General features: G+C 33.5%; 5 protein-coding genes across 5 annotated transcripts; 1 reads left to right on the forward strand and 4 right to left on the reverse strand.

Annotated features, from left to right (window-relative positions):
- Positions 1-7,641: 7,641 nt before the first annotated feature.
- On the reverse strand, positions 7,642-10,080 carry LOC106101099 (bilin-binding protein-like). The gene is made up of 4 exons (XM_013280215.1): positions 9,896-10,080; positions 9,431-9,638; positions 9,123-9,224; positions 7,642-7,937 (listed from the first exon to the last, which is right to left on the reverse strand). The coding sequence occupies exons 1-4, from the start codon at positions 10,004-10,006 to the stop codon at positions 7,762-7,764; spliced, it is 597 nt and encodes a 198-aa protein (XP_013135669.1). The 5' UTR covers positions 10,007-10,080; the 3' UTR covers positions 7,642-7,761.
- Positions 10,081-26,319: 16,239 nt separating this feature from the next.
- Positions 26,320-29,578, reverse strand: LOC106100960 (bilin-binding protein-like). The gene is made up of 4 exons (XM_013280023.1): positions 29,219-29,578; positions 27,983-28,193; positions 27,318-27,419; positions 26,320-26,606 (listed from the first exon to the last, which is right to left on the reverse strand). The coding sequence occupies exons 1-4, from the start codon at positions 29,330-29,332 to the stop codon at positions 26,425-26,427; spliced, it is 609 nt and encodes a 202-aa protein (XP_013135477.1). The 5' UTR covers positions 29,333-29,578; the 3' UTR covers positions 26,320-26,424.
- Positions 29,579-37,828: 8,250 nt separating this feature from the next.
- LOC106101135 (bilin-binding protein-like) lies at positions 37,829-40,081 on the forward strand. Its single transcript, XM_013280260.1, has 4 exons — positions 37,829-37,996; positions 38,333-38,540; positions 39,245-39,346; positions 39,857-40,081. Exons 1-4 carry the CDS (start codon positions 37,889-37,891, stop codon positions 40,033-40,035), a joined length of 597 nt encoding a protein of 198 aa, XP_013135714.1. The 5' UTR covers positions 37,829-37,888; the 3' UTR covers positions 40,036-40,081.
- A 1,900-nt stretch (positions 40,082-41,981) lies between these two features.
- Positions 41,982-45,213, reverse strand: LOC106100937 (insecticyanin-B-like). Its single transcript, XM_013280002.1, has 4 exons — positions 45,106-45,213; positions 43,511-43,721; positions 42,934-43,035; positions 41,982-42,166 (listed from the first exon to the last, which is right to left on the reverse strand). The coding sequence occupies exons 1-4, from the start codon at positions 45,211-45,213 to the stop codon at positions 41,982-41,984; spliced, it is 606 nt and encodes a 201-aa protein (XP_013135456.1).
- A 10,452-nt stretch (positions 45,214-55,665) lies between these two features.
- On the reverse strand, positions 55,666-58,479 carry LOC106101134 (insecticyanin-B-like). Its single transcript, XM_013280258.1, has 4 exons — positions 58,320-58,479; positions 57,965-58,172; positions 57,181-57,282; positions 55,666-56,056 (listed from the first exon to the last, which is right to left on the reverse strand). Exons 1-4 carry the CDS (start codon positions 58,425-58,427, stop codon positions 55,878-55,880), a joined length of 597 nt encoding a protein of 198 aa, XP_013135712.1. The 5' UTR covers positions 58,428-58,479; the 3' UTR covers positions 55,666-55,877.
- Between the last annotated feature and the right edge of the window lie 4,584 nt (positions 58,480-63,063).

The following is a 63,063-nucleotide window of genomic DNA, read 5'->3' on the forward strand; positions in this document are numbered from 1 at the left end:
GTGTATTTTGTTTGGAAGTCGGTTTTGTTTTAAAAGCTACATATGTTCAGCTACAACTGAACAGTCAAAATGTTCAGTGAAAACTCAACGTCTTCAGCGTGGTTGTCTGATTGTAATCGGGTGCATTATCGATGTAACAAAATAAGACAATATTAAGATTAATCTTAAACGACTTAATTAATTCAAATTCTACGTCAATGTTACGATCGATTTTCTTCCTTTTTATTCACCTAATGCAGATAAAGACCAGATATGCAGAACCTTTTGAGTGGCTTTAACGAGCAGTTGTGACAAAACGAATTTGTATCCACAATTTTTTTTTATTTATAATTTAAAATAATGTTTCAAATTCTTTTAAGTTATAAAGGGACAAAGAGAAACACGGTTACAAGCGGTAGCAAAGTCCACTCGCAGTAAGCTTTAAGACATCGAAGTAGTCTGGCATTTTAATATTGATTGAAAATTTCGGTCCGTATAATAATTAGATATAGCTTATTGTCATCTGTTGCTACGCTAAGTTCGTAAATATCGGCTAAGAATGGTATTTAATACTAGGTTTTTAGCTTATATCAAGAGCTGGCGTACACCTTTGACTAAACTGTAGGACAACTGTTTAGACTCGCTTTGATTCCTGTGCTCTAGCACTACTCGATTTTTAGATGTGCAACTAAACAGTTGAATTGGCTGCGAAACAATTGACAATCACACATTTGTGACATATCTTAGTTAGAGGTGGGGGCCACTCTAATTGGTTTTTTAAAGGCAATCTTTGTTATGTAGTTTTTGAATATCGTATCTAATAATTTACAGTCGCGTTGTGGAACACTCTGTCCTCAGCGGTCCAAACAGTTACGACTTAGGGGGCGTCAAGAAAAGAGCGTACTCCTCCCTTAAAGGCCGGCAGCGCATCTGCAATACCCTTGGCTTTGCGGATGTTCATGGGCGTCGGGTAACTCAATATGAAGCGATCCGTTGCTCGTTTGCCCGCTTTTACTATAAAAAAATCAAGTTATGCAATCAGACAATCAAGGGCACTTTATTTATCAAATACAATTAACATATTGTTTACATCTAATGGATTCTTATTTATCTTGGCATTTAAGTCACGTTTTTGTCTTATTTATATTTAAGATATTAAGCTATGCGATTCCGACTGCATTAATGGGATAATCTTCTAAGTAGTTTTTTATATTTGAAAATTATTTAAATGCAAAAAGAACGATAGCAGATACTAAAAGCGTGTTTGTTTTAATAAGATAAAAACAAAATTCGCGTGAAATCCCAAAATCGAAACACAAATACAACATGTACATATTTATACTATTATAATAAAGCGTAAACACACACTTCTTTGTTGCCTAAGATGTCAGCAATCACAGCACATTTTTGAATAATTTTTTTTTTAATAAAAAGCCCTACACGCTTTTGGCTATATATTTTCACGCCATTAAACTTAGGCGGTAAATATTTTGGATAAAAACCCTAATGTGGTAAAGAGACCATAAGTTGCTGCCAACATCAAGGAAGCAAGGTTGCCATGGTTTGTCATAATGTATTGTCATTTTGACATTTGCCATTGATAGTTTGACAAATGTAATCAATAAAACAATTTTCATTATTTTATGCGGGTGAAGTCGCACCGTAACAGCTAGTTACTAATATTGTGAGATAATTATATGATGTAAATAAGTATACAGACAGTGTAAACGCGCAGTTACAACATTAACGCGAAACAATTTTCATATGTTAATTACAGAATTCCACTTCGTAAGATATTTTGAAAAACAGTTTACCAAATAATTCCTGAAAATTGATTAAAAATATAGTCTAGAACAACAAGGTCACAGAATAATACTAGCTTTCTCCAGCGATAATGTCCGCGTGGTATTTAAATAAAGTTTGTAGCTTATATGTTCTTCCAAACTATGCTCTACATCTGTGCCAAATTTCATCCAGTTCCGTTACCCGTTTAGGCTAAAAACTCTAACTAACATCCATTCGTCTAAATTTTCGCATTTATGACATTAGTAGGTTAATATAAGTAGTACAATACGCTAAGTTACTTTTAAGTAAATTGTGTAATAAGTACGGTTAACCTCCCTTTAATGCCTACTAATATTAAATTAGTACTTATTTAAGTAAACATTCAAAAATCGAAAAGTAAAAGTGCTTAATTTTTATTACTGGCTGTTGCCCGAGATTTCGAAATCTTGGAATTTAAAAAAAAAATAATTTCGTTACGAAGTTGTTGAGTTTTATGAAAAAATAAATATTTATTCTCATGCGGCCGTGTCGGCAACCGTTTTCTGAATTACTAGCTTTCGCTCGCGACTCCGTCCGTGTGGATTAAAAAAAAACAAAAGTGAGTTACCTATGTGTTGTTCCAGACTATCCTCTACATCTATGCCAAATTTTATCCAGATCCGATCAACCGTTAAGCTACAAACTCTAACAAAAATCCATCCGTCCATCTGAACTTTCGGTATAATATTAGTTTGATTTTAAAGCTTATCAGATTGTAAGCGAAGGTTACAAAATAATGTGTTTGAAATTCGTTTCAATATTCGGCCGTAAATAATATTAGTAAAATTGTCCCACGCCCCCACCCCTTTCGCATTCATAATATTAGTAAGATTGTCCCACGAAAGTTTAAATAATTTAACAGGAATTTTAAACATACCTAGTAACAAACGAACCAATCGTTTTTTAGATGTAAGATTTTTCAGATATAGGTTATTGACCTTATCACTGATACAAGTTGAAAGTCTCACAATCGACTATTTAAACGACATTTAAATATGTAAGAGAGTCTTAAATGATAAGGTCACGCTAAACTCCAAATTCTATAAAAAATTTATCCAAGCATTATTGCCAGAATGTAAGCTCTCGAAGAGAAATGTTTAAATTCTTTTTGGTAATCGACCGTTACTTTAAGACCAATTAATTTGGAAATGTATTAAATAAAGCGTTACGTAAGATGTTTGCTTAAATTAACAGCATGTTAAAACACGAGTAAGTAAAAAATTGACATTGATTGAAAGCAAAAAAGCAATTAACAATTTTATTGCTCTCACCATATCAACTTAATAAATCTGGTAGTAAAAGCACGTCTATTGACCCCTGAAATGTATTTAAAAGTTCGTACAGATTACACTAATATTGTAAATGCAATAATTTGAATGGATGGATATTTGTTACTATGTATCGATAAAATTTGTCACATTTTGAACATAATCTGACAAACCTATTGATTTTTTTATATCTCGCACGTAAGAAGTAGCAATAACTAGTTTATGCACAGATTACTATGGATGTTTGCTGTCAGGTAAAATTAGAAGTTATGTTACAGAAGTTGAATAAAATGGACATATACCTTGTAATCTGTACTAATACTATAAAGAGGAAAGATTTGTATTCTTGTATGTATTGAAATAACTCTAAAACTACTGGGCCTATTTTAAAAATTCTTTCACCGTTCGAAAGATAATTTATCTGTGAGTAATGTAGGTATTTTACATGCGAGCGAAGTCGCGAGCAGCATCTGGTTTGGTTATGACTGAAATTAAATCAATCTTACATTTAATTACAGTTTCAAAACAAATGACATAATCTGTAAATGTTTTCAATAATTTCATACTATTATAATAAAGCGTAAACACACACTTCTTTGTTGCGTAAGATATCAGCAATTACAGCATATTTTTGAATAATTCTTTTTTTAATAAAAAGCTTTACACTTACGTCACGCTTTAGGCTATATACTTTCACGCCATTAAACTTAGGGGGTAATTTTGGTTAAAAACACTAATGTGGGAAAGAGACCATAAGTTGCTGCCAACATCAAGGAAGCAAGGTTGACATTCGCAATTGATAATTTGACAAATATAAACAATAAAATAAAATTTTCATAATTTGATGCGGATGAAGCCGCACGGGAACAGCTAGTCTCATATACAACATTATACTTTCACCGACCGTTACCCTGAATCACTGGACTGTAATAATTAAAATATTTAAGAGTAAATACGATCATTAATATTTTTTTAAATCCTTAACTTGAAAGCTGTCAAACTCGTTTATGTCTTTTAATGCTCGTTGGAGTTACTGTGCAATTTTTGGTACTCAATCTTTAGCAAGGTTTTTTATGAGAGGGTAATGTTTTTCAGAGGAATGAATATGTAATACAATTTCGTCCTGTAAACTAAATTCGTATCGTTATATTATTATTCGCTATGCATATTTCGTTTGTGAAACATCATAAGCGAAATATTTATATTTTTTCTTAGTCGTTTCTTAGGTATTCTGTTATGAGGAGTACTGAATCGCATTTTACAAGGAGAACGTTAGTTATGAGTGTGGAGGTACACCGGTAGAGGTAGACCTAGAAGAGATGGATGTATTACGTGAAAGGTGACATGATCAAAAAGGGAGTGATGACTGAGATGACGTACAGAGTTATGTGGAGGACAAAAATCTGTTGCGCCGACCTTACGGGAGTACAATAAGGATGATGTTTCTCAGGGATTAGGCAGAAGGTCAAACAGCAAGATGCACTTTTGCACAGATCATTTTATGTAACATGTCGACTATTTCGCTATTTTAACATTACTAAGATGTAATTTACTCATTTCACACTATCTAGCAGAAAAAAAATTATGACATGTAATTTATGATTTTAGATTACAAAGCCCGAGCAGTTAGCAAATATGTAAATAGTTTAAGACGCAATCTATATTTTAGAAACATGTAAATCACATTTGTCATCAAGTTTATCAAATAAAAATTTTGAATTACAAATTTTGTTATTTGATTTTTTTGTGATGTAATTTTTTTTCTAGTCTTGTGATTTTAATTTCGATTCTTATCTAGTGTCAACATCAAACATAAGACATTACGTGTCAAGCTTTTTATTTATTTAGTGGTTTAATCTTAAAACATATTAAAGAAACAGGTTGAGTTCTGTCACCTATCATAGTATGAACTATGCCACAGTGTTTTCTTTTTCAATCTTACTATCTTTTTATTACAAATGCGAAAGTTTAGAAGGATAGATGTTTGTTAAAATTAAAAGCAGAAGATATAAGGAACGGCTCAATGGATGACGCCTAAATTTGGCCCAGATGGCAAACATAGTCTGACACGTAGGCCACTAATTAAGATTTTCTTTTATCCCACGTGGATGGAGTCGCAGACGACAGCTAGTTAGTTTTATTATCCAAAAATAAATGCCATTTTATTACAAATTATCACAAGTAATAATTTAATAGTTTAGTATAAGAGATAATACAAAATACCTGCGAAGTTAATGAATTCTAATATGAAAAATTGAAAAATCGATTTTTAATTCTAATTTGAATTTAATGAGATAAAAAAGAAAAAAAAACATACGTTTACATCAAGGTTACTTAATTCTAATTGGCCTGACCACTTTTGAAAATCTATTCACCGCATTGTAATTACCTTTTATATTTTATTTATTTTACAAACAGCCATAGAAACTACAACCGGATTAGACATTAATCTTGAAAAAAATGGCGATAAAAAACTTGATGTTGTAAATTTTTTATAACTTTTTTGTTTTTTAGTCGTTACCCTAGATGTTGAAAGCTGTTTCGTTGGTATAGAATTTAAAAAAATACTCTTGCATACATAATCTAACTTCTTAAATACGTCCTGCTGTAACATCAATTATCCGGATCAAAGAAGATATATGCGAAAGTTTGGATGGTTAGATCTCCACGAATCTAGATGAAGTAACAATTAATTATTAGTTTTTTTACTTTCATGCCAGCTATACAGACAAGTTTAAATCTTTTTTGTGAATTTACATTGAGTAGTTTTTTTTTAATTTCGATTTATTTATGGTCGGTTTCCTAGGTACTTTTAACCCCTTATGTTTATAGTTCCATAACTTCATGAAAAGCGTTTCCGAACTACGTATCTTGAGTTTTATGATGAAACTTAGTTAAACCTAGCGCTTATCAATTGTTTTCAACCCAAATTAATTAATGTAAATATGCAATAGATAAGTTATTTAATTGTTTTTCTCTTATTGATTCAACAGTTTTTAGCGAAATATTATGGATGTCCGCTCTACACTTTTGTTACATTTTTTTTAACTACTAGTTTTCGTCCGGGACTCCGTTTGCGTGGAATTAAAAAAAGTGAGTAGCCTATGTGTTCTTCCAGACTATCCTCTACATCTGTACCAAAATTTCATTGAGATCAGTTCAGCCGTTTACGCTACAAACTCCAATAAACATCCATCCATCCATCTAAGCTGTCGCATTTGTAACATTAGTAAGATTTATTGTGTTTTTTGTAATCGTTAGTTTTTAGGTTTTTTTATTCATTGTTTTACTAAAATTTTACTAATCTTACTAATATTATAAATGCGAATGTTTAGGTAGATGGATGGATGGATGTTTGATAGAGTTTGTAGCCTAAACGCCTGAACGGATCTTGTTGAAATTTCGCATAAATGTAGAGGATAGTCAGGAAGAACATAGGCTACACACTTTTGTTTTTTTTTAATTCCACGCGGACGGAGTCGCCGGCGAAATCTAGTATTTTAATATATTTAGGATGAAGCATATTCTGTTCTCGTAAAACTTTTGACATTTAAATAGATATGTATCTACGAATCTACGAAATCGTAGTACTCTCTACGAAAACAATTATTATTTTGTATTTCAATAAAAATCTTCGCTAATATTAAGATTAATGTAAATTAAATTAAAAATATCTATTCTGTGGCTATTATTTTAGACATTAAGCGTTTTTATTCGCTTTTTAATTACATTCTTACGTGAAAATAATAGTAGTCAACAGTAGACGTTTTAAAATCCGTTTTTAAATTCCAGTCTTAGAATAATTTGTTTTAATAATCTAAAAAAACGCAAATTATGGTGTTAATCCACTGTTAAATAACTTGTACTTTGTCTTGTCGAAAAATGTAATGTTTAAGTAATCACTTAATAATACATATATTTAGTTTTTTTTTATTATAACATGTTTTTTTATAATATATGGAGGAAAATGACCAAGCGGCCATCTGAATCCACCAAAATGGAGAGAGACCGCTGCCCATAGACATCCGCAATTGCAGATGCTTTATGCACATAAAGATAACATTTCCCCTTATGCGTCTCCTCCACTGTCAAATCCATTTTTCTTTCCCATCCTTTCCTTTTAAGACAAGGGTGGAAAGGGAAAAGAACTAAAGTTAGGTCTCCGGCACCACTTGTATTTCTATTTATTATTAACTAGCTTACAACCGCAACTCCGTCCGCGTATAATGAAACAAAAGTAAGTAGGTAATGTGTTCTCCAGTGTGCTTAAAATCAATGCCAAATTTCATCAAAATCATTTTAGGTATCGAACTGTTACAAACGCGAAAGTTTAGATGGATGGATATCCATCTAAACTTTCGCATTTATGACACACGTAAGACGTTAAAAAAGGTTGACTATTACAACCAGAGGTAGAGATAATATTTACACCCATTTATTTAGGGTTGTAGAAAAATATTTATTTAATTCTTACTTCAGATTTTTAAATCCATTACAAAAATAGATATTCGAATTACTTTATCATATATATTTTATTTGATATTAGATTAAATAAATAAAAAAAGACACAGTTTGTTATATTATTTTATTTATCTGTAATTTATTGTAAATCGAACAACTGAATTTATTGAAACTTTAAGTTTATAGACATAATTATGTACCTATTTTATCTACTTAATTATATATCTATTCACTTAAGGAACTCAGTAATAGTTTTGGTGGATGGGGCCGAGCAAGCCACGTCGGAGTAATCGTTCAGAACGAATTTGTCCGAGTCCAAAACCTTAGAGGTCCTCAGATAGTTGTCAACCTTGTATTTGGCTTCACAGTCAAGTTTCTTGCTCCTAGACTTGATCCATGCGAAGACTGCAATAAAAATTATACACTTTAAACTAGTAATTTACATTTAATGCATTTGTCACTAGACTTTATTACTTGCTTCAAAATGAATCATATTTTTTTACAAAGAGAATTTGCAGCATGTAAATTTGTGGACTTTTGTCCCAGTATCGGTAACCCAATGTAATGTATAGTCCAACATTTTATATGATCCGGTAATAAATGCCCTTCTAGTTCTCCCAGTATGTTAAATTCACTGTGCTATAGAAAATGACAAACAAAACATGAAGGAACATCAGTTCAAGGATTTTGTGACACTTTTTTTGATATTGACGTGGGGCGCTTACAACCGGGTCAGATAAGTTCGCAGGTCTCTAACTCGTTTGTGCAAAGTGAATTGAGCTATAAAAATAAATTTAAATTTAATTTTAAGGTACAAAAAAAAAATACCAATTCCGCTAGCTTTTTTTTCAATGTTCGAATCAATTTCGATGTCATTTTCCACTACAATGTTTGTTATCTAAAATTTCGCCTTTTAAAGTGGTTGATTGATATTTGAAATTAAAATTAGTAAATGGCTCATTAATTAAGATGATGGCAGATATAAAAGTCTACTTTACTACTAAATACTTTAAACGTAATTTAGCGGAAAGCGTATAAAGGAATTTTATTTGTGTTTATTTTTTACATTGCCTCAGTAAAAATAAAACATGTTGCACTGTAATGCTGTAATGCTCTTAACCCAGGGTCTTTATATCTCTGTCCAATACTCGTCATCAACCTGCCCTCATCCCTACGGAGGGACAGCTCAGTAATAATAATAGTAATACCGTCACCGAAAAAAAATAGTTTAAATTCTTGTTCAAAAAGGTAATAAATCGATTTAACTACATTTTCTTGTCCTTTTTAGACACTTTCGCTAATAAACAAAAACAAATCACGATAATGCAGTAAGTATTTTAAACATCGTCGAACAAAACGGAAAATCTATTTTTAAATTTATCTTGTATTAAATTTGTTTTTAAGGCCGTTTTAATGTAATCTACAACTTCGTTGTTACTAAGATCCTAATAAGGCTGGACAACTATAATTATTGCGTTTTAAGCACAAAATATCAGATTTTATTGCATAAGCCATTTAAGTTTTATTTTTATGCCAGAACCTTGTATCGTAACCAAAAATGTATGTTTAATTACAATCCAAATACTTTACCTTGATGTTTGTTTCCATCCTTGAAGTATTTGCAGCTGTATCCGATAGAGTAGCTCTTGTAGTCCGTATCCAAGATGGTGAGGTATGAGTTTTTAGATTGACCTGCAAAAATATTCCATTGAAATTCAGCAGAAATTTTTCTCTTATAAATGATGTGGGTTTGAAGGTTCAAAAGATTTAGGGGCGTTTGGAAGTAATTTGGTCAGGAAAACTCTGGAATACATGCTAATTTAGTTGCAAATTCCGGAAACGATGGATTACATTGGGATAGCAAAGGAGGAGGTGGTAGAGTGATAGATGATACTTACCTCCAAACGTGTATGTCAGCATAACCTTGGCAGGTGCGACAAGTGTCAGATCACCCGAGATGTAGTGTCGAACCGCATCAATGACGTGGGAATTCCTCACTTTGCCCTTTTCGCCATTAATTGTGTATTCAGCCATCGTGCATTTGCCCCTCGCGCCCTCCTCACCAGCGTTCGGGTACTTCGCCATTTCGTACCATGTTCCTCCATACTATACAAAAAAAATTGCTATCATTTCGGTAACATGAGAGGTTTTTGATTGTTTTTTGTTTTTCAAATTTAAAAATCCAACTGTCTTTTGTTTTCTCTCCAAATTTTATTTAAGTATTGTGGAAATAATTTTCTTTTTGTAAAAATGTTTCTTTATAGTTATCATAAAGTTTAAAATTGATGGAAAGTTCAGTGTAATTAAAAAAAAAACCGCATAATTAAATTAAATAGAAAAATATCCTTAAATAGAATACTTACGGCTTCGAATTCAAAATTCTCAATTGGCTTGACATCGGGACATGGCCCCTCGAATATGACTTCCGAAGTCGCCGCAGCGATCAACACTGCGATAGTTACGTAGCGGAACATATTTTTTTTAAATAAATTCGGCTTGTTTCGGAGCGCTAACGGCCTCACTTTAGGAGATCTTTTCGAAATCTAAATGCAACATGAACAAGTTTCACCATTTTATACTAATCCCTGGATAAAGGTCAAGAGTCGGTCGCTGATTAACGCTGCCGAATTGAAAAAAAAAATTGTGAATGTAGAAAATTTGGGAACATTTTTGATATAATAATATTGTATTTTTATCAATTTTACCGTTTTATTACGTATATTAAACGAGATAGATATTTTTTACTGTCAACGATTTTAATTAAGAATGTCGCAGTTTAAAAATTGTTTTATTAATTTTTTGATCTTTTGCTTAATTCTATAGTTATTTTTTTTTAATAAAGTATATATTAAAACTTAATGTTATTGCAATAATGACTTAAATAACGCATTGGAACACGTTCTCGCTTGTTTTTAACTCTTATGAAAACATCAATAACAACTTTACTAAGAGTACCTCATTTTATTTGTGTTCTATATTTTAAACCAAAATATGAATTTTGATGTTATAGTTTGACAAAAATGTCAAGACTGGTAAGACGCTGCTATCTAACAAACGAAACAAATATAACAAGACTAGCTTTTGCCCGCGACTCCGTTCGCGTGGAAGTAAAAAAAAGCGAGCAGCCTATGTGTTCTTCCACACTATCCCCTACATCTATACAAAATTTCATCAAAAACCGTTTAGTCGTTTAGGCTACAAACTCTAACAAACATCCATCCATCTGAACTTCGCAATCACAATATTCAAAGTTCTTATGACCCTAATTTGATTAGCAAGCTAAAGGGTTTTTGTATGTGTCTATTATGCGTCAAAAAAATGTCTTGACTTGTAATCTACAGGTCCTGGGTTCAAATTTTATATGTATAAAATTATCAGAACTTCTAACCTTCACATATCAGCGAGTAAATTGCAAAGGTATGTGTGTTCAATCAACCCTCAGTGGAGCAGCCTAGTTGGTTTGTAGTAACTGCGGAACGGATCTTGATGAAATTTGGCATTATTTAAGACCACATAGGTAACTTACTTTTGTTTATTCCGCACGGACAGTCACGGGCAAAAACTAGTAATACTATAAATGCTAAAGTTTAAAATGGATGATTGCTAGAGATTGCCGCCTAACAGCTGAACGGATTTCGATGAAATTTGAACATATTCCGGAAGAACACATAAAAAAATTTAATTCACAGTCGGAGTTACGAATGAAAGCTAGTGTTTGATAAAACTATAAAACATGTGCTCGTGTAACTTTTTTTAGACCAACTGTAAGAAGACCGAAGAATGTTTTGTATGAAAAAGAGTATGCTCAAGGAATTCAGATAAAAATGTTTGGTAGCCTGTGCCGGTCCTCAGTAAATAAAAGGATAGAATGTTGATTGCCTGCAGTGCTCAAATCCCATGTTTATTTATTTATGACTAGCTTTCGCCTGCGACTCAGTCCGTGTGGAGCTCATACAAAACATAGTATGTGTTCTTCCAGACTATCCTCTATGTCTAAGCCAAATTTCATTGAAATCCGTTCAGCAGTTTAGGCTACAAACTCAAAAAACATCCATCCATCTAAACTTTCGCATTTATAATATTAGTAAGATAGGAAGCCAACGTTTAACACGAATCGTTTCAAAAATTTTGTGTTTCTATTACGTTTGATAATCACTCCAATTGTTATTTTTATGCCAAATGCTGTGCAGCAGTACTAATAAAGATATATAGTAAATGTGTTTTTTGTTTTTTTTTTTTTATAAGAGAAGGGGGCAAACGAGCGGCGGGAACACAAAGGTGGTCAACGACGCCCATGGACATCCGCAACACCAGAGGAACTGTTTTCATTCAAAATGACGTATTAATGTTGATCTTTAAGTTGCATTCCTAATGGATAAGAAAACAAGTCCTCTGTTACATTAAAAGCGTGTGCACACCTGAAATTAAATTATCGCATAACTGTCTTGCTTTGATTATATGGAGGTGCGCACACTACTCGATTTATTATTGTGCTACTAAACAGTTCAATGGACTGCGAAACAATTGACAATCGCACAACTATTGTGCTATAGATTAGTCAAAGGTGTACACACACTAAGTCAAATTATTACTTACTAGCTGTTCCCGTGCGGCATCATCCGCATGTAGTTATGAAAACTTTATTTTATTCTTTAAATTTTTCAAATTATCAATAGCAAATGTCAAAATGACATGACATGACAAACCTTAGCAATCTTGATTTCTTAATGTTGGCAGCAACTTATGGTCTCTTTCCCACATTAGGGTTTTTATCCAAAATATTTACTCCCTAAATTTAATGTCGTGAAAACAGATAGCCTAAAGCGTGACATACATAAGTGTAGGGCTTTTCATTAAAAAGAGAATTATTCAAAAATATGCTACAATTGCTGACATCTTAGGCAACAAAGAAGTGTGTGTTTACGCTTTCGTATAATAGTATAGATTTATTTCAAGTACATTGTTGTTGCATTCACAAAATAACGTTTTATTAAGTCATGTTTTATATTTAATTACACTTAGCTGGATTTACAATTTAAATTCACTATGTCTGTGTTTAACATTCTAATAGCTGTATATGGAAATACATAACATTAAAGTGTTTTGATAATACAAAGCCAAAAACAATATTAAATGGAATTAGCATACTTCCTATACGAGAATATGTTTTGAACAACAACTTTCAACTGATAAATCTTAAAGCAATCCGTTATTATTGTCGATTTTATAGACGGATCAACTTATCTGGCCCGGCTGATATAAAAACCGATAAACACTAAATTCTGTTTTAACTGAAAAATCAACTTTAACGGGACATTTCAACTGACAGAATTTTCCCTTTACACAGTTAAACTCAATAATTTTATTCTTCATTTAAAATTATCAGAATTGAGTATATAATTTACTGGCAATAATTTAAAATAGCTCAGCGCCCTCTGGTTATTTGCAAAAAATGTTTCCACATCCTTATTCAACGTCGCGGGCAAAGTCCATCTAAATTATTATATTTTTTTATATAATACAAGGTGGTAAACAAGCAAGCGGCCACCTGAATCCATTGAAATGGAGAGCGACCACTGCCCATAAACATCCGCAATTGCAGATGCGTTGCCTACCCTTAATTGACGGAGGACGCACATAAAAGGGGACATTTCCCCTTCCTATGCGTCTCCACCGTCAAATCCATTTTACATTCCAAGGAAAAGGGACTAAAATTTGGCCTCCGGCACCACACTCATCCGACGAAATGCGGAATTGCTCCCACTTCACGCCTGTCTTCTGTGTGGTCGTGGTATTACACCGGGCGAGACCATGCGAAGATGTTACGGTGGGCTCTACCACTGGTCTACTAGCGCTAGTGCGCCCCATGTTAATGTACAAATGTGTCGCGTCTTGTGTCGTTCTCGTATCGCTGATCTTCTCTTTTTTCTTTCATATACAGTTCATATTTATCTAATTTATCCAAATCATCTAAGGCGAAATGAACAAGTGAAGAATAATCAATGTTTTCTTTTCTATACGATTGTTCTTTAAATGTCGTGATCGGTTGGAATTGTCTATTTTAATAAAAACAAGTTTCTTGTTTATACAGATTATAAATAGAATAGATTTGTAAATAATCTTGGCAGCTAAGCTAATAATCTAAAAATGTAGGTCTTAAAGCGTGTTTACTATTATACGCTCTTTTGTTATTATGCTTGATGTTGCTCTCGACGTCGCTTGCATGAAATAACAAATGACGAATGGTATACAGATAAATTACTTTTCTAATCGTGAACGAATTTTTGAATTTGGCGCATTATTTTTTATGTTACTTCAATACATACAAAAATACAAATCTGTCCTCTTTATAATAATAGTATAAATAAATTAGTGGTTTAAAATTCTCAAGACAGGAACTTTGTCTGTAGGAGTTTACAATTACACTTTTTCCCTCTTCTTTCTTCACTTTGTATGCGCTGAATTAAAAAAAAATAATCAGGTAATAATGCCTCTATCGCCTAAGGATAGTGTAGCTTCAAACAGAGAGATATTTTTCAAATCGTTTCAGTATTTTCAGAGCCTTTTATAATACATCTCTATCTATGTCTATGCCTCCCGGTGTACCTCCACACTTGTTAAGCAAGTAACCGATTTAATTTTAGAATTCTTCTAATGTCCAGATTAAAAAGTATGATAAGATAATTGCTTGCTTTTAATATAGCTTGCGTACTTATCTATATTCGGAACTAATGTATCTTTTATTGACCATAATTTGTTTAGTAATATGAAATTAACGGAATATTAGAAATTTATTAATATATTTTTTTAAATTACGCTATAGGAAACGATACCACTAAGTAGGGAGCGAAGAGTAGCTACCAGCAGCCATTTCATTTTATTATAACTGTAAATACTCTGTGCAACTTATGTGAGATCGTGATAAATAATATTAAAGAGAAAAGATTTGTGTTTTTGTATGTATTGAAAGAACTCTTAATATACTGGGCCGATTTAAAAAATTCTTTCACTGTTACAAAGGTAATTTATCTGCAATTAAATAGGCTACATATTTTATTATTTTCTTATTTCACGTAGACGAAGTCCCGAGCAATAGCATTTTATATAGAAGCTCACAAACTGACCTGCAAATATCGCCAAAATAACCATTTATAAACATCTGGAAGGTCATACATTGGCGTATCTTTAAGAGGCCTTGTATAGAAAGATTCCATTTCCTAGTTGCCAAATCCTGGCAACTGAAAAAGTTATAGAACTTAGTAGTTTGTAAACGTGTTTAAGAAGGAAACTTTCATCTGCTAAGTTCTAATTGTTCTGGATACAAAGATCTGCTATAAGAATATAAATAATCTTTAATTAAGGTCTTCCAGAAAACTAAAAAAATAAATAAATGCGGAAGTCTCTGTTTTTTAATAATAGAAAAATTTATCAAAAGACGTCACTGATTTTCAACTAAAATTTTGTTTAATAAAAATTTTAGAAACCCGTTTCGGTATAATATTTTTAAAATCTTATGACGAAAGCTTTCAATGATAATAAATATAATGTGTCGATAATGCATCGACTAAATTCTCATTATTTTTTTCGAAAATGATAATATTGAATGTAAATTTCGACAAAACTACACAGCATTTGCAAAAAAACGGCGTTAAATATAGTTAATTTATCAAGAGGTTGAAGTATTTGCATTTTCTAGATTTGACTGGACAAAATGTATCTGACAAAATGTATCTCATAAAAGCAAACGCCGGTTTTAAATCAATAGACATGTAATAACACACATAAAAAAAAACATATCGACGAATAGAGTACCTCCTTCTTTTGGGAAGTTGGTCAAAAAACAACGTAACATGATTGACGATATGATACCATTCGAACGACATTTCACACTTCTAATTGATGAAATCGATTCGATCTCGAAACTCACCTTTTCTTGAATTAGTGTTATAAATTTATTTGCTTCAATGTAACCAATCCAAAGCAACCTCTTTGTTTAGAGGGAGATCTATTAATTTATTCTATTTCATCCATCCATTCAGCCATATGACGCCCACTGCTGGGCATAGGCCTCCCCCAACGATCGCCACGATGATCGGTCCTGTGCCTCCCGCATCCAGGATACTCCCGCAACTTTGACCAGATCATCGGACCATCTTGCGGGAGGCCTACCCACGCTGCGTCGACCTGTCCGTGGCCGCCATTCCAGGACCTTGCGGCCCCATCGGCCATCTGTTCTGCGGGCGATATGGCCAGCCCATCGCCACTTGAGGTTTGCAATTCTTCGGGCAATGTCGGTTACCTTGGTTCTGCTGCGGATCACATCATTTCTGACGCGATCTCGCAGAGAAACTCCGAGCATTGCCCTCTCCATTGCCCTCTGCGTGACTATGGATGGATGGATTCTATTTCATACAAAAAGAACGGAATAGTTTAAAAAAAAACATGATTCTCACACAAATTGAATACATTGGACGTAAATTCTTCCAGAGACAAGAGAAAAATTCCACATGTGCCTCATTCTATAAAATGCAGTAAACATCAAGCCTCTCAGAAACTGCAGTGAGGTCGTGAATGACATGGTGGTCTGTGAGGTCGTTGTCTATGAGGTCGTAATCCGTGATGTCGTTTATGAGGTCATTTCACCAATTGCCTCCGTTCATTCGTGTTCTACAATGTTGCTATGAACTCTACCACAATTGAATCCCTACCCTATTAAAGTGTAAATAATTTTATGTTATTTAACCAAGATGGCGCTGTAATCTCAACTATTATTTGTGGCATGTACAATAAGTAAATAATTCATTTTCACTCCAATATAATATTTCGATTATGAGAAAAAGTTGTCAGTTGTTTTCTAGATATAGTTATGATGTAAGTAATTGCACAATATTTATGATAATAATTGAGCAACTTTGGCAGCGTATTTTGCGCACGCGTCGCTCGGACCGGATCATAAGACAATATCGCACGTAATCGCGCTAAATATGCGTATTTTTTTTTAATTAACGTCTCAGAAACAAGTGTTTAATATTTTCAAGGCGAAATATACTTGTAGCTTATAGAGTATAGCCTAAACCTTTTAGTAATAACGGTTTCTTAATTATTTTAGAAAAACGACTTAGTGGACATCATACATACTAATATTATATATGAAAAACTGGAAGAATGAATGTTTGCTACTATCTATCAAATAATTTAAAGAATCTCGTTGAAGCATACATAAGTAACTTAATAAGTTTATTTTTATTTCCGCGCTGAAATCGCGGGGTAAAGCAAGTTAGGTTTTAAATTCAAAAAGCTAATACTTTCTATTTTTTTTTTATAACATAAGGTGGCAAACGAGCAAGCGGCCACCTAAATCCGCCAAAATAGCGAAGTGACCGCTGCCCATGGACATCCGCAATTGCAGATGCGTTGCCTACCCCTATCCAAAGGAGGAGGAGACGCACATAAAGAGGATACTTCCCCTTCCTATGCATCTCCTTCACCGTCAAATCCACTTCCTCTTTGCATCCTCTCCGTATAAGAAAGGGATGGCAAAGGGAAAGGGACTTAAATTAGGCTAACTTCTAACCAAGTTTCCTCTGTAACTTGACTTTGACTTATGAAAGCTATATGATATTTTTTCGGAAAACATTTTTGACTTTACTTACTTACTTTAAAAACTAACAAAGTTTTGATTTAATAGCGCCATCTATAGTGGAACTCTTGATAGCGTAAAAAGTTCGTTTTTAAATATTTTTTGACAACATCTAAAAAATAAAGATTAAAACTTATATCTTAAAGAGAATTACACATTTTAATAGAATCAACTCAATCAAGAATTCCTTGTTTCAGAATATGCGATAAAATTCAACATAAATATGTTTTAAATCGCTTTAAGAATTGATTACAAGTGTATTACTAAAATGCATAGTGAATCATTGAATCTCTTGTTTTTGTATTTTATTGAAATTGTATAAAGTTATGTTAATTATTTTATACTTCTCGTAATCATAATACTCGAATATAGGTTTATCCATAATCCATGCAATTATCTCTAGGTTTTTTTTTCTATTTCGATTATCCGAAGTTCTTGTTTTAAAGAAAACACTTAAATAATAATCATTTACATTTATGTGTGTGCGACACATTGAAATATGAAAGCGAAGCGGAAATATTCAACTTCCGCTTCGCAATCGCGTTTTGATCGGCTTGGCAGAACAAAAGCCCGTATTAATCGGCAAGGATATACGACTCTGTAGGCATAAATCAAACTATATTATGACAACTCCCTAACCCCCCCCCCCATTGTCAAAGTCAAAAAACTGTCATAAACCTTTTCGCACTGTACTTTCATAGTATATTAAGTGACAAACGAACAGACAGCGTCCATAAAACATCCATATTTGCAGTTGCGATGCCACGAAATTCACGTTCCCTTTCTATATTTTTCTTGTACGAAAACGGTGGAAGAAAAAAGATAACTAATGGAGCTGGGACACTCTTCAGACGAAACGCGGAATTGCAGCCACTTGACATCTTCTGTGTAGACTAGGCGAGCAAGCTCATTCGTTTGGAGATGTTAAAGTGGATTCTACTACTGTTAATTTTTTTTATGCCCATGAGGGTTTAACATATTATCTGACACGTATCTGTCATCAGCGCCTGTCATACGACTATTTTTTTTTTTTTATAATACGTGGTGACAAACGAGCAAGCGGCCACCTAAATCCACCGAAATGGAAAGCGACCGCTGCCCATAAACATCCGCAATTGCAGATGCGTTGCCTACCCTAATTGACGGAGGAGGAGACGCACATAAAGAGGACATTTCCCCTTCCTATGCGTCTCCTCCACCGTCAAATCCACTTTTCCCTCCCATCCTTTCCCCTTAAGAAAAGGGTGGAAAGGAAAAGAGACTAAAGTTAGGCCTCCGGCACCACACTCATCAGACGAAACGCGGAATTGCTTCCACTTCACGCCTGTTTTCTGTGTGGTCGTGGTATTACACCGGGCGAGCCGGCCCATTCGTGCGAAGATGTTAAAGCGGGCTCTACCACTGTTAAAAACTAGACTTCCTTGTTAAAATATACTCTCATGTATACTGTTTATCCACTAGACGATGCGCGAAAGCGAAGCGAATTTAATTAGCCTTCGTATTTTAATGTGTTAAGAGCGTTATTAAATGAATGTGATCTCTAGATTATATCTTGAAATAGTTTTTTTTTTATATCGTTAAAGCTTGTTGCACACTATACAGATTTTTCTGCAAGCAATAAAACATTTATGTTTCTGTACCTTCGATACTAATCTAAATTGTGATTGTAAATGTAAATTTACTCAAAAGAAACCGAAGGTAAATTGGGAGCATGTTTTTGAAAACGTTACAAATTAATTTGCAAAATAACGATTCGCTAAAGACAGGTTTCTTGTGTCAACTTGCTGTATAACTCAAAATGACATAAATTGAGATTAAATTAAAACGTTTTATTAACGTCCATTCAGAGATCTAAATAATTACTATAAATAACAATAAAAGTCTAAAATCAATAATGTAATATAATAAATACTTCTAAAACAAAACGATATGTCATCGACTGTTTAATATCGATAAAAATACAACTCTCATTTATTATCACTACTAGCTTTCGCCCGCGACTCCGTCCGCGGGGATTTATAAAGAAAAACAAAATTAAATATCTGTTCTTCCAGACTCTCCTCTTTATTTTTTTTTATAATATCGGATGGCAAACGAGCAAGCGGCCACCTGAATCCACCGAAATGAAAAGCGACCGCTGCCCATAAACATCTGCAATTGCAGATGCATTGCCTAGTTTACGGAGGAAGAGGCGCACATAAAAAGGACATTTCCCCTTCCTATGCATCTCCTCCATCGTCAAATCCACCTTTCTTTCCCATCCTTTCCTCTTAAGAAAAGGGTGGAAAGGGAAGGGGACCAAAATTAGGCCTCCGGCACCACATTCACCAGACAAAACGCGGAATTGCTTCCACTTCACGCCTGTTTTCTGTGTGGTCGTGGTTTTACACCGGGCGAGCCGGCCCATTCGTGCGGAGATGTTAAAGCGGGCTCTACCACTGGTAAATCCTCTCTCCTCTTTATCTATACCAAATTTATCCGTTTAATAATGTAGGCTACAAACTCTAACAAACATCCATCTAAACATTCGCGTTTATTAATAAGATTTCAAGACATATATATTGCACTTAATTCTGTACTATACAATCTTACTAATAATATAAATGTGAAAGTTCAGATGGATTAATGTAAGAATTTGCCTCCTAAACAGCTGAACGGATCTCGATGAAATTTGGCATAGATGTAGAGCATATTCTGGAACACATAGGCTACTTACTTTTGTTTTTATCCCAAACGAAATCGGGAGTGACAGCCATACTAAATAAAATGATTATTTAGTTTTCGATATCCAGATAATAACAAATACGATATATAATAAAAAAAACACTTGTTTAAAACCGAAATAACATTGTTATCGGGATTTTCGATCAATACAACAACCGCTGTGATTTTCAATCGTTAAAATGTTTTTAATTTTATTTATTTTGTTCCATTGCATACAAGATTAAATCAATAACATTTTTATTTAATTTGGGTCATCGATTTTTTTTTAATAAAGGTAAAATAATTTTAATAATAATTTTAAACTGTAGATCCATTTATTACTAACGTGCCGAGTCTAGTTTTTAAATATCTACGCGGACCGAACCAAAGAAATGTTCATAGTTTATTCATACTTGATGCAGCGTATTCTAAAATAGATGCATTTTTATAATATAAAAGTGGTAAACGAGCAAGCGCCTAAATGCACCGAAATAGAAAGCGACCACTGCCCATAAACATCAGCATTTGCAGACGCGCTGCCTATCCTTAACTGACGAAAGAGGAGACGCACAAAAAGAGGACATTTCCCCTTCATAGGAAGGAAAAGTGGCGGAGATGCATAGGCATCTCCGCCACTTTTCCTTCCCATCCTTTCCTATTAAGAAAAGGGTGGAAAGGGAAAGGGACTAAAATTAGGCCTCCGTCACCACACTAATCAGACAAAACGCGGAATTGCTTCCACTTCACGCCTGTCATCTGTATGGTCGTGGTATTACACCGGGCGAGCCGGCCCATTCGCGCGGAGATGTTATAGCGGGCTCTACCACTGTTAAAAGCATAAAGTGGAACTTCATCATCATCAGCCTTTGTCTGATCACTGCTAGACATAGGCCTTACCCAATATGGTCAATCATGCTTATCACCTTATAGTTTGAAGCAAAATGATGCGTGGACCGGTATAATCTGTCCCAGTCTTTCCACTGAGCCCACCAACCTCAGCTAACAATGAGACAAATAATCTTGTTAGTGAAATATTCATTAGCAAATATCACCAATTGTCAAGAAATAGTTAAATTGTATTCAATCTTTAAAAAAATAATTAAAAACCAATTGAAGAGATATACGAGTATGGCATTCATTAAAATTTATTTCACGCAATTATTTTGTCCAATTCAATTTTTCTTTACAAAATACTATTAAATTTAATGAACACAAAATGATTCTATTTTTAGCAACGTAAAAAAAAAAAATTTGTATTACGTAAAATGCTTATTATTAAATTCCTGTTTTGTTTACAATCTTTTAAAATACATTATTTCCTTTTTAGGGCGTCGATATTTCTCAGAAATGGGAAGTTGTTGGTTTTAAGTATTTTAATAACAGGCTGTCCTTACACATTATGCACTAAAGGTTACGCTATACAATAAAGTCAACGCAGATGTTGTAGTCAATTATTGAAATTGGACACTTCTTGGGATGACTCTAACCGTCATCCCGCTCTGGCCCCACGTGGAGACAGATGAGAATATAAAGTTTCATCAGTCCCACCTTTTTTTCATGGGGACGGTTGAAAGTTATTTTGTTTCATAACGGTTCCATCTGTCACCTTATTGGTAATAACTAAAAGGTGGGACAGAACGAGGTGACGGTTGGGAATTATTCACTTTTTGAGAATATTGACTTTCATGTTACATAACATGGCCAACAAGTAAAACTTATCATGATATAAAAACACGCTCGGCTATTACATGAAAGAGCCAAAAATAGTGATTATTTCAAAATAAATAAATCGAATGAGCTAATTGCTGTACCACATAAAGCCGTCTATCTAAAATAGCAAATTCCAGATACGATTTTCTTAGATTAACCCCTAAATCTATTAAAAAGAGAAACGTCTTTACACTAGAGTTTTTAATTTCTAACATCGGTAGTTCAGTAGTTATCGGAATCATATATAAGGTAGCAATTTCTAATTTCATACGTGCTTTACGGTGAAAACATCTAAAATATGTACAAAGAAGTACATAATACAAGTGATGTCAACAGAACTGCAGTGGGCCAGCGCAGTTTACTAAAACCTTTTTTTTGCCCGACGGGAATTCTTTACGCATAATCCGCGCCCAGGGGAACGCAGTAGTTATGTGGGACTCTCCCCCTTAATGGAGTGTTACGTGTAAACATACTGTAAATATTCTTTGATAATTAGCTTTTTAATTTGTGACATGTTATATAATTTTCATACTCTTTGGATATAAAACTGTAAGCGGTTACCATGGGAACATGTTGTTGTTAAGTCAGGGAGATGAATAAAAAGATAACTAACATGGAATATATCGTTTAATTCTCAACAATTATACCCACTAAATCCCTCGGTTCCTCCAACGCATTAGGCCGGGGCCACGGGCACGCTTTTACTTACTTTCGCGGCCCTAGCTTGAGTATACTAAGACCTAGTCAACCCTAACGTTAAGTCCCTCGGTGGGTGTTTTTTGATGACAAGAACGAAATACCAAAAGTTGATTTCTCGGAATATAATCATTGCCATTTATTTTTTGTCCTGATTCATTAATATTTATAAAACAACCTATTCATAAAATATTGTTTACATTTGTCAAATTATCAATAGCAAATGTCAAAATGACATGATTTGACAAACCTTGGCAATCTCGCTTCCTTGATGTTGGGGCAGCAACTTATAGTCTCTTTACCACATTAGGGTTTTTATCCAAAATATTTACCCCCTAAGTTTAATGGCGTGTTAATAAATAGCCTAAAGCATGACGCAAGTGTAGGGGTCTTTATTAAAAAAGAGTTATTCAAAAATATGCTGTAATTGCTGACATCTTAGACAACAAAGGAGTGTGTGTTTACTCTTTATTATAATAGTATAGATATAAATCAAAAAGTATTAAAATAAAATAGTGAACCTAATTATCATACTAGTATGACCTGTATAAAGGTTTTATGAACCTTTAGAGCATTAAAATTCTTTTAATTTACGTCAATGATAATTATGACGTGCGCAACTGCATTTTTTCAAGAAGTTAAATGCGAACCTTTTGAACACATAAAAACAATATGATCTTGGAACTTTTTTCTTTTTTACTGTAACCATGTTTTTAATATCACAGGAAAACTTAAACAAACTTATTAAAGTTCCCGTGCGGCTTCATCCGCATGAAATTAAAAAAAAACTTTATTTTATTGTTTACATTTGTCAGATTCTCAATTGCAAATGTCAAAATTACAGTTACCATAACCTTGCTTCCTTAATCTTGACTTTAACCTTTCGAAAACAAACTTTAAAACAAAAATTCAAATAGCCATCTCCGTCTGTGCCAGGTTTCATCGAGATCCGTTCAGCCGTTTAGGCTGCAGACCCTAACAAACATCCATGCGTCCATCTAAGATTTGGAATTTATAATATTAGTAAGATTTTATTTTTTCTTCACATACATTTATACTCCCTTACCGTGATGTGTGACTTTCTTTTTATCTTTTGATTTATCATATTTTTCTTTATTATTGAATTATACACTTCTTTAACTTTAAATAAAAACATGTCAGTGGCCTTACTATACATAATACTTAATGTTAAGTATTTTATATATGTAAGCTGTTGTTTTTTTTAAATAAATAAATTAATAATTAAATAAATAAACAGGTTGTAGTTTGTGACCACATGAACTTTTTTTCCAATTTATTTAGCCCTTAAGTTTAATAGCATGACAATATATAGCCTAAAGCGTAAGTTCAGGGCTCTATTAAAGAAAGAATTATTCAAATATATGATGTGATTACTGACATATTATGCCACGAAGTAATGTTTGTTGACACTTAATTATATGAGTATAGATAAAATAGTGTGCAAAACAAACTTATAATAACAAGAAATATAAATACGAGCTAGTAGACATTTTTGCTAATTTTGCTAATACCTAAATTACCTCTAAAAGAGATATTTTACTCACTATCCTGTAACTCCGTCTCCCCTTCCCGTCCTTGTTAAGTGTTTTTGTAAACCGCTTACCGTGACAAATATCAAGCCCCTCACAAATTTTGTTCATAAACTAACCATATTATGTTCACTCTTTAATTAAAGATGACAGTAATCATAAAAAAATACTTTAAACCTCAATAAACAACTAAACATGCCTAAAAGTATGACATTTTTCAAAGAAAAAAAAAACAACATTATTAAAATTTTGTTAATTTTATAGCCGCCACTAAACTGATCTCGGCAACAGAGATTGTAAAATTTATTAGCAAAAAAAATGTTTTGCTGTTTTAGTAATAAATTATTGTCAGGCACTTACAACTATATTACCTTGAGAGGACTATGGCCTCATAAAAACTATTTTGATATATGAATTTTAAATAGAGATCATTTCGTGGTTACTAAGCACGTGACATGATGTTATTCCAAAATATTTTAAACGGAAGATTTTATAATTTAATTGATTCAAGTTGGACTAGCGTCAGTGGCTCAGTGGTTTAAACACTTGACTTGTAATCTAGAGGTCTTGGGTTCGAATCCCGCCGTGTACCAATGTGATTTTCGATTTTTCATATGTACATAATTTACCCGACTTTCTTACGGTGAAGGAAAACATCGTGATGCAACACATATCGGCGAAGAAATTCAAAGATATGTGTGAAGTCGACCAAACCCGCATTGGGCCAGCGTGGTTGACTATGGCCTAATCGCCTTTATTTAGGGTAGGCTCCGAGCCCCTCGGTAGGGACATATACTGAGCTGGTGATGGTGAAGTTAGACTAATTTTACAAATGATTTCACCAATAAAGATTTTTAGCTAAGTTTTTTTCAAAAACTGTAACAAACATCCATACATTTTAAGTTAAACTTTTGGATTTCTATACTAATGTTAGAAAGAGGAAAGTTTTGTATTTTTGTATGTATTGAAATAACTCAAAAAATACTAGGCCGATTTCAAAAATCCATTCACCATTAGACAGCTACGTTATCGCAGAATAACATAGGCTTCATTTTTTTTATTTCACGAGGGCGAAGTCGCAGCAACAGCTAGTAAGTATGATGTATAAATAAGTAACAAACAGGTGACTTTTCGAAAGTTGTCAGTTCCATACATGTTTGACTTTTCGATCAGTGATAGCGATAATCGAAATTGCTTTATCTAAGGCTTTACATAATTTGACTACTTACTTTTGACCGCGCCTTCCGCGTGGAATTAAAAAAACAATGTTTTCAGACCATCCCTTACGTCTATGCCAAATTTCATCGAGATCCGTTCGGCGGTTTAGACTATAAACTCTAACAAACATCCATCCATCTAAACTTTATTAAAAGTACTAGCGTTGCCCGCGACTTCGTCCACGCAATATTAAGATAAAGAAAGCAGCCTATATGTCCGTCTGTCAGCTACCGTTCAGTGAAAGTCCGGTTCAAATCGGCTTACCCGTTTAGGAAATTACCCGGAACTAACGCGGCTTACGGACAGACAGACAAAAAAAAGTTAATGCGATTTTCGTTATCGGCAACGCAAATACATCATCTTCTGGATATTACAGACACTCCAATATTAACTTAACTAACTTAATATAACGTGATATGTACTCGTAGATATTCAACTGTCAAATAGATTGTAAGCATGTTATCTGAAGCTATTTTTTTTTTTGTTGTCGCGGTGAATGCATTTACGCACTTCACCGTCCATGCTGCGGAGGCAGCAGGGACAGTTTCGCGTGGGAATGTTATCTGAAGCTGGTTAGTCTAGACTAGGCCATGACTGTTTTGAAAACTATAACGATATATTGACATTGAAAAATGTGAAAGGGAGTACATTTTTCTTTTTTTTTTACCATTCAATAAGTAAACACAAAAGTGATTGCACGGAATTTTATTTTTAGACTGTTATTTTTTTAATTACTTTTTTTAATGTATTTATGTACATTTTTTAAAATTTAAAAACGTTCTTTTATGAGTAACTATATTTTAATCTTTGGGTTTGCTTCAATTAAAAACTCCCAGAAAGCTCTGTATTAGAATATAAAATCTAGTTTTAAAATTTACAATTTTGGTACAAGACTTATTTAAGTAATTGTTGCTTGCGACTTCGCCCGCGTGAAATTTAAAAATAATTTCATTTCTAACGTTGAAAGAATTGTGCGTCTTCTCCGTCGGATAAGGGTAGGCAACGCATCTGCAATTGCGGATGTTTATAGGCAGCGGTCTTCGCCATTTTGGCGGATTCAGGGTGACGCTTTTTCGTTTGCAACCTTATGTATTATAAAAAATGTATAATTACCACAAATGACAAATAATATAAATAGCACACGTATATATTTCCGGATTACTGTATAAATAAACACAAAAGCAATTGTAAAGCAACCTTATATCTTTGATATTAACAATTATTAAAAAAAAAGTTTCATAAAACATAAGGAAAGAAATAAAATCACACATATTAATTTACAATTTATTAATATTTAACGTTTAGTGTTTTTCATATGAAAATTTCACTTTAGGAGTAACTTTAGAATTCTCCTTCTAAGGTAATATTAAATATTTTAATTATCTTTAAGGAATTCAGTGATTGACCTAAAGATATACGTTTGGCAAGCGGCTGTTGAAAAGTCGTTGGCGACATATTTATTCGCGTCAAGGATTGTTGATTTCCTCAGATAGTCATCGACAATAGCCCTTGAGTGTTCATCCATAGTTGGGCTTCTTGACTTAATCCATGAGAATACTAGAACAGAAATATATAAAATTTACTCTTCATCGAATTTCTTTTATCTATCGTAAACACACACTTCTTTATTGCAATTACAGCGATTTCTTGAATAATTCTTTTTTTTTATAATAAGCACTACATTTACGTCACGCTTTAGGCTATATATTTTCACGTCATTAAACTTAGGGGTAAATATTTTGGATAAAAACCCTCATGTGAGAAAGAGACCATAAGTTGTTGCCAACATCAAGGAAGCAAGATTGCCAAGGTGGCATGGCATGTCATTTTGGCATTTATATTATGTGGATGGAACAGCTAGTCCTAATATATACTAAGAGCAGTGTTAACTTATGCCAATTTTAAGTCGATCACATATTTGCGTCGGTGGCTCAGGGGTTAAACCATTTGAATTGTAATCTACAGGTCCTGGGTTCGAATCCTGACATGTACCAATGTGTTTTTTTTAATTTCACATCTACATAATTTACCCGTCATACTTACGGTGAATGAAAAAACATCGTAATACAACCCTACACATCATCAAAAAAAAATCCAAAGATATGTGAAGTCAACACGCTGTGGGCCTTTTTGAATTATGGCCTAGTCACCCCTAGGTGGCTGTAGGCTTTCTCAATGAGGCCGTCTAAGTTAGCTGACAACAATTGTACTAAAAATGAGAAATGCAATAATGGAATAAAGGAACTTTAGTAAAATGTTAAAACAAACCTTGATGGTTGTTGCCGTCGGGGAAATATTTGCAGCTGTAACCGATAGCGTAGTTTGTGTAGTCGGTGTCCAAAACAGTAAGGTAGGAATACTTCGATAGCCCTGTAATATAAAATAATATTTCAATTTTTTTATAAGAACGAAGAACGTTACAAAATAAAATAACTTAAGTCAAATAAGTAGAATAAAAATATTGTAGTTTCAAATCATTTCCCGTAGATGAAAATAAAAAAAACATAATGATCATAACATCTAAATATAAAAAATAGTTATTCGTCTCTTCCTTTTTTTAAATAATGCATACCAAAGTGTTTTAGTTTTAGACGAAAACTCTATTTTAGCGCCTTATAAAATACTAGCTTTCGCCCGCGACTTCGTCCGCGTGCAATAAAAAAAACAAAAGTGAGTAGCCTATGTGTTCTTCCAGACTATCCTCTACACCTATACCAAATTTTAGGCTACAAACTCTAACAAATATCCATCCATCTAAACTTTCGCATTTATAATATTTGGTATGACTAGATATTGCGACTTCGACTATATTACTCACGGACAACGTAACTTTTTAATGGTTAAAGAATTTTTGAAATCGTCCCAGTACTTTTTGAGTTATAATACAAAAATACATATCTATCCTCTTTATAACATAGATACGAGTAACTTACCATCAAAGGTATAAGTCAGCCTGATACGCGCAGGTCCCACGAGCGTCAAATCACCTTCAATGAATGATCGCACGCCGTCGATAACGTGACTGTTCTTTACCCTTCCAGCGTCGTAACCGTGAACAAAATATTCAGCAATCGTGCACTTTCCCTTGGTACCCTCTTCTCCCGCGTTGGGGTAACGCGCTAATTCGTACCATGTTCCTTGGTACTGCAAATATAATAAACAATTACACTGGTATTTCAAAAGAGTTTGTTAAAAAGTAAATATAACTAATTAAAGATATAACTTGGGTAATTCGCTTTGAGTGGAGTTTAATACTGTTGTTTGAATTTTAATATTGATTTACTGAAGTAGTATTTATACAAATATTTTTAATAGATATATAACTCGTTCAAATATTTTATTGTATTTAAATTACATAAGGATTTTTAAAACTTTACGATACCTCTAGCGCCATCTGTTCAATTTAAAAGACAGTTTCGGAACTGTACTGTTCAGTGTTGGTATTTTGTTTTAAAACATATTCCATAGATGTCACTAATTCATAGTTCATTTTTTATTTCTTTCGACTTAGTAGAATTTTAATACATTTGATGTAAAAAGTTGCATATTATGCGACGAAATGATGGGGACTTAAACCAGAAAGTGTTGAGATTGAATGTGGATGGCTACAAAGGAAGAGGAAGACCGAAGAAAGTATGGATGGATTGTGTGAAAGAAGATATGCTTAAGAAAGGAGTGGATTCAGATATGACGGCTGATAGAGATGTATGGAAGAGCAGCACATACTGTGCCGACCCTCCATAAGGGATAAGGGCAAGTGGATGATGATGATGATGATGTAAAAAGTTGCAGTATCGATAACTCATTTAACAAATACTTTGATAATAATTCTTCATCGTTTAGGAATTACAATCTTTACGAATCAAAATATTAAGAAGTAGCTTTCGCCCGCAATTTCGTCCGCGTGAAATTAAAAAGTAATATAAAATAAAGCTTTTGTTACTCGTTGATAACGTAGTTTTAATGGTGAAAGAATTTTTGTAATCGGCCCAGTAGTTTTTGAGTTATTGAATTACAATCAAACACACAGTTTTCCTCTTTATAATATTAATATAGAAAACAATTTTTTACCACTTCACACACTAAATAATTGTCAAAATTGCTCGATCTAGCATTTCTGGCCAGTTTGAAATTTTTCCTGTGAGAAATATTTTTTAATTAGTACTCACAGATGCAAAATCGAAGTTCTGTTGAGGTCTGATTGACGGACAGGGTCCATCATAGATGACGTCGGAAGACGCCGCCGCGACCGCGATCAAAGCAAACAATATGTAACAATGCATTTTGTTGTACTGCGGACCACTTGCAACTGTGAGTTTACGAACTGTGTGTTTCTGAAAAATTTCTCACTCAATATATACTGACTACTTCATGAAGGCCAAAACGTAATACTCAAAATAACCCTTGCTAAATTAAATCTACCGATTTATAATTTAAGACGCATTATTTTATGCGCATACGCGGAATATTTTATTTTTAACAAGGCCTATCGAGTATCATTGTACGGTAGATTCTTTAAATAGCAACACGAGATTGTTGTTGAAGCCACTTTTTAACTCTGCTTCACACAGTTTTGTCTGAAGAACTTGGATGTCGTATCATCTCTCTTTCATTCTCTTAATAAATAAAAGAGACAGCAATATAACGTGTATAAGTATCAGGGCAATGGAATTTTACGGCTAGAATGATCAAGTACAGTTAGCTGCACAAATTAGTGCACTCTTAAAAAGCTTCGAAAACTAATCCTTCGTTTTGCAATATATTGTTTGTAAGTATTCGTTTGTATTCGACGGTAAATACATGCTATTAAGAAATACGTGCAATTTTGACGCCGTAGTCGTAAGTAAATAAGTTTACAAATTTTTGTAAATTTTTACATATATGAAGCTGACTGTACATTGTATTAATATTTTGGTATCTTCAATTGTTTTAGAATATAAACGATTGACATTTTGTCGTAGCAGCATACTTGTATACTTGGATATTATAAGTACTTGTATAAAGGGCGTCACACTTGAAAATAAACTATCTACAATAGCGGATGCGTTACCTACACTTAATCGACGGAAGAGGAGACACACGTAAAGGGGAACTGCAACGTTAAATCCACGTTCCCTTCCTAACTTTTTCTTATAAGAAGAGTGGGGAAGGAAAGGAACTAAAGTTGGGCATCCTTCTCCTCTTTTTAATATTAGTATTCGATTCGATATTCGATCGGATAAAAAAATGATCAATGAAGTAAAAAGATGCTCGTAAATTTACTTCAACTGCATTTACATTGCATTTAATATTTTCGATAAGCGATAATTAAACATTACATAAATTAAATTGTTAACGTAATATTGAATGAATCGTATTCGAATTTATATTTAGATAAACTTTAAATTAGCAACAATACTTTTTTTAATTACTCTGTGTCTGCTTTTTTATTTAATTGGTGTTAACATAAGCAGTATATTGTTGTTTAAAGATGTAAAAGCAAGAAGTGTGTAGCCTATCTGTTCTTTCAGACTATAGACTTGTTGAGCCGTTCAAAAGATACCTTCTAACAATCATCCATATACGCTTTTGCATTCATAACATCGTTACTAGTGCTTTAAGCGCATTACATGTAGCAAATTCATCTTTTTCCTTATCCTACTCCCGTAGTGGCGCGACAGGTTTTTGTCCTCCACATAACTTTATCATACGTCATCTCACTCATCACTTCCTTTTCGATCATGTCACCTTTCACGCAATCCATCCATCTGTGTTCATGTAGAAACAATTAATTCAAACCCGACGTTATTTCACACTTTTATTCATATCTGAAATATCTTTATGTGATTTCGAATAAAACAAAGTCATAAGAACAAACATCGAGTTCGAATTGGGTACTACAAGGTTTTTAAAAATTTGGTGTACGCGCTACCGATCTTGTGGTCGTGGGTTCGAATCCCGCCATTCGTATATTGTTGTGAACCATATCCTAGCTCAAGCCTAGAGCTTAGTTGGAATGGTCAAAGGAAATGTTAGCAAATTAACAAAAATCTACTAATATTAAAAATGCGAAAGTTTAGATGGATGGATAGATGTTTGTTAGAGTTTGTAGCCTAAACGGCTCTACGGATCTCCATGAAATTTGGCACAGGTTTAGAACATAGTCTGGAAGAACACATAGGCTACTTTTTATCCCGGGAATAATTGAGGTTCCCGTGGGATTCATTAATTTAGTTTTTTAATGTTTACTCGATCATTCTGCAACGGTTCAACATATCTTATTGAAATTTGGCACAGCTATAAAACAAAATCTAGAGTACACATGGGATAAGCTTCATCCCCGAGAAATGTCCAGTTGCCGAGGGCTACGTAGCTTTTTGTAATTTATATAGTTCGTATGTCTTCTAATACCACGCGGACGAAGTCGCGGGCAACAGCTCGTATTTTTATAAAAAAAAACAAATAATACATGCTCTAACCTCGCGATTGTCAATGTTAATTAGGCGTTCACTTTTGTTTTTAGAGCCTAAATCTAGTTTTATTTTTTTGCTATTAGTCTCGGGCTTTTGACACTGACTTTTTGACTGGCATCTACATTTAGGCTGCATTTAAAATCTTAATGAATATTAATTATGGTTTACATTATAATTCAAGTAATTAATAAGGAAGCTTTGAAACTATATGCTGATTTTTTTGTAACATGTTTTAATAAATTTGGATAAAGAATTTGATGCAAACAATCTTTATTGACAAGAACACCATTTGTGTAATCTAGGCAATTGATTGCTTGGATTGCAAAACTCCGTAGCACGTGGAAAATATCTTGAATATTTGTGTTAAAAAATTGAAGTTAGCTGCGCTTTTATTTTATTTCTTTTATTATTATTAATGCTTAATATATGTTATTAAAACTTAATTTTCAGTTGGAATTTAAAATTACGTCAATATAAACAAGCAAGGTTTTTATTTAAATTATTTTATAAATTATTTCGTCTTCATAAAATTCAGAGAACTTATTAAAAAATCTCGCAAAATGCCTCGACAGAAACCGGAAACTCGAGTTAACTTGTTCTATTTTTAAAACACTGTTGTCACAACTTGACAAGGATTTTACGCCGAATAAAATGCAGGAAATAATATGAATGAACTTTGTACGTTAGTGCCGCGAAATGACCGAATTCTTTTAGTTACTTTTTTAGCAAATAATGTTGACAGACGACAGTATGAATATGTTATTTAAAATGGAAATATGTGTACTAATGCAGTACTAAATATTACACGAATTTCATTCCCTATATAACGCGGAAGGTTATCCATTTGGCGTGTACATTCCCCTAATTTTTAAAAGGACAAAATGAGAATGGTGACATTTTTATACAAGTGTACAATAAACCATTTGGAAAAGAAGGCCGTCCATGGGCGTCGTTGATCACCTTTGTGTTCCCGCCGCTCGTTTGCCCCCTTCTCATATAAAAAAAACCCTATAATGCGACTGTGGTACTGTCAACTGTAACATCAACCGCGTTATAGGGAGGTTTATTGTACACTTGTATAGAAATGTCATCATACTCATCATATATGTGGTTACAATTAAGAAAAAAGTGTATTCTGTATGAAACAAATTATCTCAAAAACTACTGGACTGCTTTAAAAAATTCTTTCGCCGTAAAGAAACTATATTGTCACTTTTTTATATTAAAAGATGGCAAATGAGCAAGCGACCACCTGAATCCGCCAAAATGGCGAAATGACCGCTGCCCATAGACATCCGCAATTGCAGATGCGTTACCTACCCTTAATAGACGGAGGAGAAGACGCACATAAAGAGGATATTTCCCCTTCCTATGCGTCTCCTCTACCGTCAAATCCACTTTCCCTTTCCATCCTTTCTCCTAAGAAAAAACTCCACTTACCCTTCCCATCCTTTCTTATAAGAAAAAGGGTGGGATGGAAAAAGGACCAAAGTTGGGCCTCTTAACTTAAACTTAATGACATAGGATACGTTTGTATCTAGATTTTAAATTCCACACGGACAAAGTCAAGAGTAAAGCTAGTATTAGATAAGATAGAGATTTCAATAAATTTAACTTAGTAATTTGACGGTGATTGTAAAATGTATCGTTTTATTCCAGAATCTATTCGACGCTTGAGAACATAAAAACATGCCACAGCAAGGATTTAAAAATATGAATGTGATTTTTTTTTAATAAAATTTGCTTATAAACGATCAGTCACTTTTCAAAAATGACTTTTAGTTTATTTTAAAATTATTTACTTACTTAATTTAATTTTACGTTTTTTCTTAAGTGCTGTACTTTTATATTTATATCCATAAAGAGTAGTTTCTAAAAAAAAACAACAGGTGCATCTAAATAAAGGCAGTTGTTTTTACACTTTTATATGAAAAAATAAATGTTTATTTATCAGTTAATAGTCCTCGACTGCAGCTTCGATCGCGAATTAAAAACGAACAAAAAACTTAATTAGTAGCCTATATGTTATTCTAAACTATGTTCTACATCTATGACAAACTTTAATTACATCCGTATACATGGTGCTAGCCTATATGTTCTTCTAAACTATGTTCTACAAACATTAATTACATCCGTATACATGGTGGTAGCCTATATGTTCTTCTAAACTATGTTCTACAAACATTATTTATATCCGTATACATTGTACTAGCCTATATGTTCTTCTAAACTATGTTCTACGAATATTAATTACATCCGTATACATTGTACTAGCCTATATGTTCTTCTAAACTATGTTCTACATCTATGACAAAATTTAAAAACATCTTGTGCTGTTATGTGAGAACAAACATGATTAAAATGGCCTACTTGTATAGTCGTAAATAAAGAAATAAGGGCTTTTTATTGTTTGTTCATTGCCATTTCACAAACTTAATTATAGTTACGAGCGTCTTTAACATTTGTGAAAGATATTGCGCGAAAGTTAATCCACAAAGAAACTGATAAAATAAAAGAATTCATTATCTAAAATCCAATAAACACTACAAATAAAAAAAATTCAAAGCCATCTTATAAATAGAACAACATAATGTTCGCTGGAATTTCACTTCTTAAAAGTATTTTGATCTCGAAACAAATATACATTACATCATAATTTAGAGCGATTTTTTTTTTAATGAAAAATGCATAAAAGTAATGAAGGTAAAATATCATGATAACGCTAGACATGCATAAAAAGGGCATAAAGCATCAAAAAAAAAAAAATTTTTTTTCTCAATAATCTCTAGAACGTTGGTGGATGTTTGTTACCATACCACATTAAATTAACTGGATTAAACAGAGATAGGATACAATCTAAAACAATTTATAGGCTATAATTAATTTCTAGAAAATCTACTGGTCCCGTGGAAATTTCATCATCATCACCAGCTCACTACACGTCCCCTGAGGGGCTCGGAGTCTATCCTAAGTTAGAGTGACTCGGCCATAGTCAACCACGCTGGCCCAGTGTGAGTTGACTTCACACACATCTTTGAATTTATTCGCAGATATATGCAGTGGTTTTGTTTGCAACAGATTGCATCACGATTATATCCTATTTAACAACGCCGGGTAAATTTAATTATATTTAATGTTGCTTTTTAAATAGTAACTGATTTTTTAATTCCACACAAAGTCGCGTGTTAATAGCTAGTTTAAAAATATATTTTAATTGTGTACATTGCAAGTATAAAAATAGTCTCATGAAAATTGACGTAGTATTGTTTTCTCGTCATGACATTCGTCTTATTTTTGGCCTTGAGTGTACTCGTATGTAAAGGTCTGTTCTCATTGTAGCGTGGTGCAGGTCGACCACCTGTATGCCACTGAAGGGGCGATGACAGAATTACATACGTCATACTTATACAGGTTCTGTCTACGTTCGTAGTGATAGGGTAACAAGAATAATATTTGTTTTGCGTTTTGTATATCGATTATTTTTTTCTCTTATGTCAAACACAAGTAGGTCGTATGATTTTTTTGGATCTTCAGAAAGAATAAAACACAAGATTTTTTTATTTACTTTTTAATAACCATCTAACTTACTTACTACTATAAATTACTTAATATTATAAATGCGAAAGTTTGGATGTATGGATGGATGTAATGGTGTGATGTATGAGCGCTACGGAGCTCGATGAAATTCAGGACAGATGGGGACTAATATTGCTATAATTTGCGTTCGGCTTCGCGGGCAAAAGCAAGTATAACAAACTCCGTAAGCCAAATTTGTTAGTTTTTATTTATTTTTATTTAGCGCAGTCCTGGCACACCACAGTCTCATCTTCTACATTATAATAAACTAGCTGTTTCCGTGCGATTTCGTCCGCACGTAATTATAAAAATTGCATTGTTTACGATGTCAAATTATCAATTGCAAATGTCAAAATGGCTTCACATGATGACAAACCATGGAAACCTTGCTTCTTTAATGTTGGCAGCTTGTAGCTTATGGTCCCATATTAAAGGTTTTTTTCCAATGCATTTATGTCCCAAAGCGTATGGTAAGTGTAGGGCTTTTTATTAAAGTGGGAATTATTCAAAAATATGCTGTGATTGCCGACATCCTATGCCACAAAGTAGTGTGTTTACGCTTTGTTATATTAGTATAGATGACCTCTAAGTCAACGAGGGCTCTGTAGATCGTCGAATAGGAAAAAACTTATTACACTTACCAAATATTGCAAAAGTAAATTATTTGCAAAAGTTTATTACAAATTATAAAGTGGAAATATTTGTATTTTTGTATTTATTGAAATAACTCAAAAACTACTTGACCGATTTTAAAAATTCTTTTACCATTAAAACGCTTCTTTATCAAGTAACATAGGCTTTTTTGCTATTTTTTATTCCACGCGGACGAAATCGCGAGCAACAGCTAGTTTGTAATACTTTAAAGTTTTGATGCTTTGCTATTTAATTAAATACAAAATAGCTACACATATTTTTGCACGAACTATTTTCGAGCACATCTGAAACCTTCTTCAGAGGTCTGAGATTATTTCGCAGTCACGGTCAGTCTCTGGCTTATCTGTTATCCTAACACATGGTAATGAACTAAGCTTTAAACCAAAACATTTAGCTGTTAGTTATATTTTAATAATAAAATAGCTGCTGTATTTACTGCATCTTTACAATTAGTTCTGGATAACGAATGGACACTTTTAAGTTCACCTTTATGTATTTAAAAAGTAATAATAATCTCACTTTTTATCTTACCAAACGTATATCGTGGTAGAGCCCGCTTTAACATCTTCACACGAATGGTTCAGCTCGCCCGGTGAAATACCACGACCACACAGAAGACAGGCGTAAAGTGAAAGCAATTCCGCGTTTCGTCTGATGAGTGTGGTGCCGGAGGCCCAATTTTAGTCCCTATCCCGTCCCACCTTTTTCTTTAAGAGAAGGATGGATAGAAAAGTGGATTTGACGGTGGAGAAGACGCAAAGAATGGGGAAATATCCTCTTTATGTGCTTCTCCTCCTTCGTCGATTTAGGGTAGGCAACGCATCTGCAATTTCGGATGTGTATGCTGCCCATACATGGTCGCTTCGCCATTTTGGCAGATTTAGGTGTCCGCTTGCTCGTTTGCCACCTTTTTGTATAAAAAAAAAACTATCTTTCGCCCGCGACTCCAACCGCATGGAATGAAAAGAAAAGTCAGTAACCGATGTGTTCTATACTATGCATCTATGGAAAATGTCATCTACTCGTAGATCCATCCATCCAGTCATTTAAACTTTCGCATTTATAATATTTTAAGTAAAATGAGAAATTTTAGTTTGATTGTTACAGATTGTAGCCTAAACGATTGAATAGATCTCAATGAAATTTGGCACAGATGTAGAGGATAGTGTAGAAGAACATATAGGCTACTTACTTTTGTTTTTTAATTTCAAACGGACGGAGTCGCGGTCGAATACTAGTGCATGATAAAATCTAATTAGACACGTAACAAACTAATTAATACTGATCAGTCCCGATTTAAAGTCCTGCAAAATTGTCAACTAATGGATAACACAATTTAGAATTTGCATTCAACGCCTACATAAAATTATGCTTAGTTTTTCGACTGCGTCTAAATGTCAAGTTAAAAGTTTTTACTTCTAAGTAAGTTTTTGCAGCGGATTATCATACATAATAATGACCACTTAGTTATTAAAATATGTTAGCAGACAGAAAAATAATTTGAAAAATATTAATAAAATGTATCTGCAGATAGCAGAATTATAGGCCTAGATAGAGATGGTGGCATGATTAAGAAGGGAGTGAGGACTGATGACGGAAGATAGATCGATTTAGAGTACTTCAACTTGAGATATCTCTATAGATAAAGACAGGAAGATAGTAAAGTATCTTCTATTTAAATTAATATTTGTATCTAAAATGAATAATATTGTTAATCGACGTTTTACAATATCTTCTAATGCTTTCAATAAAGATTGTTTTTAACTAGTTTTTTTTATCGTAGAAAAACACATTGCATTTTTGTCAACATGAGGCAAAATCCTGTTGATCTTTTAATCAAAATGATTGACAATTAATTTGCTCTTTATGACTTTAGAAATCACACAAAAAAAGATTTTTAGTTCCACATAGTTACCGTATTCGAAGTTCAACTAAATGACAATAATAATTTTTAAAATCAAAAACCACTGACGAAATACAAAAATAAATACAAAATATATTAACAGATAACATTACCAAGGGTTATTTTGAATATTAATACAAAATGAAACGGCCTTCGGCGCAAGAGTAATTGGTATATATTGTGCGAAATAATTTTAGTAAGACAGAATTTACTAGTACGTCCTAGTTGCAAGTTGCTTACATCAATATACAAATATGCTTCGTTTGTGTCTATTCGCTTTGATCTCCGCCGCGTCAGCTGACGTCATCTTCGACGGACCCTGTCCCAGTGTGAAGCCGATGGAGAACTTTGATTTCAATGCCGTAAGTAAATCAAAGTACATTTCTCTTGTAATAATTCCAAACCAAACGCACTACAATGGCAAATGTTAGATAACTAACCTAAAGACATCTTAAAATTCCTGATGCTTTTAGACAACATTTTCAGATTCAAACACACACACACAAACAAAAATGTTTTTTTACAATCAAAAAAAGAGTACTTTTTATACTCGAAAGACGTAAGCAAAAGCATAAGACAGGATAACGAGAAAAGTTGGAATTGCAAATCAAAATATTACGATAACCAAATAGATTCCTAATGAAATAATGGACAATACTTGAGATCTCTGTAATATTGTTCGAATGTCTACATTTCAGTATCAAGGAGCCTGGTATGAAATAGCTCGTTACCCGAATGCTGGTGAAGAGGGCGCTAGAGGCAAATGTACCGTGGCTGAGTACACAGTATTCGGTGACAGCGGCAAAGTTAGAAACACCCACGTCATAGATGGAGTGCAATCATTCATTGATGGAGATTTGACTCTTGTTGGACCCGCACGAGTCAGGCTTACGTATACTTTTGGAGGTAATAAATATAAAAATATCTTTGTGTTTATATCTATTTATTTTGTGTCAAATTTCACAAATTTTTCACGAAATTATTTCGTATGTTGTCTAAAGTTGAGTAATATTATGCACTATTCCTCTTAAAAATGGATCGTATTTCGAGATTGATATTTCGATATTTAGATCGATTAAAGAAGTAAATGGTTTTAAAATATTTACTAAACAACATCACGGATATATAAACATGATTCAAAATCAAATATTGATGCCGCTAGTTATTTCTATTTCGCATTTGAATGGAGAGAATTCCTGCTACCCACACTGCTGTCTATTTCCGAATAACTTTAAAACTATTTAAACAACTATTCTGTTCAACCTCTGTTAATTAAAGTACGCATCTCAAAATTCTTATGTCTGTAGTCTCTTCAATATTTTGAATTCCCGTAGCCGCTTGCTCATAAAAACATTGCCTTGCATATCAGTTAATGCAGTGTTCATTATTAAGGAATAATGCAGAGCATGTAATTTTTTACGTATTTACTTATTATTAAATAGTACTTTTTTAACAATTTAATTTACGATAAATGTGTAATTCCATTGCCCAAATTGTACATGCTTATGCTGTTTTATTAATAAACCAGATAAGGATAAGAATATGACAAATAACCGACCTTTAATACTTCGAATATATCAAAATAAACACTGACTTTATTTACATTTCAGGACGATCAAAATACTCCTACCTCACTGTCCTGGATACCGACTACCAGAACTATGCCATTGGTTACAGTTGCAAATACTTCCCTGACGGCAACAACCATCAAGGTATTTAATCCATTAATATTTATACTACTAGCTATTGCCCTCCGTTGTGAAATTAAAAAAAAACGAAAGTAAGTAGCCTATGTTCATACTATGCTCTATATCTGTGCCAAATTTCATCAAGATCCATTCCGCAGTTTATGCTACAAACTAAAAAACATCTATCAAAGTAATAAAAACTCCACATCATTGATTACAAAATCTATAGAAGGCAATCTATTAAGAAATGAAGTGATAAGAAAGTATGCTTGTGAAGATGACTGAATTAGTATTGAATAAAATTTATATGTACATTTCGGTAGTGGACATTAAATTGAACTTTTCGATAATTCTTTTGTGCTTAATGCAATCGTTTTGCATCTCTAAAAATGATCTAGATGCACTCATACTTTCTCGGAACTGTACAGAGCACTTATTTTGTGAAAACAGCAACAACGTAAATATAGCCTAAGCGGTGAAAACTGTAAGAGACTGACAAATGTTCCTGAATGTTTATCAATATATTTTTTCTAGTGTTCTCTTGGATCAAGTCAAGGAGCCCCGCTATGGATGCCTACTCAAGGGCCATTGTCGATGACTACCTGAAAAAATCAACAATCCTTGATACCAACAGATACGTCGCAAATGACTTTTCCCCATCAGCGTGTCAAGCGGGCGTCGTCAAACCTATTACTGAATTCCTTAAAGAATAAGTGTAATTATTGTTTTAAACATATAAATAAATAATTAAATAAGGTATTTATGATTTTTATTGTTTAAGACTGACTTTACAAATCCACAATTTTTAAACAGGACTGTGAAAACCAGCTAAATCGTAATATTATTGAGTTACTTAAAAATGATAATTGCGGTCGGAATTAAGTGTTCTAATTCTCATTAGTGAATGTTTCACCTTTTTTATCTTATTTTGATAAACAAAGGTTAAAAATGCGTAACTTAGATAAACGGTTTAATATTTTTTAATAGTAGAGGTTTACTAGAGGTATAATAAGTCATAATAAGGGAAAAACGTCAGCGAAACTTTTCACTTAAGAACCTATGATTATGTTGTAACCTCCCTTAGAACTTGTCGGAGGGACGATAGGTTTGCAGAATTTAATTCCGAAGGGCATTACAATCGCTTAATATCAGAAACACCGTCCTTCAAAGTGGAACGTCACACACTATCTAACTGGATTGCAAACATTTACAAAGATTCAGCAATTGACTTTATACGTGCGTACCAAAGCGCATCATTCCACCATTCAATGACAACTGTCAAATGTTTTATTTCTTTTGATGATTAGTGGATCCCATCGTTATTTCGATGATTTCTCCAACGTCAAGGTTGAAGATAATCTATACATATAATAAAGCGTAAACACACACTTCTTTGTTGCCTAAGATGTCAGCAATTACAACATATTTTTGAAAAATTCTTTTTTCATAAAAAGCCCTACACTTACGTCACGCTTTAGGCTATATATTTTCACGCCATTAAACTTAGGGGGTAAATATTTTGGATAAAAACCCTTATTTGGGAATGAGACCATAAGTTGCTGCCAACATCAAGGAATCAAGGTTGTCATCATGTCATGTCATTTTGACATTTATAATTTGACAAATGTAAACAATAAAATAAAATTATCATAATTTCATGCGGATGAAGTCGCACGGGAACAGCTAGTTGATAGTATAAAAAAACAAGATTAAAATTCGAATAGCAGTTAACTAGATAGACGGAGTCCAGTGTGATTAACAAATGACTAGTAGCTGATAATATCAATCGAGGCGCTGAAATAAGACAACACCAATGTTACTTTACTATACAATAATGAGTAAATTCACATATTTTAATTAAAGTTTAATATAATTAGTACTGTCATATGTTACTTGATCGCCGACTTGACAACGCAATCGGAGTTTTCCGTTCAAAAACTCAAATTACAATAACAATACAAAACAATTTCATATGATGCCAGCATTTAAAATTGTTATACAACTAGCTTTCGCCCGCGACTTAGTATCCTATGTGTTCTTGCAGACTATGTCCTACATCTGTGCCAAATTTCATCAAGATCCATTTAGACGTTAAGGCTCCAAACTCTAACAAACATCCATCCTTCCAAACTTTCGCATTCGTAATATTGAGTAAGATAGTAATTTTCGCGCCGTTACATTTATATTGTCCCTGTTTAAAGGTTGTGTGGTTTCCACGTATATTTTAGTATTTCAGAAAACTTAAAAAATCATGTATTAACAATATTGAGCTGTTCGAATTATTTGCTAATACATACTCTTTCACTCACTTTATTCATTTCGTATCTGATTTCGAAACCTGTTGAACCGATTTATAAATTCGTACACAAGACTACTTAAATCTTTGAAACACCATATCTCATCCCATTCCATATAGTTTCTTACGCAAACAAATACGATGAACTAAATAGACTTTCTCCGATGTCAATTTGAATTAAGATTGTCCTTGTATTCTTTCGACCAACTAATTTATTAAACGAAAATTCAAGTCTATTAAGTTCTAAGTTCTGTGTAGGTTCTTCTGGGATATAATTTTAAATAAAAAAAATCTTTACAGTTTTTATAAGTTTATTGTATACAGTGTGGAAAATTCATGAAGGTTACAAATCGTCCAATAGACTTAATAATATTGATTCTGTAAATCGGTCAATGATTTAACAACCGACGCCTGGCATGCTGCGGGGGAGTAATCGTTGCCGATGTATTTGTTTGAATCGAGTATTATGGATTCGTTTAAGTAGTTATTAACCAAGGCCCTTGAATTCTCGTCCAATCTGGTAGTCCTTGACATTATCCAGGATCTCACTGTAACAGATACCATATTACAACTTTAATTACACTTTGCAACGCTTAAGGATGACAGAATTCAATTTTCTAATGCCAAATACGCGAACACTGAGAGAGAAATTTTATATGGATGTTGATGTGATTATGTAACTTAGTTTATAAAATATCCAATTACTAAAAAACTGAGATCAAACATCTGAAACTAAACTATCGCAAAACTGTTTAGTCTCGCTTTGATTCCTATGATGCTATTATGAAGGTGGCCGCACTAATCGATTTTTAGTTATGCAACTATACAGAATTAGCTAACAATCGACAATCGCACAACAATTGTGTGGTAGTTTAATCAAAGGTGTGCGCTCGCTCCAAGACAACTACCAGAGAAGTGGTAGATTTAATATTTTAGACAAACTATATTGTAATTTTTAATCATTAAATGTAGCGAGTATACTAAGAACACCAAATATACCTCACCAAACCAAATACTAACAGTGGTATAACAACAACATCGTTTAGATGAATTAACCGACTCGACCAATGATTATCCTCTTTCTGAGTATATCCCTCTAATTTCTAATGTGGACATTTATGGACAGCGATTGATTAGATATTTAGCTGATCTTATATCTCTTGTTCGTTTGCCACATTACTTATACTAATGAATTAAAAGCCAAAACATTTCTGAGAAACCACACAAATGTGTTACTAACTGTCGATTATCTTATCTGCCAGATTGTAGACAGGTAATTAAAAAGTAAGATAATAAATGAGACATTAGAACCAACCTTGATGTTTGTCGCCGTCGGGGAAGTATTTGCAATTGTAAGCGATAGCGTAGTTCGAGTAGTCTGTGTCAAGTACGGTAATGAACGCGTTCTTTGACACACCTAAAATAAAATTGTGTTATCTTGTATATTTTCAATTAATCTACATTGAACTTGATTTTATTATATAGAAGCATACATCAATATTTTTTCACTACAGAGTGTCGTACGTACTCTTCCATTTATCTCCTTTACACAATCCATCCATAATTTATTCGGTCTTCTACCTTTGTAGCTAATCATTCGACGGTGGATGGTCGTTTTTTACAGTTTGTAGCCTTAACTGCTGAACGGATTTCGATTAAATTTGGCATAGATGTAGAGGATAGTTTAGAACACATGGGCTTACTTTTATTTTTTGTTTTAATTCCACGCAGATGGAGTCGAGAGCGAAAGCTAGTGTTATCATATTTACATATATCTTTAGAAAGTCTTCTTAATAATTTGGGATAGTTAGATTCCTCGTTGTTTTTTAATTTAGTTGTTGATTCTATAGCTTCTTATAAATTCTTTAGCTTCAAATTAATAGATTACTTACCTCCAAAAGTCAAGGTGGTCATCATTGTACCAGGTCTAGATAGCGACAAATCTCCTTCAACGTATGTCTGTACACCATCAACGATGTGGGTTTTCTTAACTCTGCCGTTATTATTGCCATATACGTAGTATTCAATTAGAGTACATTTACCCTTAACACCTTCTTCGCCGGCGTGAGGGTAACGAACCATTTCGTACCATGTTCCTTGGTACTGAAAAGGAGAGGAACAACATTTTTGAAATATATGTTTTTTTTCTTTACCATAAATCTGAAGTTAAAGAAATTTTAGTGTAGTTTTTAATGCGTTAATCTTGTAATAGATACTCCCAGCAGACAACTCTTGTTTTGTTTTTCGGAGGGAAATATTTAAAGCACAACCACTTAACACTAAACGAATAGACAATATCAGACTGGAATTTGTATTTGTTGCTAAATTAAGTCTCATAATCATTGGTAATTTGTCACTTTTAATTTAACACACCTGTTTTTTTTTTAATAAATTTTTACAGGTGGCTTTGTGCAAAGCGACGATAACGCCCCATAAGTCTAAAACTAACAAAACTCAGTTATCAAAATTCTTTCTAAAACAGTTGTCGGCCAACTTAAACACCATCCCGGCCTCAACACACGTATTTATCTCATCGATTCCTATTGTTCGATTGTTCCTACTACAACTTTTATGATCAATTTACGAATTTCAAAAGACTTATGTTTTAGAATGTTATCAATCCACATCCATACTATTATAATAAAGCGTAAACACACACTTCTTTGTTGCCAAAGATGTCAGCAATTACAAGACATTTTTGAAAAATTCTTTTTTAATAAAAAGCCCTACACTTACGTCACGCTTTAGGCTATATATTTTCACGCCATTAAACTTAGGGGGTAAATATTTTGGATAAAAACCCTAATGTGGGAAAGAGACCATAAGTTGCTGCCAACATCAAGGAAGCAAGGTTGTCATCATGTCATGTCATTTTGACATTTGTAATTTGACAAATGTAAACAATGAAATAAAATTTTCAAAATTTCATGCGGATGAAGTCGCACTGGAACAGCTAGTTACACAATATAACTCACGCCCGTAACCCAAAAGGGTCCCACACTATTCTTGCTTCTTCACAAACACTTTTGAATTACACATAATTAGAACATCTCAGATATAAAATATGTTCCCTAACGATAATTGATTTTATTTACTTTGAGACTTCACTGTTCAAAAACTTACGTTGTTTATAATCATTGGAATACTAATAATATTCCGGGTGTATTTCTGCAATAACTCGTGGGAATTCATACTTATAACAAACCATGTTCATGTTTGACCTCAATTTGAATTTAAAGCACTTATATCGTGTCTTAGTATTCACTTTTTATCTGATTTACGATTGGTGACGTGTCACTTTGCTATATGCTTGTAATTTAGGATCGAATTTGTGTCATTTTGCTGTAATTTTGAAATCATTTTAATGTCATTTTACTGGTAATCAACTTTAGTATTATCTTAGCAGAATTAGGAGCTAAATTAAGGTACAATGTCTAAAAATTTCCGCGCATAAATTACATTTGAAATTGAATATTCTAACACTTACAGCGGAGAAGTCAAAGTTTTCTTTAGGCTGGACGTCAGGACAGGGTCCATTGTATATGACTTCAGCAGATGCGGCTGCGATCAGAGTAAATACGAACAAATAATACATGTTTATTTACTTTATGTACTGCAACACAATCTGACTTGACTCTGTCTCATTCAAAATATATCGCTCAATATATACCCATTATTGTTGTACCGAAGGCCAATATTTCTTTTAAAAAATTTTCAAAATACCCTTATGTAATTTAAGTTTACTGTATATCGTTTTAAAATTCATTTTATCGTGCCAATATATGTTGATTACCTTCTTTTCGAAAAGGTATACAACAATTGTTATATTTTTTGAAAAGTGAAACAATCGACTTTTTTTCTGTACCAACATATTGACGCTGTTTTTAATTATTTCTTGTTTTTTAAAGATCTAATCTTTGTGTGGATTTTCGACGTTTAAACCTCATTCCTGGGTAAGCAATGAAACGATTAAAATAATACTACAATATATACTACAAAGTATGGATCTGTGAAAGAAAAGAATGAACTCCGATATAATGCCTGATAGAGATGTCTGGAATATTAGTACAAACTATGATGCATCTGTGCAATAAAAAGTGTAGGTAAGAGAATTAAAATAACAAAATTTAAGAAAATACAAGACCAAGAGTAAAGAAATGCATATGTTTATGACATGAAGTCAAAAATATGAAACATCACATTGCAAGTGAAAAGATTCAATTTATCCGAAATGTTCTTATTTCGTTTATTTTTTACATTTGTTAAAACATAAAATCTCTATTACCCAGATAACATCCTGTATAAGATTTGATTTGCCCATCTTTCCGCCCAGTCTCATAAATAAATTTTCACACTAAACTAGACTTAATATTACGTTTGTGACAATAACTGTAGGTATTTTGTACTAGAATATACCCTACGACAGATATACCTTAATCGTCAAAATCTTAATAGAATAACATAAGCTTAACAACAACTAAACGAAATTCTGTCTTATCTAGTACGAATACAAAAAAACAGACGAATCGAAAACTTCCTGTTTTTGGAATCGATTAAAAACAGTAAAATTTACATACATTTACTTAAAATATAGAGAGAGTAGTTGACTGAGGTATATTTCCTACAAATTCCTGAGAAATTACTATAAAAATAAATAAACAAAAGTGAGTCAATGACGTCAGAACTATTGAATCATGTCAATCATAAAAAATAATGTCACAATAATATTCCATTGTATCACAAACTATGTAAAAGAAAAAAACATGTCAATAAAACTGTATAAAACACGAGCTGTCGTCCGCAAACTTCGCTAGCGCAAATTTGGACCACACGTAACACCGTTTTACAGCGCGAAATTTAAAAAAAAGTAACCTATATTATGCCCGTCTACGTCAGCTACCCGTAATAAACGCGGCTCATGGACAGACAGACAAACAATTTTCGTTATCAACAATGCAAATTCGTCATGTTCCCGAAATCTGGAATCTTTCTTTTTCAGAACAGACACACCAATTTGATTTTATATATCATGGGCGTCACAGCCATGTTATGCTTTAATAAAATATAGTCTTCATTACCTCTTATGTTTTCTTCCAATTTGCACTAAATAACCTTACCAAGATGGCCATCGTGTCTATCTATCTCTATTAGTTTAAAACCTGACCACCACAATTAACAGCAACCGTCAACGCCAAAATGGTACTTATTACCACGTCTTATAGTCCGTTTCATCTGAAGATTTGTGAAAAAAATATTGCACTACCCTCACGTGTTTTAACGGTCATTAAATAAATGACAATCTATGATAGTGTGTTTTGAATTTTTTAAATCTGTCGTTACATACTAAAAAAAAAATCCTTTATCTATTATTTACTAAAATTAATATATCTAAATTGGATTGTAGATTGCATATTAGCTGAACTCAGTATTAATTTCATTAAACCATTTTTTTTAGGTTATAACTCTTTTTTTAACAATCGTTTCAAACCAGTAATATCAGCCAGTCATTTAAGGAATTTATCTTTTTAATAAAAAAGCTTTTGTTCAATAGCTGTAGTCTAAACATTACAAAGATAAAACTTTGATTTAAAACGACACGTCATTTGTCACTTCACTTACATTTTTTATAAAAAAAAAAGAATTATTGCTTCGCTGACAAAAGGATAAATTTTTTGCGGCATTTATTTTTTATAATATAAGGTGGCAAACGAGCAAGCGGCCACCGGCACCGAAATGGAAAGCGACCGCGGCCCATAAACATCCACAATTGCAGATGCGTTGCCTACCCTTAATTGACGGAGGAGACGCACGTAAAGAGGATATTTCCCCTTCCTATGCGTCTCCTCCACCGTCAAATCCAAATTTCCTTCCCATCTTTCCTTTCCTCTTAAGAAAAGGGTGGAAAGGGAAAGGGACTAAAATTAAGCCTTCGACACCAAACTCATCAGTCGAAACGCGGAATTGCTTCCACTTCACGCCTGTTTTCTGTGTGGTCGTGGTATTACACCAGGCAAGCCGGCCCAAAGATTTTTTGGTACACGTGTATATCTTATTCTTTAAAGAATGTATGGTATATATTATTTAAGAACTTTTTTTTCAATCTACGCTATTCGCGTCATTACTAAAATGATTCCGTAGTTCATTAAATAGACTAGAAACTGACATTAAGTGTACCTGTAACTTTGGATGCAGGATGATATGCAATAATTTTGTTCATATGCGCACACACTAGATGTTTTTACTGTTGCGTTACTGCAACACCGGCGGGGAAGACGCGCGGAGGGGCCCTTTCAGCGGTCGTCCGTCCCCCGCGCTCTCACCGCGCCGACCAGTTGCGCTCCGATCCGCCATTCAGCAACATTTAATTATATCTTATTTGTCCTTGTTACTATTTTGTCTATATCTTTGAACTGCAAGCCGATTCTTTAATTATCTACCAGCAAATACAGTCCACTTCTATACATTTACTTACGTACCTTTCAATGAAGAATTCACTTGTAACTGCATCTAACAATTTTAGCTATTAAAGTTAACGAAATTAAGCTGTTATAAGCATTCTTAGCTACAGTATGCAATAGTGAATCAGCGAGATAGAAAGCATTAAGATTTCTAACCGTAGAACTTCATTGCCGTGTGAATTGTTACATATTGCGATCTCTTTCACTCCCTTTGGCAAAACAAAGAGAAAATATAAACCACGCCAGTAAAACTCTACGGTAAGCAATTTCAGCAAGCAAACAAAATGATTTAAAATCAGCACATGACAAACAAGCTTCTGGTTTCTGTAAATTAATACTTCGAAAATGAAATCTTATCACTGATAAAATCAAACGAAATAAATATACACGCCCTTGGCCCAATGTAGTGTATTTTGCACAGAACTGCCACAACTCTTGATGTTATCAAGTATTATTGGTCACAAACACAATCACAACAAAACAGAAGACAGACAGTTTTGTCGTCCGAAGCGTCAATGTTTCTGCGAACTAACAAATTTAAACAAGGTTACGACGTGACCCTTAAGGTGACTTTCTCTTTAGTTAATTTTAGTCTCGACCGCACGGCTATTTTTAGATCAGTTAAAGTCGGGTAAACAGTGATTTTGATTACGTTATAAGGACGTTAAAACAATTGCATTTGTATCATCACTTTACCTACAATAGTTGTTTTAGTGACTTAAAATATCAGCAACCTTGATCAAATCAGGGAGCTTACTTAAGTAGTTAATTACCCGCATATTGCATACATTGCAGCCATTGGGCTTTTTAATATTTTTTTTCTTTTAAACTATGTTCTTATCTAGGAAGCAATTTCATCCTTCTCTTGTGCTATCATCTTGACGTACTGTTACAATACTATGCCCACTTTTTCAATTACTTTACGATAATTATGAGAGTATAGTTAAATGTGAGCAAGTTTCATCATCATCATCTCCCCTGCCTTATCCTACTCCCGTAGGGTCGGCGCACCGGGTTTTCGTCCTCCAAAGCATTCTATCATCCATCTCAGTCATCACTCTCTTCTTCATCATGTCACCTTTCACGCAATCCATCCATCTCTTTCTAGGTCTACCTCTACCGATATATCCCTCCACATTCATATATGTGAGCAAGTTTATATCAGAATTATTTTGGAATTGATATGTTAAAGTAAATTGTAGTTTGTTGCATTAGAATCTTCTATATTAGCTACGTTTATTTATAGTAAGAAGGCGTGCGTGGAAGTGGCTACGAAAGAAATAATTTAAATGAAAAATATCCCTCGATAGTATCATAAATGTTTGATAACGAATGATATAATGGATTTATTAAAGTCTGATATCTAATAGAATTGATCATACGAGATTTCTTAGGTTATCTATCATTCCATATAATATATTATATCTAATCTTCCGCTTATAGAGTTCATGTTATTTTTATTTTTAAATATGATAAATGTAGTATTTTAGTTTCAAAATTGTTGTAGTTATGCTACTTGTGATACTTTTGATTATATCGCTTTTTAATTGTTCTTTTTCCGTTTTTAGTAAATCATGTGGGATCATTGTATAGCTACTGACGTTTGTCACGAACTGACCACAGTTATCAGTTGCCAATAGAGTTTGCTGCTTACCGCTATAGAAATACTGTCTCAAATATGAATTATCAGCTTTCGCCCGCGACTCCGTCCGCGTGGCATTAAAAAAACAAAAGTGAATAGCCTATGTGTTATCAGACTATCCTCTACATCTATACCAAATTTTATCGAAATCTATTCAGCCGTTTAGACTACAAATACTAATAAACGTCCATCCATCTAAACTTTTGCATTTATAATATTAGTAAGATTACAGTTAGAAGAACTGTCTCCAAGAATCCATGTATTTCTGTACGACTAGTATGTAAACTAAATTTTATTTTATCAATAAACCAGCTGTCCCCATGCGGCTTCATCCGCATGAAATTATGATAATTTTATTTTATTGTTTACATTTGTCAAATTATCAATAGCAAATATCAATATGACATGACAAACCTTGACAATCTTGCTTTCTTGATGTTGGCAGCAACTTATGGTCTGTTTCCCACATTAGGGTTTTTATCCAAAATGTTTACCTCCTATGTTTAATGGCGTAAAAATAAATAACCTAAAGCGTGACGTAAGTGTAGGGCTTTTTATTAAAACAATAATAATTCAAGAAAATGCTGTAATTGTTGACATCTTAGGCAACAAAGTGTGTGTTTACGCTTTATTATAATAGTATAGATAGATAGTATAGAAGTATAGATTCAATATTTTTGACTTCTTTTATCGTATAAATTATCTCTTTGTGTAAACACTTCAAATTTATCATATTGTCTTTTGTTTTTATGAACAGAGTTTTCAGTTCCATTTGAGTGAATTTGCGTATACTAACTAATAAAGCAATTATCAGATTATCCACTTTTAATAGGTAGAAAATAAATAAACAAATTCATTAAAAACACACACGAATATTGGCTTTAAAAAATATTCGTGCGAAAGATCATGACAACAAGGAGCTGGTACGCGATCGTTATAGATCACGCATTCAGTGGAAAAGAGAGCAAGAAGATGCAGAGTTGCTGCCTAGCAGAAACGCCGCACGTGTCGCCGCGCTAGCATCTAATTACGCACACTAAAGTCCCATGGAAAGCAACATGTTTGGTCAGCAATCAAGACGAAATACAAAGTGGTACATCTCCACCAATAAAGAAGTCTTTCGTAAACCAGCATTACGTGGATTTATTTACCCGTGTCCCGCGTTGGGGGTTTACCGTTGATTATTGCCGGTGCACCGCCCATGCCTTTAGTACTGCATGTTCGGGCTCAGCCTCTTCCGGGGTTGATATCGTTCGTAGATGATGTAATACGAAACAATAGACAGGCGTGAAATGGTAAGTGGCTTAAAAAGGAAAGGATTGGAAGGAAAGGTTTTTTTTTATAACATATGGTGACAAACAAGCAAGCGGCCACTTGAATCTACCAAAATGGCGAAGCGACCGCTGCCCCTAGACATCCGCAATTGCAGATGCGTTGTCTACCCTTATGCGACGGAGGAGACGCATATAAAGAGGATATTTCCCCTTCCTATGCATCTCCTCCGCCGTCAAATCCACTTCCCCTTCCCATCTTCTTCTTATAAGAAAATGGTGGTAAAGAAAAAGGGACTTAAATTAGGCCTCCGGCACCACACTCATCAGGCGAAACACGAAATTGCTTCCATTTCACGCCTGTCTTCTGTGTGGTCGTGGTATTTATTACACCGGGCGTGTCGGCCCTGCAGTGCTAAGATGTTAAAGCGGGCACTACCACTGTTAAATTTGGTGGATTTGGCAAAGGATGATACGCATTGGAACGGTAAATATAATAACCACAAGCTTCCCCTTCTTTGTCGACAACGACTACGTGTCTGGATATGCGGAGGTCCATAGACAACTGTCACTTTTTACTATAAAAAAATGGAATTCTTGTTTATACATGCTTTTTGATGAAGTTTTGAGGCGTGAGAATTCTTATTCGATATAAGCAAGCGAAGGTTCAAAATGGAAAGTAAAGTCATTGGTTTCAAATTATGCAGGAAATTAAAGAACTAGTTGCTAAAAATACATTTTAAAGTTTTCAATGTCGGCCAGATATTGATCAATTCGGAATATTTTGATAATTTTTTTGGTTAGTTTGCTAAAAGTAAACGAAAAATACCATTGATAAACAGGTCAATGCAAGAATTCTGGTAATAAAGGTCATGCAACGTTATTTTAAAATACATACATCAAGAAATCAAAAGAAGTATAGTATATAATAATCTATATCAAGTATATAATAATCTTTTAAGTTTTGTTTGAACTTCTCTAACGCCTTTGTTTAAGGTGGAAGAGATCGCCTTATACTTATTGACTAGCCCATAGACACTAATTAGAAGAACCGCAGATGCATAAAGAGCAAACAATTTCTTTGTATGAACTAGGGTTGTAACATAACTCCGCTTCCGTATCCGCAAGTCCGAAACTTCCGCAAGAAATGATAACTCCGCATCCGCTTCCACTTCCATTATTTCTTATGCGGAGTTATAACGGAGGTTAATTTACGTCTTTATCGCGAGTAGGGCGATTAGGTAGCGTTTATGCCCGCGCGAACGTAATAAGTCAACTGACTATAATTGTTATACATTATATTTGCTTAATAAACTGTATCTTGTAATTATGTACCAATCTGTATTTTGAATTAACTTGGTATTAATTATTTTTTAATTAATCGCAAATAACATTTTATTATTGACCTCCGCTTCCGTTAACCTCCGCTTCCGCAGAGGTGAAGCACTTCTCCGCATCCGCATCCGCTTTCGTTAAAATGGCCTCCGTTACAACCCTAGTTTGAAGACCTCCTAAGTGTGACGTATGAAGACTCGTAATTAACGGTCGATAAAAAAAATGACTATGAAAGCAGAGCTTGGCAATAAAACAATTTTTTGATGATATGATACGCCAGACAAGCCCAATGCATTTTCATTCATAAACAGTATTAATATAATATAAACAATTATCTTTTTAATTGTCAATACATTACAAGTATAGTAGATAATATAATATGCTGCATATGATTAATTTTATCAGAATAAAGTTAATTGATGTCAAATGCGCATCTACATCCGCGCGGAAATAAAAATTGTAATAAATACAGCCTGTTACTATGAGAACGTAACTGTTTATTGATGAAAGAATTTATGAAATCGGCCCAATAGTTTTTGAGTAATTTCAACCTGTTGCGCCGACCCTACGGGAGTAGGATAAGGAGATGATGATGATGAGTTTTTGAGTAATTTCAATAAACGCAAAAATGTAAATCTTTCCTCTTTTTAATTTTAGATGACTGTAATTTATTCTAATTGGTAAACGATACCGATTTTACAGCTGGACAAACCTCAATGAAAGCATAAATATAGAAGATAGACTGGAAGAAAACTTTTTGTTTTGTTCCGTGGTGACAAAGTCGCAGGCGGACACTAGTTTTTGTATAGAATAATTGACTTTTAAGTTAATTTAATGACTTTAAAAATCGCCTGTTAAGTATATGGTTTTATAAGAACATTTTATTGTAATACAGGTGCTAACCTTACAGAGACCGGAGGATTAACAATGAGATTAGTTAAGCATAATTGATAATAGATGGCGCTGATAATAGTTGTAAATATATTTTCATTAATTATAAAGTAAAAGCATATTTATTAATATTAAATAGTAACATGTTTTATAAGGAAATTAATTGTAATAATTTTTTATTTTTAAAAATATTGTGGATGAATATTTAATAACGAACTGGCCGCCGAGAAAGCATAAGTCATAATTTGAATAAAAAAACGAGAATTTTAGGCGTGAATGCGAGATGTTACGCAGACAATGGAACAACGTTTTTATTTTAACAATGAAATTTACCATTTTTTTTATAAAAATTCTGTATTTATCTAATGTTATAAAGAAGAAAGATTTGGATTTTTCATTTTTGTATGTATTGGAATAATTTGAAAACTACTAGGCCGATTTCGAAAATTCTTTCACTATTAAAAAGCTACGTTATCGGTGAGTAACATAGGCTATACATTTTGTTATTTTTTTTAATTTCACGCGCATGAAGTCGCCAGCAAGAAGTTGTCAGAGTTGCTCTTAGTATAAACTAATACAATAGAATAAAGTTGATTCTATTGTACTAGTTCACACTTAGAGCACGCGCACTTTGACTAAACTATCGAACAACTGTTTAGTCGCGCGTTGGTTTCTATTAGTTTATATGGAGGTGCGTACACTACTTGATTTTTGACCGACTTCCCAAAAGACTTCCCAAAAGAAGAGGTACTCAATTCGTCTGTGTGTTTTTTTATGTATGTTACGGCATAACCCCGCCGCTAGTGGACCGATTTTGATAATTCTTTTTTTATCCGAAAGGCAATGCTTGCAGGTGGGTCCCATTTTTTTAGTTGTGCAACTAAACAGTTGAATTGGCTGCGAAACAATCGACAATCGCACAACAGTTGCGCGATAGTCGAATGTTTCGCAGCTTCGCTGTTCGCTTCGCTTGTTTCGCAAACAATTCGACAGTTATAGCTTAGTTAATTATGCGCGGCAGCTCTTATGCAGACATTGCCAGCTAATGAAATGTGAATGTATAATTTCTTGTTTTTCATTGAATTTGAACTTGATTGTGCAGTTTAATCGCACGGGAATATTGCGTATCTTTATTGACGATTTTAATCTCATTCCGGGTTATAGTTCAGTGCCGGGTTTGATGACACTAAAATGTCTAATTTTAAAGCATAATTAATAATAATACTACATGGCAACTATTTTAAAAAATAATTTATTGAGTCGATAGATTGTCTACTGCCAGTGTTCGTTATCATTAGGACCTTGCTAAGGAGAATGGAGTCTACCCTAAGTAAGGGATGACTAGGCCATAGTCAACCACGCAGGTCCACTCCGGATTGACTTTATAAAAATCTTGGAGTTTCTTCGCATGCGTAGGTAACACTTTTACAACTTACAGCGTATTTTTAAACATTTTTATGAGTATTTGATCCACTTATCTATATAAAAAGACATTTTTATGTCAATATAATACTCATCAATTTAAAGATAATAATGGCGTGAGCGATATCTCAAAGAAATATTAATCTATCGTTATATAGCAACAATATTATTTACGTTAACTGGTTGATCAACTTTGTTAAACATTTTGTTATACAGACAATAAATTTGATTATTTTATTATAAATGTAAAAGTTTAAATGAATGTAGTTATGTACTTTTTTATATTATAAGGTGGCAAACGAGCAAGCGGCCACCTAAATCCCCCAAAATAGCGAAATGACCGATGCCCATAGACATTCGCAATTGCGGATGGCTTGCCTACCCTTAATCGATGGAGGAGGAGACGCACATAAAGAGAATATTTCCTTCAAATCCACGTTTCCTTTCCATCCTATTCTTAGAAGAAAAAGGGTGCGAAGGAAAAGGGACTAAAGTTAGACCTCCGGTACCACACTCATCAGACGAAACGCGATATTGCTCCCACATCACGACTGTCTTCTGTGTGATCGTGGTATTGCTAGGGGGGAGCCGACGCATTCGTGCAAAGATGTTAAAGCGGGCTCTACCACTGTCAAACATGTACCTTCGAAGGATTTTTTTTTTTTAATTATTAACCTGTGTTCTTCCCAAATAAAAACTTTTTTTTTGTAAATATCTCGCGGAAAAAGATCGACGTCGATCTGAATTCCAATGTTCTAGACATCAACTAATTTCAGTCTTATAAGAACTAATCTTCTATGTTTTAAATAGTGTATTTATAATATATGTCAGCATTATATAGGTATGTATATTAGTGTTTCCGCAAAACTTCAATTTCATTCATAAAATATTACATTTCAAGAATGTTATCTCCGTACGCGTTAAACAGCATTATCCAGATAATAATTTAAAGCCGAACAGATATCATTTAACACCTGCAAGACAGAACGACAGACGTCTTAATCTTAATATGTGAATAAAACATTAAAAAAATGTCAAATCAACTTTTTATTTTCTTTAAGAAACTTCGCAAAATATATCCTTTATACATATTTTATTGAAAACTAAGAAAAAACGATGATCGAAAACATATCAATCGAATGGATTGAGATAATCCAAAATAAATGCAAATCTCAGTTGTAAATTATTTAGAAACATCGATACAAAACAAAATCTTCATAAGTCTTCTAAATTTAAAGATTTAGTTCTTCCTGCGGATGCTAGTAATAGCTCTGGAGGAGGTGAACTTGCAAGTATTTTCAGAAAAGTCGTTGTAAACGTAATTGGACTTGTCAATTGCTGGGAAGTTGTCCAAGAAGGCGTTCACCTTGGCCTGAGAGTCGCCCAAGCTCTTGTTTCTTGATAAAATCCAGGAGAACACTGTAATAATTATTTATTTAATAAAACAAGCTGTAATTGATAGTGCAAGCTAGCTAATCAGATAAAAGAAAATTAAAAGGCAAAGAGGTCCATAAAACTATAACAGAAGTTGAAAAAATAAAAGTACAAATAGAAACCAATAGATCACAATTGATCTATTGGATCGATCGAGCAATAGAAAATTGACATAAGATTTTTTTTTTTATAACATAAGGAGGCAAACGACCAAGCGTCCACCTGAATCCGCCAAAATGGCGAAACGACTGCTGCCCACAGACATCCGCAATAGCGGATGCGTTGCCTACCCTTATCCGACGGAAGAGGAGACGCACATAAAGAGGATATTTCCCCTTCCTATACATCTCCTCCACCGTCAAACCCACTTCCTGTTTCCATCCTCTCCTTATAAGAAAAGGGTGGTAACGAGAAAGGGACTTAAATTAGGCCTCCGGCACCATACGCATCAGACGAAACACGGAATTGCTTCCATTTCACACCTGTCTTCTCTGTGGTCATGGTATTACACCGGGCATGCCGGCCAATTCGTGCTAGGATGTTAAAGCGGGCACTACCACTGTGATAATCATTTTAATCGATATATAATATAAAAATATAATAAGGCTGAAGAGTAAAATGGAACGTTCACATCAACATGTTATCAAAATCACAGATGATAAATCGATTATCATATCTGTTCTAAATCATATAACGGAATTGTATTCCAAAAAGAATATGAACTCGTGTAGAAAGATAGTGTACACGTTTGATTCAACGTGATCTTATCTCGTGTGTCACCAGGCTTTATTTTGTCAGTTTTAACATTCCGATAGAGAAGCAATTCTTGACTGATAAAATTATAGAAGAATGCTAAGATTGCTGAACGATAAGGGTATGCAAAATTTAGTACTGTAACATCCGTAAGTAATGTATTGTAATGATGATAAACGTATTCTTTATATGGTTTGTCATATTTTAACTATTAAACAAATAACTTGAAGGTTTTTAAAATATGCATGAATATGAATTACATACTGTGGAAGGCATTGCGAAGGCCTAAGTCAGGCAAAGGCTGATGATAGATTGTACTCTAATTAGGTCTACCATATTTAATAATGAATCTATACCTTGGTGTTTGTTATCCTTCTCCAAGAACTTGCAGCTGTATCCGATTGCGTAGTTATTGTAGTCAGTGTCAACAACCGTCAGAACTGAATTCTTGGTGAAACCTGTAAATAACACTCTAGAGTCTCAAAAAGGAACATTTGAACATAACAGTACAGTTTTGTGAGTCATTTCCAATATCTGCACTTATGAAAGAAGAATAACATATTAAAAACAGGGATTACTGTAATGTAGATCATAGTCTGCTATAAAATTTCGGGGATTAACCGAATCGTCTAAATGGTTATTTAAAGTAATTAGTAAACCTTATCTTAGTCCACTTGAAGTATAGGAATGTTCTATTTATTATCAAATATCTTATCACAAAGTACACACGTACATTTTTTGTTTGGAATTAACTGATTAATGTTTCTTGTTAATCATTATAAGCCCTTATTGTTATAGAATTACAAGAACATATACTTAACTTTATTACTAATTACGTTAAACTGTTAAGTTATTTGCCTTGTTAGCTAGAAGGAAACCTTGGCAACAATTTATGTTTTATTATTTATAAATACATTTTATCAATAACATAGAAGATGCATTAGAAAACATAGACTTTAAAAATTAAATCATAGAGTGGACATTCGAAACATCTTCCTACAAATTTTGATCATAACCGTCAGTACAGATTACTAACGCTGGGGTATCAAACTAGACACATATGTTGAATAGTGGTTGTGATCACGATTACTCTAACGTGAATGCGAAGTTTAAAACTCGAACTGTAATTTTGTATATTACCTTCAAACTTGTATGTGATCATCACTCTTCCAGGTCCCACCAGAGTCAGTTCACCGTCGACGTAAGACTTGACTCCGTTCACTACTTGCGAGTTCCTCACAGTGCCCTTGTCTCCATTGACGGTGTACTCCGCAGTGGAGCATTTACCCTTGTTACCATCTTCTCCGACGTTGGGGAATTTGGCGATCTCATACCATGTTCCTTGGAACTGGACATTTAGAGAATAAAATTTATGAAACTTTCGATAGACTTTAGATTTAGGAGAGATGCTACTGTTATTGAAGTATATTTTTAGTTTAATTTATAAAAGTTAAGAGTAGTTATGTAACATATTACATTTCTGTAACGGTATTACCTCAGGAAACTTGAAACTCTCCAACGCCTTTACTTCCGGACAGGGTCCATCGACAATGACTTCAGCCGAAGCAAAAGCTAAGAAACTAATTACCAAGAAACGGAACATTTTTAGAAAATGTTATAAATATCAAATTTACTCTGTGCAATTTGAACTAACACTGCATAACTTATTTGCACGGCTTAGCATTTTATACTCTTACTGGGTCAGAGTTCACCGATCAGTTTAGTGACACCGAAATTATCTTTATAATTAAAGAAAAATAATAAAAAAACATAGCAACGTATAACTATAAACAAAAGTGAATGCCCCCTATGCAATCCCGATAATGAGAGGCAAATTAGCAAAAGCAATGTTAGTTTGCGCAGATGAAACCTTAACAAAAATATTGTCATCTCAGTTTTTTGATAGATAATAAAAGAGACGTCATATGTTTCTGAAAATAGCAGTGGAATAAACGGTTAGTTTAACTACAAGTTGTTTACTCTTAATGTATCGATGTTATCCGAGACATTGACATTGTCATTGTGCCTTTAGAGTATGCTTATTGAATGATCTTTGAATCGCTTAGTTCTTTCAACTCGAAAATATATTTAAAAACTAATAAAGTAACCTAAGAAAGCCAGCACAGTATATTGCAGAATATTGGAAGAAGCTCCGTGCTCCAGATAATTCCTATTCAAATTGCCGCCTGTGTGACCCGCATTGTGCATTTAGACAGTATCGGAGTTAGGTAGTAAGGCACTGTTGGGCCGTGGACAGAAAGGGGCCACAGGTCTCCGAAGGTCTATAGTTAAAAAGGACGCATTAGAAATGTCGACCATGATCATGACCATGATCATCATCACCATGACCTAAATCTAGTTTTGTATTTAATTTGAGAAATCGCCAATAAACAGCTTTTAAAATAAATATATAACGGCTTCATGTGCAGTAGAAAGTCAAGTTGATTTTGTTTTCTTTTTATGCAGTGACTAATTTGCATTATCTTTGGATAGATAACTATCTAGAGCATGAATCATAAGGCTGACTCATGAGACAAAGGGGCAAAGATTATGTCTCCATTTAGAGCGATTATGGTTACTATTCACTACTTCAACGCATCCAAAGTACCTCATACAAAACCATACGTAAGGATTAAGGTTAACAAGTTAAAACGAAATGTAACGACAGCTTTAATCGAATACAGCAAAATATGTCACATAAATATTTTAATAACTAGGTTTTACCCGCGACTCTGTCAGCGTGAAATTTAAAAAAAAAACTCTCCTATATGTTCTTCCAGACTATCCTCTACATCAATGCCCAATTTCATCGAGATCCGTTCAGCAGTTTGGGCTACAAATTGAAACAGACATCCATCCATCTAAACTTTCGCATTTATAATGTTAGTAAAATTCCATTGTAAATATATTGTTTTTTAGACGTCTGTGTTTTGTCACTGGCAGTTACTTATCATGTAAGTTCTATGAACGTTTGCCCGCAAAATTAAAAGATGTAATAAGGGCATAGTCCCTGTAATCTCATTTAATTATTGTAACCAGAGCCAATATTTATATTATTCCATATTTTAATATATATAAGAAACAACACGATTGAATTTCTGAACTTGGCTTATACATATTGTAGGACAACTTGATTGCAAAAAGTCGTACCAAGTTGAGACAATTAAAAATAAACTTATCGTAGAACATGTTCAATTTACGTCACTGTTTAAATGACGCACGAAGCTACATTCCATTGTTTTTTTCTTTTTTATTGTTCATATAGACTCCTGCCTTTCAATTGAAATTGGCTAAGAACAAATCTATACTATTATAATGAAGCGTAAACACACACTTCTTTGTTGCCTAAGATGTCAGCAATTACAGCATATTTTTGAATAATTCTTTCTTTAATAAAAAGCCCTACATCTACGTCACGTTTTAGCCTATTTTCACGCCATTAAACTTAGCGGGTAAATATTTTAAATAAAAACCCTGATGTCTCTCACATTAGGGTCTATTAGATACCATAAGTTGCTACCAACATCAAGGAAGCAATTGTCATTTGTGCATTTGAATTTTAACATTTCATGCGGGTGAAGCCGCACTGGAACAGCTATTATTTCTATAAAATTAAAAAGGACCAACTCGAACTAGCAACACCACTGCAAGGAATGTAAAATACCTAATGATATTCCTAGATTTAATCTTTAAAGATGTGGTAAATGTTCTGTCGAGACATTTATTGCATGTTTCGCAAGTCTTAACTTTGGGAACTCGGGTCCGACGAGAGTAACTAAGGTATTCATGTTTTCTCTAACACCATTAATTATTTTCTTATTTTGCTTTTACCAGGTGCGTTGTACGCGCGGAATTAAAATAAAAAGGGGAAACCTATTTCTTCTTCCAGGCTATATCTATGTCAAATTTCAGTGAAATCCGTTATGCCGTCCTGGAGACACGTAGCATCCAACATCTATCAATCCAAACTTTCGCGGCCTTATAGTCATTTGTATATATTCATTCTGTTTCATGTTTATTATTTTTCTTTTTTTTTTGTATCTTTGTTTGTATCTATATGTTTTTATAAACCAGAAAGTGTTGAGATTGAATTTGGATGGCTACAAAGGAAGAGGAAGACCGAAGAAAGTATGGATGGATTGTGTGAAAGAAGATATGCTTAAGAAAGGAGTGAATTCAGATATGACGGCTGATAGAGATGTATGGAAGAGCAGCACATACTGTGCTCCATAAGGGATAAGGGCAAGTGGATGATGATGATGATGATGTTTGTATCTATATGGTTTTGGTGTTTTTATAAGGAATGGGACTGACATGATTTAAGAAACAAAGTCCCTACAAAAATTAAGAAAAAAAAACTTTCGCATATTAGTAAGATTTACATCATTGACACCAAAAAAATCATTGAGCAATATTTAGAATTTGTCACAAAACATTATCATTAGTACGATTCCAGTGAATTCTAATTGATAATTTGTGAAAACAATATCGATAAGCGCATTGAATATGGCATTTATTATTTGAACACACATTTTATATACTGCTTTATAATCTAAGGAATATGAATTCTCGTCCGACACTGCAAATATTTTTCATCACGCTTACCTATAGTGATTTATAACTGATAATCATTTAGGTAATAGAATTGATAAATTGGTTTCCACTAAGACAGTCATTTTTTAGTCATTACGTAAGCAAAACTAAAAAAAAAAAATTCCTAATTGATCTCCCTAAGGTCTTACGAAATTTTAAGTTACGTTTCTAAAATCTGCTTTAGAGTTGCTACCAGGAACGGCTATTCATGCCAATCTTATAACACTAATTACTATTTTAAATGCAAAAGTATGGATGGATGGATCTGGAAGAACACATAGGCTACTCACTAAAATTCTTTTAAATCCGCGCGGACAAAGCCGCATGCAAAACGTAGCTAAACTACGAAAGGCTAACTGAGCACAGTAGAGTGTTTATTTTCATTGTTCAAAGGAACAAAAGACAATAAACGCATTCAAGAAAACCCCCGATTAAATGAGTCAAAGTACACAAACTATTGCTTTAACTGTTTAGAATGGATTTAACTTTATTGTATGGATTTATGTTCTTTTCTAACGGTACTTTACTGGCAACTTGTGTTTTAATGCTAATGTTAACTTTATTCCACTAGATGGTATGGAGGATTAGAGAGTGGAACGGTACACCGGTAGAGGTAGACCTAGTAAGAGATGGATGGATCGCGTGAAAGGTGACATGATCAAAAGGGAGTGATGACTAAGATGACGTATGATAGAGTTATTTGGAAATCGAAAATGTGCTGTGCCGACCCTACGGGAGTAGGAAAAGGAAGATGATGATTCCACTAGCTGTTTCTGGCGTCTTCGCCCGCGTCAAATAAAAACAAAAGTTGCCTATGTTACTCACAGATAAATTAACTTTCTAACGGTGACAGAATTTTTCAATCGGCCCAGTAGTTATCGAGTTATTTCAATACATACAAAAATACAAATCTTTCCTCTTTATATTAGTATAGATTACAAAAACTGTTTTAAAAATCTCTTTTTAATCGACGTTCCAAAAGAAAAAGGTTGAGAATTCGTCTGCATTTACATTCAAGGTAGACTCAGTACGCAATCATTACTTTACATTTGCGTATTCCAATCGTTATGTTAAAATGTAGAAAGCCTTACGTAGAAATATCACTGTCTACCCCAGCTGACATTGACTTTAAAGTAATAATCATTGTACAATATAGACATAACAGCTACAACAGAGTCTAAGTAATTCAAGGAATTATTTCGTTACTTCTTTCTGTATTGTTTTTTAGAGAATATTTAATTCTTTTTTTTAGAAGTACACTTTTTATAACATTATCAGCTACGCAACTAGAAATACATAATTAAGAACTTCCAACTTATGATTTATAATAAAATATCTATTCAATGTACTCAGAATGTTATATTACTGAGGTAACAGAAATAAAGTACAATAACAAATACATCAGATAAAAAATATTACGTTCTTGTCAGTCGGCTAAAGATGCAATTTATCTGTTTACCACTTGAAAGTTGCAGAAATAATACAAATACTTGAATAAAATAAATGTTTTCATAAACTCTACGTCCTAGTTAATTTCTTGAACATATAGCGTCTATAAGAAGTCGTCCATATGGTATCTTTGTTCTGATGATGGAAATCAGCGTAATACAACCAAAACAAATCTGGAAAGAAAGTAGAATTGTGTG

The sequence above is a fragment of the Papilio polytes genome, unplaced genomic scaffold, assembly GCF_000836215.1.
Source record: "Papilio polytes unplaced genomic scaffold, Ppol_1.0 DF824024.1, whole genome shotgun sequence".
NCBI lineage: Eukaryota > Metazoa > Arthropoda > Insecta > Lepidoptera > Papilionidae > Papilio > Papilio polytes.

Coding starts and splice junctions, on each gene's coding strand:
- LOC106101099 (XM_013280215.1), bottom strand. CDS start 10,006: ATGTTCCGCTACGTAACTATCGCAGTGTTGATCGCTGCGGCGACTTCG. Junction 9,639..9,895: donor AGAATTTTGAATTCGAAGCC/GTAAGTATTCTA, acceptor TTTTTTGTATAG/TATGGAGGAACATGGTACGA. Junction 7,938..9,122: donor GGATGGAAACAAACATCAAG/GTAAAGTATTTG, acceptor TTTTTATTGCAG/TCTTCGCATGGATCAAGTCT.
- LOC106100960 (XM_013280023.1), bottom strand. CDS start 29,332: ATGCATTGTTACATATTGTTTGCTTTGATCGCGGTCGCGGCGGCGTCT. Junction 27,420..27,982: donor GCTGACTTATACCTTTGATG/GTAAGTTACTCG, acceptor TTTATATTACAG/GGCTATCGAAGTATTCCTAC. Junction 26,607..27,317: donor CGACGGCAACAACCATCAAG/GTTTGTTTTAAC, acceptor TTTCTGTTCTAG/TATTCTCATGGATTAAGTCA.
- LOC106101135 (XM_013280260.1), top strand. CDS start 37,889: ATGCTTCGTTTGTGTCTATTCGCTTTGATCTCCGCCGCGTCAGCTGAC. Junction 37,997..38,332: donor AGAACTTTGATTTCAATGCC/GTAAGTAAATCA, acceptor TCTACATTTCAG/TATCAAGGAGCCTGGTATGA. Junction 38,541..39,244: donor GCTTACGTATACTTTTGGAG/GTAATAAATATA, acceptor TTTACATTTCAG/GACGATCAAAATACTCCTAC.
- LOC106100937 (XM_013280002.1), bottom strand. CDS start 45,213: ATGTATTATTTGTTCGTATTTACTCTGATCGCAGCCGCATCTGCTGAA. Junction 43,722..45,105: donor AAAACTTTGACTTCTCCGCT/GTAAGTGTTAGA, acceptor TCTCCTTTTCAG/TACCAAGGAACATGGTACGA. Junction 42,167..42,933: donor CGACGGCGACAAACATCAAG/GTTGGTTCTAAT, acceptor TATCTGTTACAG/TGAGATCCTGGATAATGTCA.
- LOC106101134 (XM_013280258.1), bottom strand. CDS start 58,427: ATGTTCCGTTTCTTGGTAATTAGTTTCTTAGCTTTTGCTTCGGCTGAA. Junction 58,173..58,319: donor AGAGTTTCAAGTTTCCTGAG/GTAATACCGTTA, acceptor CTAAATGTCCAG/TTCCAAGGAACATGGTATGA. Junction 57,283..57,964: donor GATCACATACAAGTTTGAAG/GTAATATACAAA, acceptor TGTTATTTACAG/GTTTCACCAAGAATTCAGTT.